Here is a 72,089-nt window from a genome sequence, read left to right as displayed (position 1 = left end):
CAAGGTAGAGCTGGCAAAAGTCAGCCTCCCAAGGAGAAGAAGGAGAAGAAGAAGAAAGAAAAGAAGCAGAAGGAGCCTATGGCGAAGGCGACTGGGGGCAAGCAGAAGACAGCTGACAAAAACTCACACACTGCACCGACCGGGCCTAAATCGCCATGCGTCATTTGCAAAGGGACCCACTTCCATCGTGATTGTCCTTGTATTCCCCGGATACTAAGGGACTGGTCCCCAAGGTTGCACAATCCGGTAGCATCAACCTCTGATAGTCATGTTGATTGCAGTCCGTCAACTAGCGAGAGTGAAGGACGAAGAGGGAGACCAAGATCACCCTGTGTATTGTGTGAAGGCAAGCATGCCATCCATAAATGTCCATTCTTAGATGAGGCAAAGAGAGTTTTGGAAGATCGTCCGGTTTCACCGTTACGACTTCCTCCTGGATACCAAAAACTCGCGCCTAATCCCTTGATAGTTGAAAATCCAGTTGGCCCGCTCAAGTGGTCGGCTGAAGCGTCAGTCACTGAAAATGAACCTACTGAATCCAGACCGGACGAAAATCCAAAGGTCGATACGGCAGTTGACCCTGTCCTACCTTCAGAAGTTTCATCTTCAAATGACACCGTTGTCGAAGAGTCATCTTCATGCGACACCCTCACTGAAGAGAATAAGGATGACACCATCCAGGTTCTTTTCATTAGCACCGACTCTGATGAGCGTCAGGGCAATGCGCCCATTCCTTTATCGCAGGAAGGAACAACATCAGGGTCATACTCGGCCGTATATTCGGTCCCACCACCAAGCAACCTGGTTGTATCCTTTGATTGGAATCAACTAGGCAGACCCCGGTTACCAGCCAGTATACCATTCAGAATCATTGTCCAGATCTATAGAATGATTATGGCTGGTACTATCATTGATGAGGGGGCGTCTGTGAGTATCCTTTCCTCTGTTGCTTGGAAAGCACTGGGTTCCCCGGCGCTTTTACCTGAGTTAAGAAATCTCTCAGGTTTTGATAAAGGAACCAGTCGACCATTAGGAATCCTCCCCAATGTGCCTGTTACATTGAAAGGGAAGACCGTTAATTTGAACGTGATGGTCGTCCAAGGACCCTTGGATTATAACCTACTCCTTGGACGTGACTATATTTATTGCATGGGAGCGATAGTCTCCTCACTCTTTAGAGTAATGTGTTTTCCACACGAAGGAAGGATGGTCAAGCTCGTAGACCAACTTTCATTTCCGGGATCTCGCATCGCAAATAGTCAAATACCAATCCTAAATGGTCTGTTCACTCAAGATATGCCTCCACCCCCAGTCCTCCTTCGCGATGAGTGCGAGTGATTCGGAAAGAAAGACTGGAACCCAGGGGGCATGCACCCTGGTCTGCTTCGGGCAGAAGAAACCCTGGGTATAAGGTAGAGTTTCCGCAGAAGAATATGACTAGTCCGTACCCCGTCCATGGATGGAAGAGGGGTTGTTCTGGAATAGTATTCTTTTGTTAAAATTATGTGTTTGGCAAAAGAGTCATTCACCTTTGTCTAAAGAGGTGGGCAATGCCCAAGTAGGAATTCCCTTATTGCGACAAGCAGTAACCATCTTTGGGGAAAAGCAAGCCTCACCCATTAAAACAAATGTTTTGAAGGATAAGTAGGGGCAGCCTCCAAAGAAAGAGATTCTATTGTTGTGATAGAGGGTAACCATCTTTGAGTAACCTAATGATGGACATCGCCGAAGAAAGAGATTGATTTGCGGCAGCAAATAGAACCGTCTTCGGATAATAAGAAAGAGGCAGGCCTCGTTGAGAAGGGGCAGCCCCGAAATTCTATCCTATACCTGGGGGCATGCAAACTTTTGGAATGTGAGCGAGGGACGACTATTTATTTTTTTAAATTTTTAGGTCCTCCCTTTAAACCTGTAGGTCTAACCCTTTAAACTCGTAGGATTAGCCGATTCTGACCTTGCATGAAGAAAGTCTGTGGGGCAAAGGTAAAAACCTGCCAAATTTGGAGCATAGCTTCGTGAGATAAAGCTCCTTAAAAAATAGCTATCTCACAGGAGGCATTCTTATTCTATGACTGGTATATCGAGCAGTTTTAGCACATAGTTCATGCTCGTTAAAAAATAAATGCAAGATCCGAGCAGTTTTAGCGCATAGTTCATGCTCGTTAAAAAATAAACATAAGTTGTGAGCAATCTTCCCCTAGAGTTCAAGCTCATTCAGAAAAAATGAACCGGTAAATAACCTTTTGAGATCGTAAATTCATCAGCCATAAAAGCCTTGGTCGTGTTTGTGCATCGTCACCTCCACTTTTCATTTGGCCGATCATTCACCTCCATTTGTGTGTTTACCTCTTTTGAGAAATAGCTGCGAAGAGTGATTTCACCTAGCCATCCTTGTGACACTGCCGTGATTGGAAAATTCCAACCTGTACCTGGAATCTGCTGCTATCCCTGTTTATCACTCGTTCCTCAAAAGACGAGTCTTCTTTGAGCTCTTTTCACTGACTCGTAAAATATGAAAAGTTTGCCGAGTTTTGGCCTTCCAGCTCATTAAACGACCGGAAGAGCTATCCCTCCTCTAGATTTTAATCTTTTTGGACCTGAGGGATTATTGCACAAAAAGATCGAGCGCTTGTTTTGTTCGGCTCGTTAAAGCAATCGAAAATTCATCCCTTCTGTATTGTTTTATACTTTTTCGGACTTAAGGGATTAGATGACGAAAAAGGAATTCTGGAGTTGACTTTATGTACCTTTTCAGACTCTCTAAAAATGAAAAGGACCGAGTTATCCTTGTCGTTAGACTCGTTAAATTCATTAAATAGCGACAAACTTGTCTTTAGACGAGAACGAGTTTCCCTATCGCTAAGCTCGTTAAATCATAGCGATGGGCTTGCCCGAAGGGCAGGTTATAGAACAAGCATATGTTATCCTCCTCAAGCTTGACAAAAATAAAGAGGTACTGGCCAGAAATGACTGGGGAAAAATTGGGAGAACATCAAAGCTTAATGGTAGCAAGTCGCTCTTGAACATGACACTTTTCCTCCGTACCGCATCGGGTTGGGTTGTTTCATTCACTGGTCTCTTCACCATGGTCTTCGCCAAACCATCCACATTTTGGGGTAATGCTACCGATCCATCGCATCAGTGTCATTATATGTTCAAGAGAGGTCATTCTGAAAGTGTCAACCGTGTCCCATCCACTGCCATACATTATCCTTCATCCATTCATGATCGCCACCCTGAATCATATGTCACAGTTTGTTTTCACCTCCACTAAAATCATTAGCTCCGTTCCGGGTCATTGATGTGGGATTCATTAAGGCCCTCCTTTGACGGATCACTTCTTGTCGACTTCAGCTCATTATCCAAGAAGTTGATCTAGGAACAACCCCATCAGTGCTTTGAAGCTTGCATGCCTCAATGGCAAGTTTCTCACTTCCGGCGACAGGTATACATCAATGACCTTCGACCAGAAGATTTTGCGTGGCGTTCGACGCCAAGTCCTTTATTCACACCACGTGAATTGTACTGCAGTACCTTGAGGGTCATTATCATTATCGGTGATTCCTCTCGCGCTTGTTAACGGTTTTCATCATTGACCGGTAATCAAGCGATGTCTTTCCATGTTCGACTTCAACGAAATTCTCACATGGATTGACTTGTACTTAGAGTGAAGATCGAACGAGTTTGAAGACCCCGGATCTAGTTTCATCCATCCGGGCTGCGATACATATTCAGGAAATATAAAAGCATTTGTCATGTACATCATTACAACAGATGATCATCCTACTCAAAGGATGATAATTTCAGCAGAGAATTATCAGTCTACCATCAGACGATCGTCTGTTCTATGTACCAAAATGAATTTATAAAGCTGAACATGGGAATGCCCGCCTCAGCTAGATCATGAAAACAGAATGAAAAATAATGTATTGTATTGTATTGTATTACAGGGCACCTCTCAGCACTTGAATGAACTTCGGACCCTCTGGATAAAGCGTTTCACCCGATAAACGGCCTCATACTTTAGGGGGCAACTGTTATAGAAATTTTTGTGCCTCGCAGCATGGAGCACGAAATGTCAATAATTACAGGGATCCTCAGTCCCTAAACATGTTGTTCTTACCCCTAGAGGAACAAGGTCAGCAAACCACAGCACTTCCTATCAGTTCTCCACCTGAAAACACTTAAAAACAGGCTATTTTTGGATCATGTCAGCTGCTCCACTGAGCATCTGCGCTGAATGTCAACTGCTCCTCCTTGTACCTGCGCTGAAAGTCAACTCTAATGAAGGCTACCTGCGCTGGGCGAGATTGGCCAAGTGGCACAGTCATTCTGCAAGGTGTCAATTGCCCAGGAAGCTTCCAAACTGACACTTGGTTCAAGGAATTCGCCCTGTGATGAGTAAGAGGTACTTGATCTCCATGTGTAAGCAAGGATCTCCAAGTGGACTTAAGAACTGAAGATTAACTAAAGAGGGAGAGGACACAAGGCAGCTTTATGTCAGTCTCAAGCTGACTCATCCTTTCTCCTTCTACCCTATATATAGAGCTCTTCTATGAGGTCTAGGGAGGCTGGAATTTTGTGCAAAGCAAGGAAGTGCTGTTGGTTTACAGTTAGAGCTATTGGGTGATTGCTTTTATAGAGGAGAAGAGGAGATTTCTTGCTGCTGGGGAGGTGCTGCTGGATTGGAGCCATTTATGGTTGTAACCTTCTCAGAACCTTTTTCTTCTATCAATAAAGCTTTGATGTTCTCCTATATACTTGTATTGCAATGATGTATTGTTTTTATCTGTATATCTGATTCATTCTAATCCATGCATCAGTTATGAGTACATGTTTCTTGTAGTTTCCCTCTCTTGTTTTTGCAGGATCTTTGTGTAGCTGGGCCGGCAAAAGGAGCAAGGAGCTGGGAACAAGAGGCAAAGAGAGAAGACAGGATCGACCAAAGCGAAAGACATCGGTTGGTCAATCTTTTCTTCCTTCTTTGTACTTTCATAAAGGAAAAATATCAAACCTTTACTTTCAGTTGTTGCTAAGGAACTATCACCCTTAGAGTAGGGATAGGGTCATTCCGAGTCGGATACTTTTCCCCACAACAGAGTCTCCTTGAGAAGAGTTCTTTCGAACTCGTTTTCAGACCCTTGGACCTTGCCTTCACCTACGACCACATTAGTTGAAGGACAAGTAAATGGAATGGCATTCCCTATATCTGCAGCTGAGCTTAGATATCAGTCTATTGTAGACTCTGCAGACAACCATTCTACTCCTTTTTCCGAAGAGGAGTTAGATGGTCATGTGGCCCCAGCTTGGAGCCTTGATTCTACCTCTGCCTTGGACTGCTTAGATTCGGTTTTACCTTCTGAAGAAGCAATCCTCAAAGTAATGATGGGTATAGATCGACCTTGGGAAGACTTACACCATCGTTCATACTTTCTTCCTCCATTGCAAGAAGTAGAATCTAGATTCTCCGAGCTCCTCACTAGTGATGTTTGTACGGTGTCAAACCCTTTGGCTCCAGTACACATTCGTGCCGAAGGTAATATGTCGGTAATTTCAAAAACGATACCTATAAACATCTCTAGGGACCCTAGCATCATCGAGAATATCTTCATCAGAATTGAGTGTTCCCCTGAAGAAATTCAAATCTACACCGACCTTTTCAAGGAATATCGTGATGTATTTGCTTGGTCTTATGAAGAAATGCCTGGCATTGATCCTTCTATAGTACAACATGAGATCAAGACGTATGAAAACGCGAAACCAGTTCGTCAAAGGCTTTGACCGGTTAACCCTAGGAAAGCAGCAACTATCAAAGCTGAGGTTGAGAAGCTGCTAAGGGCAGGTTTTATATACCCTACTCCTCTTACTGATTGGGTTTCTAATCCAGTCCCTGTGGACAAAAAGCAAGGAACAATCTGCGTATGCATCGATTTTAGGGACCTAAACAAGGCTTGTCCGAAAGATAATTACCCCACGCCATTCATTGATCAGATTATCGACGAGTGTGTGGGTAATGAAATTTTTTCCTTCATGGATGGTTTTTCGGGTTATAATCAAATTTCTATCCGTCCTGAAGATCAACATAAGACAACTTTTATATGTCCCTGGGGTACCTTTGCATATAGAAAGATGCCTTTTGGTCTTAAAAATGCTGGAGCCACTTTTCAGTGGGCCATGTCATATGCTTTCCACGACATCAAACATGTCATCGAGGCATACTTGGATGATCTCGCTGCTCGTTCTCGAAAGAGAACTGATCATCCTAGTCATCTTCGATTGGTTTTTGAACGATGTCGTTTTTATAAAATCCGGTTGAATCCCAACAAGTGCGTTTTCGCGGTTACGTCCGATCAGTTGTTAGGGTTCATCGTGTCCAATGAAGGGATTCGGGTTGATCCCTTCAAGGTTGAGGCAATAGTTCAGTTGCCTCCCCCGTCCTCAATTCGACAACTTCAAAGTCTTCAAGGGAAGGCTAATTTCTTAAGACGGTTTATAGCAAACTATGTCGAGATCACTAAAGGGTTTATGCGTTTGCTATGGAAAGGAGTTCCATTTGTGTGGGATGAATTTGTGTAGCGGTCGTTTGATGCTTTGAAAAAGGCATTAGTCTCTGCCCCACTTTTGAGTCCACCGGATTATGGTAGAGACTTCCTTTTATATCTCGCTACAGCAGAATCAACCATTGGTATGGTTCTCATTCAGGAAGACGATGCTCTCGCTGAGCACGTGATTTATTATTTGAGCCGAGGCTTAATAGGTTCTGAACTTCGCTATTCTCTGGTTGAGAAGTTGGCCTTGGCAACTGTTCACGCTGTCCAGGGCTCCGTCATTATATCTTGCTACGCAAAACTTTTGTCTTAGCGGTAGTCAATCCATTTCAATTTGTCCTCAGTAGGTGAGTGATTGGGGGCAAATATAATAGATGGACAGTCATTTTTCAAGAATTCGATCTCGAGTTCTTGTCTGCCAAGTCTAAGAAATCCATGGTTTTCGTGGAGCTAATTTCTGAGCTTCCTTGTGGAGAGGATACAGTTTATGAGGAAAGTTTTCCCGACGAACATTTATTCCTCATCTCTTCACTCGACCCTTGGTATGGAGATATCATTGTCTATCTCCAGACTTCGAAGTTTCCCTCTACTTTCTCCAAGGATGAACGTCGAAAATTACGTCACTTGGCTAAAAGCTATGTTATCATTGGTGACACATTATACCGTCGAGGGGTTGATTCCATCCTTCAGCGCTGTTTAACCTTAGAGGAAGCAGAGTCTGTGCTCAATGACTGCCACAGTGGAGCTTGTGGTGGCCATCTATTAGGGCTTGCTACAGCCCAGCGCAACTTACGTGCCGGCTATTTTTGGCCTTCACTTTTTAAGGACTGTGTGGAAGCGGTCAAACGTTGTCACCCGTGTCAAATTTTTACTCGAAAGATGCGCACACATCCAGCTCCTCTTTTTACTGTTGTCACCGTTGGTCCCTTTACTAAGTGGGGTATTGATTTTACAACTTGTAATCCGCCTTCTGCGGCGAATCACAAGTACATTATCGTGGTTGTAGACTACTTTACGAAGTGGGCTGAGGCCATGCCTACTTATAAGAACGATAGTGACATGCCAGCTTTGTTTCTTTTCAATCAGGTTATCCCAAGAGAGATTGTCACTGACCATGGCAGTCATTTCCAGAATCCGTGCCCGATTGCTGATATGCAACATAACCTTTTCCTGTAGCATTATTCTCTTGCTACTCAATACCCTATCAAGCTTCCTCTCTGAGCTTGATCTCTTCCTAGGTATTCTCTCTCTTGGTCCACTCTCCCAAACCTTTTAGAGTCTCATTGCTCCTCTAGCACCTTTCTCCTTTCTTCCAACCTCTAGTTGGATAGGTTCGTTGCCATCACCGTCAAAAACTCTACTTGTTCTTTGCTACAAGTATCAAACATCTTCATATCATTTTTCAATCAAATAATTCATCATTAATTAACTGAAATCATAAAGACCATACCTCACTGTCCAAATTTTTTGAATACATGTTGCTATTGCAGTTTTTTCACTATCCCTTCATAAACAATTTTTCAATTGTGCTTCCAATAATTTGATCTACTTTCTCCCAAAGTAGATTTTCTTCTATCTCTTTCAAAAATCAATTTATCAATCACCAATTTAAAAATCAAATAAGAAAATCAATTTCTTTTTACCTCAATCAGATTTAGATCTGATTCTTCTCTTCGCTTCTTCTGTGCCACTCTAGTTTCCTAAAAATTATTCCTGTTTTGTCCTTTTCAAAGAAAACTCTTCAAAATTTGTTCTCTGTCCACAAAGTTAATTATGAAATAAAATAATTCCATAAGTTCTGAATTATCTTCAAAAGACAAACCCACTCTGATTTTCTCCCAAAAAAACTTTTTCCTACTCTAATACCAAAATGATGCCAGCCTAAGCTGACAATACCCACAGTATGCATATAAAATGCATAATCTCGTTTATTCCTAGGAATTTCATTTATCTTTCCTAGTCAAACCTTCACTAGTTAAGGTTTAAGACCTCTTAATAAATTCTCATGCAGAAATGTTTCAAAAACTAATCAATGGTCTAAACCTTAATTAATCACTCCAGTGGAAACTTTACTCAATCCTCATAAACTCTGATTAATTCTTAAACCCGCACATATTAACCATACCCTCTTACTCTGGTCTCAACACTAATCATACCATGGTTAATTGCCCTTAATCCGCTTTATTATAGAAATATACATAAATCACTTTTAACTTTACCTTTCCACTTTTTCCACGACTTTGGCACATTTCTCGAGGCTCACCTAAAAATGACGCAAGATGACGTAGGATTGAACAACACTGATTGAACAACAATTGAACAACACCGATTGAAAAACAATTGAACAACACTTGTAATTGAACAACAATTGAACAATGCTCGATTGAATAGCAATTGAATAGCATCCGATTGAACAACAATTAAACAGTAATTGCAATTGAACAACAATTGAATGACGCCCCATTGAACAACAATTGAACATCAATTTCTCCCACGTTGACTTCCCACATTGACTTTTCACACAAATCTTGTCATATTAATTCTCCACCGTTTGATCAAGACACACTTGATCCGACACCCAACAGTGATATCACATGGACTACACGCACAACATTTAATTTCCCGATCATCTTACATTGCATGTCGCAATTTCTTCTGCCCAGGGCTCATTCACTCATGAATGATGCAATGTGATACAAATCCAATGGTCACCACAGAAATGATCGGTCTCCAGCCCTTCAACTAACACACTGGTTAAATAATGGTTAACCCCCGCAGTTGACTATGACGTCAACAGTTGAAAACATGATCGACGACCAGGGTTTAATACGGTGCTTTAACCATGGTCAAAACATTCGTCCTCTCCTATCCCCGCACTTACTGATAACTCGATTTCATCGCCAACTCACCATTCTAGAACATCTTGTTATCAAGTTCAATTCTGCCATCTCATTTCTCCACTTAGGAATAGTGTGCCGAGACTTCTTTGATTACTCCGCCTGCAACTTATACCTCTGTTTCTTTAACACCACTTTGAATTGGAATACATAACACTCTCTGTCTTATTTCTCTTCTTCCAGATTCATAATTCATTCTTTACTTGACCTGCACACACATCTATTAAATCCAACTGGAACCACATGGATTCTACCCAAACATTAAGTCTTTTATCACTCAAAAATACTTTTAGAAAATTCAACTTGAATTCATTCATCATGGTTTATCACATAGAATCATAAATTCCCAATTACGGATCACTCAACACATAAAAGGAATGACATACATAGTAACAATGAATTCAATTTCCTCATTCATTGACAAATGTACAAATACAAATAAAACTTTGTTTTTACAATCTAGCTTTGGCATGATCTACCTTTACATGATTTGTATCAGCGGCCCTTTTTCATTTCAATGCCCGTAGGCTCACAATCCAAACCTCCTATCTATTTTCTATCTCTCTCATTAACTCTCCAACTCTACTTGACTAACTAACTTGACTAACTCGACTTACTTGACTTGACTCTTTTTCTGCCTTTTTGGCTTACATTTATACAAAAGGACTCTGTTTCCAATTCTGGTTCAGATCCTCATTCTTCTCAACTAAATCCTAAGAATCCTCTAAGTCCTCAATTAGTTCCTAAAATATCTTCTTTATCCCTTAAGGATCTCAACTTTCAACTAATCCTAAGGATCCTCCATAAATCGTGAACTACTTTCTAAGATTACAATATCTCATTCCATACTAATTACTCATCATCACTCATGTTCTCCTACATTTGGGAACATTTACAAATATCGTCACAACAATTTATTAATTCCTATTTTCATTATAATCACTCAAAACCTAAGTAATTACATTAATTCAACACTTAGGAAACCAACTTCCTTAAAACACAAGACCCCCCTATGTATACTAAAATACAATGATTATTCTGAGCCAAATGATCCTTCATCATCCTCTCTGTTTCTTTAGAAATTTATTTTGGAAAATACTACTCTTCAAAATCAAAATTGATTTTAATAAACTCTTCTCTGTCCTAGAGAAATCAAAATTGGAAAATATGACTTCGAGAAATTGAAATTGGAATGCACTTCTTTGCTTCCTCGGGAATTGAAATTGTTTTTACTTTGTCTCCAACAGTTAAATGCTCAGAATCTGAAATCGAATCCTTCTCTGCCTTCTTAGAAATTGAGTTCTTTTATGTAATCTACAGTATTCTTATCACATTCTTCTCTGGAAATTACGATTTTTTCTTTCACAATTTTAGCTCCAGCGCTCATGCACTCACAACCTTAACACTGACTTCAAACTCACCATGCACTGCTCACTGTGTTCATTAAAAAATGTTCATGGTGATGGAGAAATCATTTCTGAGTTATCGATGTTCTGTAAAGATTATACATTGGGGTTTGATTGCAATAACTAATGATTGGAAATTGGTTTCTGTTGACATCACTGAAGTTCAAACCCGATTTCTGGAAAAAACTAACCTCTACAATTGCAATTTAATTCGCAAAGATTTGGTTATCACTGCAAATCGATTTTGAAAGATATGAATGTAACGTTTCAAACCGGCAATTTACTGCAAATTGACAATTGGAACTATGACTTCACTTTACATCAACAATTGGTGATACGACTAAAGATTTCTACCTCTTGCAAACTGACTTTGGGGTCTAAGAAGTAACTACCTGGAGTTAACTCGCACGATTTGTGAACTTTGGAGGTTTGCCGAGAACAATTTTAACACTCCGACTTCAACCTTCAGAGTTCAAATAACCTCAGAATCGTTTTTATGCCTAAAAATATGGATTACATGCAAAATACTTGGATTCTGGTGAGGATTTGTTTATATGTGTTCCTTTCCTACCTGGACCATGTAATTCTCCTTTTTTTGTGTTATTTAGCCAGAGATACTACGCCTTTCTCTTGTGCTATCTCTACAAGATTCTTTCCTTTTTTACAATCCTATGCACATCAAACAGGTTATCGCAAGTGTAGTCTGAGCTAATGGCTATGTTGCGTTTTGAGTGAGCTAATGGTTGTAATGTGTAGACAATGTTGTATCGATCCTATATATTCCCACTTATTTCTTCTCATTTCAATTCATTGCTTACATTTCCTGTGGCATAGCCTTTATAAATTTGCAATGATTTTATTGTTTGGATGGGACTCTAGTTTGGATACCAAGAACTCTGCCTGTCTTGTCACCATTATTTTTTCATTACCCACTTCTTTTATGTTCATGGCTTCGCTCATTTCAGGGCCCCACATTCTTTATCATTTCATTTTTCATTCATAGCCACCCTCATTATGCTGCATGCCCATACTTTAGTTTGTATGCATCATAATTTCATGTCCTTCGTTGCATTGCATTTGCATTTTCCACTTAGGTTTTGTCATATTTGCATATTGCGCTCATTCCATACCTTGGGTTTTTGTCTTATTTGCATATTTCTCTCATTCTATACCTTAGGTTATGCTCTTTTCTTAATTTAATTTTAAAATGACCATAGGATAGGTCATTTTTAAAATTAAATTATTTTCCTTATGATACTAACCTTTAACCTTTGTGTGGTTTTTGCAAGTCAAACAACTTCCTTAGGGGAAGAATATTGAGTCCTTTATTTATGATAAAAAAATGTTTATAAAATTTTTACGATTAATGTAATGGTATATGGAATGATGAATAGGAATGTGGTTAATGTAGGAAAGGATAATGGATAGGAATTTTGTAGGGATTATAATGAATGAAATATGATTATGATGGATAGGATAATGCGCATAGTTATGGTAGGGTAATGAATAAAATGAGTGTAGGTATGGATATAAATGGGTATAAATGAAGGTGGGATATAGGATGTAACAGAATGCATACTCAAGTTAAATTATTTTTATCAACTCTATAATTTTTGTCAAAATCTAAGGTTCTAAGAAATTTTTTACTTACTGTACTTTCCCTTTTGCAACATAGCTTGATATTCATACTGATTTGATGATGACTTTTACTGGTTCATCCAAATTTGGCTCATGATGATGGTTCTTCAAAGATACATTCAGATGGAATATAGACAATTGTAACTGTTGTCTTGAACCTTTTGATATTATGTTATTTCATGTTCTTTCTTGGCATCTGCTATTGATTCAGGTTCCTTGAATGTTGATGTTGTTCAGGTCCCTTCTGCAATTTGTAAATGATGTTTCAGGTCCCTTCTGACATGTAATTTAGGTCCCTTCTGCAATACAACTGCTCAAACTATTTGCATAGTTTTATTACGAACTTCCCCCTTGCTTATGTTAAGACTTGTCTTCAAGTCTTGCATTTCTTGGAGGATTATTTCTACAAAATCAAACTGAAGTAAAAGTAAAACAAAATAGAGAATTCATATTGGCCAAACAAGTTTGTTTTTCGATATGAATTCGAGTTTGTATTGTGCTAGTTTCCTAGATTTTCACAACCAAACTCCTTTATTATTATTATTATTATTATTATTATTGGATGGAGGTGGTATAATGATGTAGGGAGGTATTGAAATCTTATGAAAGTATCATAGGTTGAAATCATGATTTGGACTTCAACATGATAGATCTAAATGATTGTGAATCTTAGCATACAATATGGTAGATGAATGAAATCATGAACAATATGGCTTATGCAAGTCTTCTTTGGCAATGGATGTGACTTGACATGGTACAAAACTTGACTTCTTCTTTTGATTATTAGCTTCATGGCTTTTTCCTCGATCTTGATTCATGTTGTAGGGTTGTTGGTGTTGTTGGTAAACTACTAAAAGCAAGCTTCAAGAGTTTCAACATCAGGTGAATTCCACTTTATTTTCATTTCATATTTGTAGATATCAATTTTTAAAGATTGATATTGAAAATCCTTCCTCCATGAAGTTGACCTCTCAAATCTTCCTGGGATCTACAAAAACATAGCACTTGTCTACAATAAAATATTATATGATGGAGGAAGAGAGGTATACGGTCTCTCTTCTTCCAAGAAATATGTATAATAATTATAAGAAATTCTTAAAAACAAGTCCAAAGATGATATACAAAGAAATTGCAATTATTTACCCCTTTGAGGAATAGTGGCCATCTAGACCTCCTAGTGGTATTTTGTTCACAAAATATTTGTTTTATGTCCAATTAGAGTGATTCCAAAGCCAATTTAAAATGAATACATATAGCCACTTCCAATATAAATAGGTTTTCAAAATAGTTTAAAATGATATGCTAAAATTGATAAAGAGTACCATGTTTGATAGAGCTGTTTGTAAATTGTTTTACTAGACCAACAATCACTATTTGAAGTGTAACATTTTCATTAAAGATTGGATCGATGTGATTCCACTTGGAGATTAACGTATATTCATTTTTTAATTTCCAGTAGAAACAGGTTTTAAAAATTATTAGGCTTGATATCACAAAATTTCTGATGAACAGACCTAGGAGGCAAAGTTTTACTGTGCTGATTTGAAGACATGCAGTCACTAAATGTGGCCTAACTTTTTCATTTGACCTCCAAATGGGATGATTCAAATTGTGTCTTAAACTAGACTTGTATATCTATGTTCCATACAAATAGATTTTGAAAATAAAATGATTTTATATGTCAAATATGTCAATGAACAGTCAAGACCTATAATTGTCACCATGTAAATTGTTCAAGAAGCAGTTAGTATTTCAAGAATAACTTTTTCATATGATACCCGATTGAGGTAATTCAAATTGATTTGGAAACTAGATTACAAGGCTATCTTCCCTATGAATATTAGTAAAAATGTTTCCATTAAACACCTCAAATATAGGTTGTAATAACTTTGTCCTCAAAATTTCTTTTGAGATCTAGTGTTTATTTTTACCTTGTCTTTTTCATTTGTGATCCAAATTGAAAAATAGGTTTAAAAACTAGTTTTCAAGATATTATTTATTGCATTTTGCCATAAAATCCTTCCAAATTAGTATTGAACAATGACTTGAAGGATTATTCATGAGAGTTTGAAACAAAATTATTATGGAAGTCTTATTGTGAATTCATTCTACTTATTTATTTATTCTATTCTATCATATTCTATTGATAAAAATAAGTCATTCTCTCAAGTATAACAGAATTTCCAATGCATCCATTTGCATAACAAGATCATAAGTAGACTCACAGCCAAGTTTGACAAATATACCTTAATGAATAATTGGACTTGAAAAATTAGTTGATCATAAAGATTTGATGCTAAAGGATGTTGAATAATGGAGTGGTATTGTGGCCTAATGACTAGTTGAAACCAAGTTTGAATGTGATCTTTAATTTTTTGATTTTCCTCAACTATCATAGCACAAAGTTCTTGTGGAACTTGTTCAAAATCATGAATGCACAAAGGATCTTCTATAAATTCTTCAATTTCTAGCTCTATTGTCTTAACTTCATTGCATGTGATCCATAACTCATTTATCTCCTTACAAAGATAACTAGAAGAAGTTTCTAGGTTCTCTTCTTGTAGATCCTCTTGATGGATACTTTGTTTCTCTTTTATCCTTTGAAATGAAAATTCATCCTTAGTGACTATTCTAAATTGTGAACAAGGATTTGAGAGTAGCCTTGTGGTGGCATACCCTCCTTCTCTAAATGACTTCCTTAACATCATGTTTTGTAGATCTTTGTTTTGCAAATGGATTTTGTAGTTAGTGAGTTTTTATTAGTTGTTAGGGGTTTTGTTTTAGGGATCTACCTTTCTAATTTATATGTCTAAGCATGAATAACCGTAATGAAAAGTGTTTTTTTTTATGTTTTTTTTTAAACAATCTTCCTAATTGACTATATTGAAGTATGCTTCCCCGACAATGACACCAAAAATGTTGGGTCAATTTACTATGTAAACTAACACAAGTATTTAATTATCAATCCAGGTTTGTAAGCTTGGAAGCATGTCCAAAATATATGGATTTCAGATGTAGTCAAGGTTAGAAGATGAAATAGAAAAATTACAAATATAAAAATCTAACTAAGTAGTTTCTGATTCAATATGTAACATCTATGGGAAGAGGCTCCTAACTTAGGAGATCCTGTTTGTCCTTCCCTATAGTACTACTTCATGAAGAGAAACTAAACACCTGATTAACAATAGTTTATGATGCATAAAGAGTAATAGAAGAGGCTCCTAACTGAGGAGGTCCATGTTGTCCTTCTTCACAATTTCATTCATCATTGTTACCATTGTATTTAAGACTAGGAATTTAGAAAAGAAAAAGGAAATGAATTTTAGTTTTTGTTCTTATATCAGATAGAAGGAGAGTTTAACTTAAACACTAGTTTGTCCCTTCATATGCAGATTAGAAGTAAACCAAGATTCATCAACAAACATAATAAATCCTCATTCATCTAATTAACTGAACAAATTTGAAGCAAAACTAGTTTATGAAAATTAAGCTAAGTTAACCATGAAGTGTACTTAGCTTGGTGTGGGGGCTCTCCACCCTTTCCTTGCACAATTGAAGAAATATAAGCTACAAAAACTTCATTCAATCACCAAGCATGAGTAGAAAATGAAAATGAAACAAGTTCTTCAATTAACTTTCAGTTTTCAAAGAGTCTCAATATCAGATTATACAAATTCTGCATGTTTCAATGGTTCATAAACTTGGTATAAATAGAGAAATAATAAACAAACTATGCTATAATGTCTCTAAAAACCTTATCTTATCCTAATCCCATCCATCTAGGTCGACCTCATCCAATTAGTTACACCAAATCTGGAAAATCCCAAAATCTATTATTTCTGCCCTATTTTCTAGGGATTTTTGAAAAATAGGTCATGTTTGACTAGCGTTGACCGGGCCTGTTTTAGCTCATTTTGACCGAACCAATAGGTGTTCATTCATCCTTGGTTCCCAAGATTTCCAAATCCATGCTTAGCTTGCACCCAAATGTCCTACAAGTATGACTTTAATTGAGAAATTATGAGAATTTTCAGTTTTGTCCAAAAATACTCTTAAAACCCATTTTTTGCAAAAATATCTAAAAATTGAAAAACATAATTTATTTGCCTGAATATGCATAATAAGGTAAAAATAGGTCATATGTGGATGATATAAAGTGGGAAATGATGGAAATTAGGTGGATTTTAATAAGCAAAATTGGATTAAAAAACGAGGGCCAACAATTGTATGATTGACTCAAGAGCTTCTCACAATTTAATACCCCTATTTGTGATGGAGAAGCTAGGTCTGCAGATAAAAAATCCATATAAGAATTTATATTCCTTTGATTCAAAAAGAGTAAAATTTTAAGTATGATCAAAGATCTAGTGGTTAGTTTGGCTCAAATCCTAGTGAAGAGTGTGGTGATGGACATTGTTGGGTCTCCATAATGTAATCCACTTTCACATTCATTTTCATAATTTTACCCTCATTCCGTAACTCTATAACTCCATAACCCTACATTCAGTAACTATTTTCATAATCATATGGGTTTATTATTATTATTTTCCAAGTCATTGATTTTAAGTATTTTAAGTGAATTTGTGATTAAATATTAGGAAATTAACATGTTTTCATATATATATCTAAAAGTGTTATGAGTTTTGTGATACTGTAGGCCTACTTGGAGATTCTATAAGGGTCATATTTGGCCACCCAACCACAAATTCGAATTTCAAATTTCAACTCATGAAGATTTATGGAATAATTGTAGAAGATGTGGATCATTAACTATGCACATTCAAAGGAGAAGAATCATGGATGAGAGGACTTGTATCTTACATTTTTAGGTGATTGGTTGTAATCTCAAGAGATAAATGTGGATTTAGGAGAGATCTAAGGATCTATATTTATTGTATAATTATCCTCAATTTTTGTATAAATAGGAGTGCACCCTTCATAAAAAGGGTTGTTAGTTGTCAATTGTAAGTTGTTAGATGCAAGTTAGAGGTTGTGAGTGTTAGTGTTAATTGCTAGTTGCCAGTTGGAGGTTCCAAGTTGTAGATGTAATTTGTAAAGTGAGGATAAAGAATTCTTGTAACATCTTGTAACTTCATTTTTAAGAAATACACATTGCCACTTTGATCTTCAAGATGTGATAGTTGTTCAATGTGCTTACTAAGGAATGGAGGGCCCCCATCAACCATAGTTTTCACACCTTTGTACATATTGGTAACATAGTGCAATTATGTTATTTCATTCGTTTTAGTAAATGTGTTTTCATTTCATGCAAGTTTGCTTTTCCTTTCAGCAAGTGTGATTTCAATTATGCAAGTGTGGTGTGACTTTATTTATGCAAGTGTGAGTGTGATTTCAATTCTACAAGTGTGGTTTCAATTTCAAGCAATTGTGATTTCAATTATGCAAGTGTGATTTCAATTTCTTTATGTTTGGTTTGGTTTGGATTGGATTAATTTAATTAACTTTGTAGTTAGCTTCAATTGCATTAGATTAATCTATTCTGGTAAATAACTACCTTGTACATATAATACATGTATACCGCATCAGTTCTAAGAACCTTGGGTTGACAATTAATGAAAAGGATTTAACTCGCAATTAAATCACCCAACAAACATTATAGTTGCTGACATTCTTGCAAGATTTTCCGTGCTCCTATCTAGGTCGTGGGAAATGAAACTTGGAGGATCTATCAAGCTTAATTTGACATATGATACCATTCCAGTGTTTGGTGGAGAAGAGCACATATTATACAAAGAGTCCAGATTTGTAAAGATAATAACTAAAGATGATTGTTCAAAAAATTCTCCCGTGTATGGCCAAGAAAGATATTTTTCCTGTCTTATGTTGGAAGAAGATGATCAAATCATAGAAAACACCCAAGTATAATCTCCTACTCAGACCGGTAAACAACAACCAAATTTTGGTTATATTTGGAAATTGTATTTTGATGGTGCTTATTCCAAGGAAGAAAATGAGGCTCTCATATTGTTTGTATTCCCGGAAGGTAACCTGGTCCCTTTCTCATTCAAATTAGAGTTTGATGCTACAAACAATGTTTTTGAATATGAGGCATTGCTATTAGGGCTGCAAGCTATTAAAAATCTCAATATTGAGTGCTTGATAGTATTCAAGGATTCTGAGCTTGTGGTGAAACGAGTCAGAAATTAGTGTCAAACCAAGCACCCTAGATTGAATTCCTAAGGAAATGAGATATGGGATCTAGTTTAATTTTTTTCCTAGTCTTTAATATTCAGTTTTTTCCCAAAAGAGCAGAACAGGATAAAGGATTCCTTGGTAATTGTTTCCAACAACTTTAAACCTCCTCAAAAAACACTCTCTTAAGTATGAAGTTGACCTCAGATACATACCCTCCATACCAGACAATGTGAAATACTAGAATGTTTTTTTAAGACGAGGAGCAGATTAAGCATTTTATGTAGGTCATGGGAGAATTCTCTGTTGGATGTGGAGCATGATTATCTTCCTGATTTGGAAGTCTTGTTTTCGCTGCATTTGGATCCCAATCCCCAATGGGGGTGTGCAGGGGGACTCCCCCCCTGGCCCCCTATTTCTTCCTAGGGGATCTAGGGGGAAGGGGTCACTGCATGTTTGGAGCCTCCCCCCACAGGAGTTTAGAGGAAGCGCCCCCAAAGCTAAAAATAGATTAAAAATTACCTTGTAAAATATTGTAATTTTGTATTCAATCTAGGTCATTCATTAGGTGGACGATCTAACTATAGAAGCTATGTTTAATTTAGGTTTTTTTGCCCTAGAAGGTAATCCCCTTGGTTTATATGAGGGAATTGTATTGGAGATGTGTATTATTATTTTGAGTGAGAAATAGAGAGAAGACTGTGTGAGAGAGAAGAGGAAATTACATCATATCTACTGTAGGTTGTATCACTTCATTTTACTGGATATAAAAGGAAGGATTGGATGTTTCGCCATGGACGTAGCCCAAATTGGGTGAACCACGTATAACTATGTCTCTCTTGTTCTATGCATTTCTATATTTTTGTTTCCGCAATATTTTGTGTATTTCATTGCTTCGTTAATTAGTTTCTAACAACTGGTATTGCGGATGAAGGTCTATTTGGATGATAAACTCGTAGGAGAGAAGGGTTCCTAGCTCGAGTGGGAGCAATTGCAGAAGATGGTAGGTTTAGGATTTTAACATACAAAACTACCAGCTGTGGAAGATGCAGATGGAATATTATATGTTTCAGAAATATCTGTGCTTACTGTTATCACTCAGGTTGTTCCCAAAAGTTGTAAGAAAGGGAATACGGCCGAGGTAACCACAGACCAATCTTTTAGACACAGATCCTAGCCAATCTGCATCCAGAGAGGGCTCTCTCTTTATAATTTAGCTTTGTTTTGATGTATATTAGGCTAGTTATGAAGTGCAAGGGTTTTGTTTAAAGTTTGGTTGGAAGGATGGGGACTCAATAGAATAGTGAGGCAAAACTGAAGCATTTCAGTCCATTGGGCATGATGGAGTCAAAGAAAGATGGCTTCCTGGGTTAAGTTTCTTATCAGAGGATTTATCACAGAGCAAGGTACTCAAATATGGGACAATTTATAAGCTGGAATCAGATGGAATGGAGTCAATGGGTGAAGGGCAATTAAGAATCCTTCATCATGTTGACAGAGGGATAATGGATGATTACTGCCAAGGAGAAATTAAGAATTCCTTAGCTAATATTCAAGATGAAAGAACCAGGGGAAACAGGAGCAATTAAGAATTCACTGTTTATGCTAATTCTGAAGAAAACATTAATAATAACAGATATTGAACACAGAGTGTAGCTAAGCAAATTCTAAGTTATTCTTTTTCTCTATTATTTAGATCATGGGACATAGATGATATAATAAACAAAAAAGTTGTAAAATTGTTGGGTCCCTATAATACTAGTGATTACCCCATTACTATTACAGTTATACCCCTTATTTATATTGTTGTGCCCCTATTACCCTCATATTGTTATTTCTGTGCCCCATAGAATCCCTCTATTGTTATTTTTGTGGCTTTATATTATTATTGTTAGATCTGCTGGATTATATTGTGACTCCTTAGACTCCTATTTATAGAAAGGAGGTTTTGTCATTTGAATCATAAAAGAATTGTTCATTTATGTAATGTAAAGGAGGTTGCCCCCTCGAAGAGGCTGAATTCTAAGGTGTTGATCTATCTTTTCTATCTTTTCTTGAGCTGGTTTCATAACATTTGGTATCAGAGCTTTGGATTCTATGGTTTCGCTGCTCGAAACAGGTCATCATGGAATTTTCGCTATAACTTTTTTTCTGTGATGTTTCAGAAGTCGCAAAAAAAACCCATTTGAGACGAAATCGTGCTGAACCTTGGGTCTAAATTTCAGAGCTTTTCGCGTGATATTTTCGGAGATATGATCTGAGGAAATTGGTCTTTTTGCAGACTCCTAAATTACATTCAAAACAGGTGACTTGGGGAAAATTGTCATAACTTTCTCTCTAGGAATCAGATTGAAATTTCGTAAGAAGGTAAGAAAAAGAGGACGGACCTTAGTTTCTTGTATATGTTTTTTAGAACCAAATATCAAAAATTGTACACGTGGCACTTTATACAACTTCGCTCTTCTGGAAAGGTATATAATTAGGTCATATTGGGAGATTGTGCATAACTCTTTCTTGGAGAATCCAATTTGAATCCGACTGGTGGCATTGGAAAGAGGACACGGAGGGCTACTACAGGTCACAAATTTAGAACTATATGATTGGAAAGTACAGAGATACATCAGAGGCAATATCGAGCTCCTACAAAGTGAAAAAAGGTGTGTAGATTTTTTTAAATTTTTGCTTAAGCTTGGTTTGAAAATTTATTTTGAAGGAATTCAAAGGGAATAGTAGAGCATTATTATCGGTAACTGATGCCCCGAGGAAAGAAAATGCAAACACCTAGTAATGAACCTGAAAGCTCTAGCATGACTCATGAAGAAGAGGAAGAAATGCTACATGATATATCAAAATTACAAGAACAAGTGCAACAAATGTCACGCTCACAAAAGTTAACAGATGCTAAGATAAATGGCGTGGAAGCTAAGATAAATGGCGTGGAAGCTAAGATGAATGGCATGGAAGCTAAGATGGACAATTTGAAGATAGATTTGAACACAAATTTGAAGACAGGCATGGCAGATTTGAAGACAGATTTGACAAATTTTCTACAAGAAATACTTACTAATGGTGAAAAGGTAGTAAAGGAAACTCATGATGAGAACAAAAGAAATGTTAATCATGATTCCATAGACACTAATGTTGGATCGAAGAATCACCATATTCCAAAAATCGATATGAGGAAGTTTGATGGCAAGGATCCCGCCACATGGATATTACAGATGGAGCAATTCTTTCTCAATAATGTGCAAAACACACAAAAGGTACGTATGGCAACTGTATATTTGGAACCAAATCAGTTTGTATGGTATCAATGGCTTTGTTCTCGTAAAAAATTTATCACTTGGGCAATTTTTACGGAAGAATTGATAGCACATTATGAGGATACAAAAAACAACACTTTTTTTAGCCAATTGATAAGTCTCAAACAAAAGGGTTCAATAATGGAGCACATTGAGGAGTTCCAAAAATTGAACATAAGGGTAAAAGATATTCTAGAGGAGCATAGGATTGATGTGTTCATAGGGTCTTTAAAGGATAATATCCAACATGATGTTCACCTTTCGGAACCTGATTCATTAGAGAAGGCATTCAGGTTAGCAAGAAAAATGGAAAGCAAAATTATGGCAACTAGGAAGCATACCACTCACAACTATAAAGACGGAAGTGTTGTTGCCACTAGTCTTCCACAACCTACAAGGTTGAAACCACAAAAATTGGAAGAAAAAAGAGCAAAAGGGCTTTTTTACAAATGTGATAGAAAATACACAAAAGGTCATAAGTGTGCTGAGAAGAAATTATTCTACATAGATTGTGAAGAGGAAGAAGAAAAGGAGCAAGAAAGGTCAAAAGAAGAGGATATATTCTAGGAACAAAGCCTAGATGAAGAAAAAATAAATCCAACATATCTTGTAATGCATTGGTGGGAATTACCACTCCCCAAACCATCAAGATAGAAGGACAAATCAAGAAGAAAAAGGTAATAGTGTTGTTTGATTCAGGAAGCACCCACAATTTTATTCATTGTAGGGTAGCAAAAGAATTGAATTGCTTCCTATATCCAGCACCAGAGTGTCAAGTGATGATTACAAAAGGAGGAACAATAAATTGTTCTGGAAAGTGCCATAATATCAAGCTATCCATGGGAGAATATGTATTGACTAGCCCAATGCTTTCCATTCCAATGGGAGGTGCCGATGTTGTACTAGGAGTCCAATGGCTACAATCCTTGGGTACAATAGCTTTTAATTTTCAAGAACTTTTCATCAAATTTTCTACGGAAGGAAAGGAAGTTGAATTAAGGGGTATTGCAGGGAAACCAGGAAAGATAATTAGCTCTAATGGCATGACTAAGCTTCTAAAAAAGGAGCAAAGAGGTGTAATTGCACAATTATGTTCGCTAGATGTTTCCACATTGGAATCATCTATTTCTCCAGATCTCCAAAAAGTCCTGGACAATCATTCCAAGGTATTTGAGACTCCCAAAGGTCTCCCACCTATGCGTGATCATGATCATGCTATTCATCTGATTCCAGGAAGTGTTCCTCCAAACATCAGGGCGTACAAATATCCCTATGTCCAAAAAAGTGAAATTGAACGTATGGTTGCAGAAATGCTAGAGGCTGGTATAATTCAACCGAGTCAAAGTTCTTTCTCAGCTCCAGTAGTATTGGTACACAAGAAGGATGGATCATGGCGCATGTGTCCAGATTATAGGGAGCTCAACAAGCTCACTATTAAAGATAAGTTCCCCATTCCTGTCATTGATGAATTACTGGATGAATTGCATGGATCAATTTACTTCACCAAGTTGGATCTTCGTTCAGGATATCATCAAATCAGAATGAAGATTGAAGACATTCCGAAAACGGCATTTAGAACTCATGAGGGTCATTATGAATTTTTGGTCATGCCTTTTGGCCTTACCAATGCACCTTCAACATTTCAAGGTTTTATGAATTCAATTTTCAAACCATTCCTTAGAAAATTTGTGTTAGTATTTTTTGATGATATATTAATCTACAGCAAGTCTTGGAAGGATCATGTTGAACATGTTGACAGGGTGCTACTGATGCAGCCCAGGCCACTCCCAAGCCGCTACTACCAGGATCTTTCTCCCGTCATGCATATAAAAGCTTTATAAACTATGCTTTATAACCCATGCTTGGTTGATACGCAGGCTCTTCATACAATTTCTAAAAGAACATATCAATAATGGCAGATTCAATATGTGTATATTGATTTACTTACGCATGTCCACATCAGCATGTCCGCATCATAATTCTACACAGATGCGCAAATGGCATCATAATGGCGCATTCTTCCCCTTTCCTTTTATCACGCTGTTATCGGCTGGCTATTGTTATTCTAAATAGAATCTCTTGGAAATTTATATCGCCTTTTATTTAAACAAAAGATGGAGCACTGGACTACCGGTATCGGCTTACCTTAGAACAGGCGTATATATACTTTTGTCCTTCTCGTTGGGGTTGCCAATGTATATACCATCCAGACAGCACAGTTGTAAATCGAACACGTGCACAACACTGCCTCGGCAATTAACATATAAATTTATATATATCCAATACAACTCGCGATACCACGTGGAAGTGGCGGAATCCTCAAAGGTAACTGCGCCTGAGGTTCAAACTTTTAATGCATTGACATCCGATTGTATTAACACGCAGATCTTCCACCATTCACTGGCAATTTATCAACGCATGCAACATGGACATATGCTTTCCCCTTACGCTCCTCCGTAATATCTTTGGTAAGGCGCAACGCTTTAAACCTGTCATCAATTAAAATTTAAACATACGGTCGTGTATGCACACACCGGACAGCGTTCAATCACACCGGACAGCAAATGCGTATGGAATCATAACCAAAACCATCATCACCGTGCCATTTCAACATTATATACTGTATATATGTGCGAGTTCAACATTATATAACTGCATATATGTGCGCCATATAAAATCAAGCCTGTCCATACATTAAACGAAAAGAAAACCGATTCATCATTATTACACAACCAATGCGCATGGGAAAATAAAGCCACTACCACTTCGTGCAAATGCAATGTTACCAAACATCAATTTCTGTCACCATACGTAGAACCATATCTCGGAATTCATTAAACACAATCATGTCCATGCAAATCATACTTATATTTACATAAAACAAATATTCACACAACAGTTATATTCATGGCCAGATATGCAAATCTATGGCCCTTTTACAAACTGCCCGAAGGCTCTCAAGGAGAATCCTTGATCACTTCTCACACACCTCCTCACACACCTTCTTCAATGCCTATGAGGCTCCATAATTTATTAAACTTAGCATGCTCTAAAAATCCTAAAATCACTCAACTAAAGCTCATGCAATGCATACATATGGCAAAAGCATCTTTTTAGCTTTATTCTGTCTTTTTCCTATTCTAAAATAGAAAAGCTTTCCTTATCACTTAAAGATCCACATCCACTCCTTTATGCCTAAAAGCTCTCCTAGTTTTATTTGAGAATATCTAATTAACTAATGCATGACCCCTATTTCTATTATTTACAATAATTTCCTTTTTGGCTGGATGCTCCCACATCAGCTACAACTATTGGAGGAGAAACAATTATATGCAAAAAGATCCAAATGTTTCTTTGGAGTCCAGGAGGTGGAATATTTGGGTCATATTGTATCTCAGGAAGGAGTTAAGGTAGACCCTAGCAAAATTAAAGCCATTAAGGAATGGAAAATCCCCACACCCATAAAGCATCTGCGAGGATTTCTTGGGTTGACAGGGTATTATCGCAAGTTTGTTAAGAATTATTGGAGAATAGCAGCACCTCTAACAACATTATTGAAGAAAGATTCATTTTCATGGACTCCGGAAGCAACAAAGGCCTTTGAACATCTTAAAGAGGCAATGTGCCAAGCACCGGTCTTAGCTACACCGGACTTCACAAAAACCTTTATTGTGGAATGTGATGCTTCAGGAAATGGAATTGGTGCTGTTCTAATGCAAGATGAAAGACCCATTGCTTTTGAAAGTCGTCCAATCAAGGGAAAGTTTTTAAGCAAAGCTATTTATGAGAAGGAAATGTTGGCAATACTCCATGCAATTAAGAAATGGTGACCCTACCTAATGGGAAGACACTTCAAGGTAAAAACGGATCATGATAGCCTTAAATACTTTTTAGAAAAAAGATTATCCTCTGAAGAGCAACAAAAGTGGGTCACAAAGATGTTGGATTATGACTTTGAAATCATCTACAAAAAAGGGAAGCAAAATGTGGTGGCAGATGCACTCTCAAGAAAGGATGAGGATGTGGAAGCATTGTTGTGTGCCATTTCTATTATCCAACCAGATTGGATAAACGAAGCAAGGGAGGAATGGAAGAATGACGAAGAAGTGTGGGCACTTATTCGAAAGCTACAACAAGATTCCAGTACTTCTAATACATTTAGCTAGCAAAATGATTCGTTATGGTACAAAGATCGCTTATAACTCTGTAAGAATTCCCAGCTAAAACAAAATATTCTTATGGAATTGCACACTTCTCCCTTAGGAGGGCACTCAAGATTTTTAAAAACTTACCACAGGGTTAAGAAGGAATTTTTTTGGGATGGCCTTAAATCAGATATTCAAAAGTTTGTGGCGGAATGTTTGGTTTGCCAACAAAATAAAGTTGAAACAATTAAGACACCGGGTCTATTACAACCTTTATCCATTCCAAGCCAATGTTGGGAGGAGGTTTCAATGGATTTTATCACAGGTTTACCCAAGTATGAGGGAAAGAGTGTCATCATGGTGGTAGTTGACAGACTTACCAAGTATGCACACTTTTGTGCATTATCACACCCATTTAAAGCCAGTACAGTTTCTACTGCATTTATGGAAACAATTTAAAAGCTACATGGAAACCCAAAGATTATTGTAAGTGACAGAGATCCCATTTTCACTGGAAATGTTTGGACATAATTATTTTCTTGTCTTGGTACTCACTTAGCTCATAGCTCATCTTATCATCCTCAATCTGATGGGCAAACTGAGATAGTAAATAAATGTTTGGAAGGATATCTTCGTTGCTTTTTATCTGATAAACAGACACAATTGGTCAAATGGTTGCCTCTGGCTGAATGGTGGTATAACACTTCCTTCCATACAGCAACAAAAATGACCCCATTTATGGCACTTTATGGGTATCAACCACCATCCATCACATCATATTTAAGAGAAAATTCTAAGGTTCAGGCAGTGGAACATCACATTGAACATCAACAACAAGTCCTCCAACTCTTAAAGGATAACCTCGTGTTGGCACAAAATAGAATGAAACAACAGGCAGATCAACATCGTAGTGAAAGAAGTTTTGATGTAGGTGATTGGGTATTCCTACGGCTACAACCATATAAGAAAATGTCCCTAAAGCAAGCTAAGAAGGATAATAAACTATCACCAAAGTATTATGGTCCATACAAGGTGTTGCAAAAGATTGGTACTATGGCATACAAATTGGAGCTTCCTGCAGCTTCTCGATTGCACCCAGTTTTCCATGTTTCATGTTTAAAGAAGGTTATAGGCGACAAGCTCCCAATTCAAACAATATTGCCAGAACTTGACGAGGAAGGAAAAATTATATTGGAACCGGAAGCAGTCACAGAAACAAGAACTCGACAGCTACGAAATCGATCAATTTCAGAGTATCTTATCAAGTGGAAGAACTTATCCGCTGAAGATTCCACATGGGAGGATGAGAATTTTATGCAGAAGTATCTAGAATTACTCAAGCGTTGAGGACAACACTTTTTTGAAGGAGAGGGGCATGTTGGGTCCCTATAATACTAGTGATTACCCCATTACTATTATAGTTATACCCCTTATTTATATTGTTGTGCCCCTATTACCCTCATATTGTTATTTCTGTGCCCCATAGAATCCCTCTATTGTTATTTTTGTGGCTTTATATTATTATTGTTAGGTCGGCTGGGTTATATTGTGACTCCTTAGACTCCTATTTACAGAAAGGAGGTTTTTTCATTTGAATCATAAAAGAATTGTTCATTTATGTAATGTAAAGGAGGTTGCCCCCTCGAAGAGGCTGAATTCTAAGGCGTTGATCTATCTTTTCTTCAGCTGGTTTCATAACAAAAACACAAGTTAGAAGAGACTTATTGATCCATGAAATGTTATAAGAATTCTGCAACATCGTCCTTAGCATCAATTCTTCATCCAGTGAGCAAGACAAAATGGTTCCAACAGCTTTTTTATTCCAAAATTGCTCAGTATTACAGTCACAACTATGAACATCCACCACCAACCAATCCCAAATACTTTGTCTGGGGGGGTATTTATACAAAAATGTCAAGATATTATGCAAAATATCTGATAGAAATAAATATCTATTGACAATTAATGTTTCTTTTACATAGATAGATACAGATAGTCTCGAAAACAGGGAGACAATAAATAGATGCAATAAATTTGTGCTGCGCTGGTTGATCCGCCTTTATGAGAGGTACTGGAGGTAGGTGCTGCAAGTTGGTTCCCAGCCGTCTTCCACTAATCTTCTGTGATGATTTTCTGCTTTGGCTGGACCCTATTTTTAATGCTGATGTTATAGGCTTTGATTTGTAGGACCGTGACTTATTTATGTTCTGCGCATTTATAACAGATGGTGCACAATTTTGATTTAATCAAAGATAAATTTACAGGATATCTAGCATGCTCTGCCACCACTCCGGTCCTCGTATTTTATGTCTCTGCAGCTTCCTTAAAGTCTCATCAATGTCTTTGTACCTGAAGAAATTAGGTGGGATGGTGAACAAATGCTTCACCTCATGCTCTATGTAAAAAAGATTTTCCAGGCTGTCATACGGGGACTGATCAGATGGAAGTGCTTTTTCTATTGAAGTACTTGAAAATGCACTAGCTTGATTGACAGAAAATGTATTTAATTTATGTATATAGTCCTTGTGCTTCATCAAACGATCATTATCTCCCACAGGACTTGTCAAACCCTTTTGATTCAGGACTGTAAATTTGTCTGTGAAAGAATCTATTTCTACCTGCATGTCCTGGCATCTTCTGTCCAAATTTTGCATTAGAGTTCTCATGGTTAGAACTCTCTTGATGTCCAAAATGGTACCTATTCTGTCTCTAATATCCAGTTCTTCCAATTCTTCACTAGTTTTGGTATTCAAAAAATGTATTAGCCTGTTAGCTTGCTTAGGCATTTTCCCCAATACGTCTCTTGTTTTCTGAATTTCTACTTGGGCTACTTTTATCAAATCAATCTGTTCATAAATGGTCTGAATGGACCTCCATACACCACTAAGTGATTGAATGATGTTGGTCCACAAAATTCCTCTGATTTCTCCCAGAGGCTTATGCAAAGAGAGATATTTTTCTAAGGCTCTTACCTTATTTTCCAATGCTTTAACTTCTCTTGTTTTCTTTGCCACATTCATTTTAGATTTATCATAGCTTTGCTCAATCTTTGCCAGTTTTTCTTTGACTTGCTTTAATTCAGATACTTGGAGTTTCAACTCCTCCATGGCTTTAATTAATTGCTCTGTGGTCATAGTAGTGCTGCTGCCTGGTGCTATTGATGTTGATGTTGCTCCGGTGATGATTTGTGCTGTTGATGCCGGGACAGAAGGAGGGATTGCTATTATAATTGTGGGAGGGGCAGTTGTGGCTATTGGAGTTACTTGAGGTGGCTGGGAGGTCGACTCTCCTTGTTGTAGTGCTTTCTCCAATGCCTGCTCTGTCTCACTCAATCTTTCATTCAATCTCATGAGCAGGTCCATCATGTCTTCTTCGGACTTCTGCTGTACAACATCTGTTGTTTGTGGATGCATAGAAGGAGGCATTTTGAGCTATTTTCTAAGGGTAGCAATGTCCTCTTCCTTCTTCCTCATTAATGCTTTTATGCCTTTGGCATCTTTGGGATCATATCCCAACTCAATGGTAATATCATCCAAGGATTTAATCCTGTTGTCCTTTGCTAGGGAAGAAGCTTTCTCTAAATCTAGCTGAGCAGAGGTGTTCTCCAATGAGTTTTGCAATTTATGAGCCAACATTGCTTTATCATCTAGCGTGGAATACACCATTTCTCCTATCTGTTTGTGCAGCTCAATCTGGTCTATTGGATGAATGTCTTTGGCCAAGACTTCCAAATTCGTCCTGATATAATCAACTGCTGATTGTGGTTGCTATACCTTGGGCTTGAAATAGCTCATGATCATTTTTCCTTTTTTAATTTTATATGCTGACATTAATCTTTGTTGTTTTGTGGGGGCCATCTTCAGATATTGGTCATAAATTTGCAGCCTCAATGGATCATTTCTAGCCTTTATCTCTGTGAATGTTCTTTTGACATCAAAGGTCTTCTTGCTTGGTGGCCTTGTGGATGAAACTTCCACACTATGCTGCCTTTCCAGCTCCTGCCTGTGTGAGCTGGTTGATGTATCTATCACTGGGGAGGTCTGTGGGCTAGTTGCCCTCTCACCTCTTAGGCTTTCTATTGTTTCTTCAATGGTTTCCTCTTCAGATAGAGGATTCAGTCTTTGCCTTTTAGCACTTGGCTGTTCTGCAGGTCCACTGATGGGTGTGGCCTCTTCTCTGTCCCTTTTCTTTCCTTTTTCCTCATTTAGAGGAGTCTGTAGTGCAGGAATCTCTACTGCTTTGGTCTACACTGGAGGAATTTGCTCCTGTTGATCAGTCATTTCTTGCTGCTCTGTGCCTGCCACTTCCTTGCCCTTTGAAGAACCTGAAACTGGTGTGCTGGCCTCTTGTATAGGTTGCTGTGAAGTCCCAACAGAAGATGTACCCACTCCCATTTGCTAAGGTAGCTTGAAAGATACTTGTCCAAAAGAGTCCAGGTCAAGGGTCTTTTCTAAATCTTTCATAGCTTGTTCCATTTTTTCTTGTCGAGTAAGTTCTTCTACTAATGTACCCTCTATCCACTCATCTTGATTAGCATATTGCTCCACTTCAGGGATCCTATGATGTGTGTAAGCTGACAACCGGTTTTTTACTTTTCTATCACTTATAAAGCCATTTGGGTCATATGATACCCACCAGAAGCTTTTCTTCAATTTAAGGTCTTCCCCTAGTATTTTATCAGCATCTTCCCATGCTTCTCTCTTGTTAATGATAAAAGAGCCTAATTGATTTCTTATTCTCAGCTGAGCCTTTTTCTTGACATTGCAAAAGTGAGTTAAATCTGCATTAATAAGTTGCCTGAAATACTCTAGTGCAAACAGTCTCATAGGCACATATTTGGGCAGCTTATAAGGGCACAACTCAGAGCCATATATCCTGATTTCAGTGTGATCCTGGTAGAAGTACCAATCACCTATCCTATAGGTCTTGGAGAGCTGTAAAATCTTCCTTATGTCACCAGAGAGCCTAGGAGGAGGAGCTCCTATCAATAGAGTGGAGGCTGGATGTATAAACAGGTCAATAAATTCACAGTAGGTGTAAGGGGATTCAACAATTCTATGGAAGACATAGGTCCAAAAGATTACAGACCTCCTCTCTCCTTTGGCATCCAATTTCCTGATGGGAAATATAAAAATGTCTGGGTGATAATACAACAACAGATGGTATATGAAACTTGTGTATTTAAACACTCCTTATCTTTCCAAATTCATGAATTGAGCATGGATTTTGTCCGCAATCAAAGAGGCATAGTCATACTTAATAGCAGGGGGCTGTCCTGCAGTAAAGGTGGATAACAGAACTAGGACCATCTCATCCACAAATTCACTGGACCTAAATCCCAAGATCACTGATATCATGTCAAGAAGAATTCTTCCAGTCTCATTGAAGGAGACATATAAATAAGGAGGTGGGCCTTGGGGCTGGCATTCTGGTTTCATGAATAACTTAGCAATCCGGGCTATTTCTGCACTGGACAGTTGAGAGCCTTGCTCAAGCAGGAATCCCATGGAAAGAGGAGCAAGAGGCTAAACTGGATGAAAGTGTAGCATCTCATTGATAGACTCAGCAGTTATGTAAAACAGAACAGTTTGTGATGGAGAGATAACTGCTTTACAGACAGGGTCATAATTGGCACAGCAGTGGCGAATAATATCTGGGAATATATTGACTAAAAGAAGGTAATACCTGGGGAGATTGGATTCCCATATTCCATAGATATCAGAGTTGTTCAAATGACTGTTTCTGATTAGGCAGAAAGTATGAAGATGATTTTGGCAGCCAATTGGGTCTTTTATTTGGAAATCTCTGTCGGCCAAGGGTAAATGATGCTGGTCTGTATGAGGTGCATTGAGAGGCACGACATTGAGGGCCACAAGGGCTTCCATTGTTCAATTTTCTATGTTTTTAAACCGAAGGTTGAATTTCTGTGGAAAAAGGGCAACAAAGCAGTTTTTGGATGGGTTGGTATAGCAATTATGGACTGCTTGAGTTTAAAATTGGCTCCTATAGGTACAATTTTGTAGAGGAAAACCAAAAACACAGGTTCAGGAGGTGAGACGGGGTAAATACCTGTGTTTTGGAGGCGAACAAGTGTAATTGGTAGGTTGACTGATGAGTTGAGCAGCAGGGGACTGGTCTTTGCTTGGCCGGGTGGCAGACTGGAGCTTCTGCAGCCGCTGGACATAATTTTGCATGCAACAGTTTTGGGAAACAAACAAATGAAAATGAATGAAAATGACGGTTTTTATGGGTTTTTTAACAAAAATTGGCTTCACGGGGCTTTTGGCGCTTTTTGGTCGGATGATGTCACTAGGGCATGACGTTTTGTCATGACGCGAGGTACGGGCGTTGACGTGGGGGTGATGTGGCGATGATGTCAGCGAGCGGGGTCAGTGGGAGGGAGGTAAGCGGTATTGGCCTGCACCGCTTATCGGCGAAGGCGGTTTCATGTGGAGGGGCCGCGAGCATGTCAGAAGGGTGTCGCGTGTCCCAGATATGGCGGTAATACTGCCGGCTCCCCGGGCGGTAAATATTGGCAGTGGAGGGGCTTGCGATATAATCATGGGTTGTCCGATCGGTGGGCTTGGATCCAACGGTAAGCACTCAACGAAGTTGGTGAAGGGCTATGGCGTGGGGACCCACATATATAAACAATGATTTTAAACATATCGGGGACACTTCAATTGGCCACGGGATGTTTTTAACAATTAATTAACCTGGTGTTAATTAACCTTTGAATATTTGCGCGGCGGAGGTTATTATATGGTTCCAGATGAACCTATAATTCCTTTGTAAACCAAAATATGGCCGTAATCGACCTGGGGCGGGATATTAAATTTTTTGGGGTTTTTTATATGTTTACATAATACAAGCAGGGGTAGGAACATAGGGATTTATACAGTAATGTTAATGGTCACAATGGATCTATGAAGGGTGAGCGCCAAGTTATAAAGTTCAACAACTTAGGCTTAGGAGGAAAGAGAGGTTTTACACAAGAAATGTGGATTCTTTGCTTTAAGCAGGAATGCTATTTTCCTCAGGTTTTTTCATGAAATGGAGTGATTTAAGAGTATTGAGTAGATCTCAATATCCTTGGGGGAGGTTAGTAAGTGTCTTTTGGGAGAAGTGTAAAGGGAAGTTAGACATGCATCACTTGACTTGTAACCAAACAATTGCCATTGTACTTATGATATCAACAAGATGAACATCTTTGAGAAAGAAAATTAATCACAAGCCTACTTCTACAACACCAAAACTGCCTACCCAGCCTGTTATACCTAACATTTTTCTTCTTCTTCCATGGGTGCACTTGAACTAGCAAAGCCTTACAAATTTACTTTTTCTTTTCATGGGAATCCTATTTAAGTCTGCCCTTATTTCTTCCAAGGGCTCAGATTTAACAGTTGAGCTCCTTTGCTTCTCTACCTAACTATTTATCTGCCAAGATTGAACTATTTGGATAGATTTTATTCTTTATCTCTAAAACAAGAAATTCAAACATGAACTTGCCAAGATTAAGCTGTTTGGCCATTCATCAACTGTGGCAAGAGTGAAACTAACTGCACACAATGAGATTCTGTTAGGCCCCTATACTACTAGTGTAACCCCTTATTGTTATTAGTATAACCCACTTATTATATTGATGTACCCATGTAGTGCCCATATTGTTACTATTGTGCCCCATAGAAGCGCACTATTGTTATTATTGTGCCCTTACATTATTATTGTTATGTTGGCTCTGATTATGTTATGACCCCTTAGACTCCTATATATAGAAAGGAGGTCTTTTAATTTGTATCATCCGAGAATTTTTCATTTATGTAATGTAAAGGAGGTTTCCCCCTCGAAGAGGCTGAATTCTAAGGCGTTGATCTATCTTTTCTATCTTTTCTTGAGCTGGTTTCATAACATTTGGTATCAGAGCTTTGGATTCTAGGGTTTCGCTGCTCCAAACAGGTCATCTTTGATTTTTCGCTATAACTTCTTTTCTGTGACATTTCAGAAGCTAAAAAACAAACCCATTTGAGAAGACATCGCGCTAAATCTCGAGTGAGCATTTCAGAACTTTTCGCACTATATTTGCGGAGATATGATTTGAGGAAGTTGGTCTTCTTGCAAACTCCTGAATTACATTCCAAACAGGTGACCTAGGGAAAATCGTCATAACTTTCTTTCTGAGCATCAGATTGAAATTTTGTAAGAAGGTACAGAAAGAGGGCGGAGTGTAGTTTCTTGTATGCATTTTTCAGATCCAAAGGTCGAAACAGTGACTTGTGGCACGTCGTACAAGTTCGCTCTACTGAACTAGTCTATAATCAAGTCACTGTGGGAGATTTCGCATAACTCTTCTTTGGAGAATCAAATTTGGGTCAGACTGGTGGCATTGGAAAGAGGACACAAAGAGCTACTACAAGTTGCAATTTCAGAACTTAAAGATCCAAAATTACAAAGTTACAGTCATTTCAAGATCGAGCTCCTAAAATCAAGAAAAAGCAAGATGAGGAAGTTTGATGGCAAGGATCCGGTAAATTGGATACATCAGATGGAGCAATATTTTGATCTACATGGTGTACAACTATTACAAAAGGTATGTATTGCATCTTAATATTTAGAACCAGATCAATTTTTATGGTACGAAGGACTTTGTTCTCGTAAACAACTTGTTACATGGTCAATTTTCACGGAGGAAATGATAGCACATTATGAGGATACAAAGAGCAACACCTTCTTTAGAGCAACACCACAACAATTGGAAAGAGTAAAAGGGCTTTGTGACATAGTGGAAAGCAAAATTATGGAAACCAAGAAGCGTACCCCTCACAACTATAAATATGGAAGTGTTGTTTCTCCTAGCCTTCCACAACCTACAAGGGTTACACCACAACAATTGGAAGAAAAAAGAGAAAAAGGGCTTTGTTACAATTGTGATAGCAAATGCACTAAAGGTCATAAGTGTGCTGAGAAGAAATTATTTTACATAGAATATGAAGAGGAGGAAGAAAAGGATCAAGAAACATCAAAAGAAGAAGATATACACCAGGACCCCACCCCAGAGAAAGAAGAAATGAATCAAACCATATCTTGTAAAGCATTGGCAAGAATTACCACTCCTCAAACTCTCAAGATAAAAGGACATATCAAGAAGAAAAAGGTGCAAGAAGTGAAAGATCACATCAAGACAGAAGAAATGAATCTGTTATGCTCTTAACCTGCAAAGTAATACCCAAACACAGAATATGCGAAGAAAATATACCCAGAACACAGAATAGCAATGATTTTATTATTCAGAGAGAAATGTTCACAGGCCTCTTCGAGGGGGCAACCTCCAATAGAGCAGAGCTCGATTGCAAAAACAAGACATGATGCTCCTCGCAGGGAGTCTCTATCCTTTATATATGACTCATACATGCAATACCACGGGCCAATACCGTGGGTTTTATTAATACCATCTATCTAATACTACCGCCCATTTGCAACTAATTGTGGTCCCGTCATTAATTGCGGGTTAACCAATTACAAATATTAATATGGGCTTTATTGACTCTTGACTATGACGTGATCCCATGACATAAATAAGGGGGTTAGGGTGGGACCCTAACATGCCCTCCTCCTTAAGACTAGCCTTGTCCTCAAGGCTGAAGCTGCGGAAACTGCTGAAGAATAGTGGCTGGTTCCCAAGTGGCATCTTCCGGAGAGGTGTCTTTCCATTTGACGAGGACTTCCTTAATCAGGCGGCCGCGCAGGTGCTTGTCTCGTGTGTCTAGAACCTATTCGGGTTGAAGCCAGATTGACCCTTCTTCGTCTAATTCAGGTAGACTGGTTTGAACTCGGCAATTGTTCCCAATCACTTTCTTGAGGCACGATACATGGAAAACTGGATGGATTTTTGCCGTAGGTGGCAAAGCCAACTTGTAAGCCACTTCTCCAATGCGCTGAAGTACTTGGTATGGTCCGTAGAATTTTGGAGAGAGCTTTTGACAACCCTTGTCTTTGAGTGATGTTTGCTTATATGGTTGCAACCTCAAAAAGACCTGATCCCCTTCTTGAAATTGGCGCTCTGAGCGATGTTGGTCGGCCTGTTGCTTCATGCGGTTCTGAGCTTGATGAAGATTCTTGTGAAGATGGGCGAGCATGGTTGCGCGGTGTTGTAGGAGTTGATCCACTGCTTGTACTTTGGAGCATCCCTTGAGATAAGAAGTAGGGGAAGGCGGAAGTTGACCATAGACTGCTTCATAGGGAGTCATTTTGGTGGTGGCATGATAGTTGGTGTTATACCACCATTCAGCCAGAGGTAACCACTGTGCCCAAAGGTGTTGCTTTTCTGAAGTGAAACACCTAAGGTAGGTTTCTAGACATTTGTTGATGGCTTCGGTTTGACCATCTGTTTGCGGATGATATGAAGTACTGAGTTTGAGTTGAGTGCCTTGTATTCTGAAGAGTTCCTACCAAAAATTGCTGGTGAATATCGGGTCGCGGTCGGACACTATAGAAGTGGGCATGCCATGTAATTTGAATATCTGATCCATGAAAGATTGAGCAACCAAGGTTGGTGTAAATGGGTGGGGTAGGGCACAGAAATGAGCATACTTCGACAGTCGGTCCACAACCACCATGATGACTGACTTGTTCCCTGACTTTGGAAGACCTGTAATGAAATCCATAGAAACCTCCATCCAAATTGATGCCGGAATGGGCAATGGTTGTAATGTGCCTGGTGTGTTGACGGTTTCCCCTTTGTGGCGTTGACAGACATCACATTCGGCTACGAAAGTAAGGACGTCCTTTTTCATGCCTGTCCAAAAGAATGATCTTCTAATGCGAGCATATGTCTTCTGAAAGCCCGAATGTCCTGCAATGGGAGATGAGTGCAATTCTTCCAAAATGCTACTTTTGAGGGTAGATGTTGGTGATATTACGACTCTGTCCTTGTAGCGAAGAATATCATTCTGCCACGAGTAGCCCTTGCTAGAATTAGGATCTACCTGCAATTGAGAAATGAGTTGGGAGAGCCCTGGGTGTGAAAACCATTCCCTGCGAGCTTCTTCAATCCAGTCTGGAATGGGAAGGGAAATTGCGAGCAGAGTACTTTCCTCCTCAAATTGGCGCGATAATGCATCTGCTACACTGTTGTCTTTCCCTTTCTTGTAAATGATCTCATAATCATATCCCAGCATTTTGGCTAACTATTTATTTTGTTGTGGGGAGGAGAGGCGTTGCTCCAAAAAATATTTAAGACTATGATGATCTGTGCGGATTTGGAAACGTCGCCCCAATAAGTAAGGTCGCCAGGTCTCGACTGCATGTAATATGACCATCATTTCCTTCTCGTAGGTAGATTGGCCCAGATTCCTCCCACTGAGTTGTTGGCTTGTGAAGGCCAATGGTCGCCCTTCCTGCATTAAGACCGCCCCTATACCTGTACCCGAAGCATCACATTCAATGACAAAGGATTTGGTGAAGTCAGGTAGTGATAAGACAGGAGTGGAACACATGGCGTTTTTTAGAGCGGTAAATGCCTGTTGTGCTTCCTCGTTCCAGAAGAAGGAATTTTTCTTTAGGAGTTGAGTGAGGGGCTTCGCTATGTGGCCATAGTTGCGGACAAATTTACGATAATAGCCTGTGAGACCCAAAAATCCTCTCAAGCTCTTCAAAGTCTTAGGTTGAGGCCATTCTTGCATTGCCTGGATCTTTTGGGGTCCACCTTGACACCTTCACGCCCCACAATGTGGCCCAAATACTCAACTTCTTCCATGCCAAACGAACACTTAGACATCTTGACAAATAATTTATGCTTGCGGAGCAGTTGCAATAGTAGATCTACATGCTGAAGATGTGCCGCCCAAGTGCCACTATAGATGAGAATGTCATCGAAGAAGACAAGGACAAATTTTCTGAGATATGGTTTGAGGATGTGATTCATAAGACTCTGAAAAGTAGAAGGGGCATTACAGAGACCAAATGGCATGACCAGGAACTCATAATGGCCTTCATGAGTTCTGAAAGCCGTCTTGGGAATGTTGACTTCCTTCATGCGAATTTGGTGGTAGCCGGAGTGAAGATCCAACTTAGTGAAGAATTGAGCCCCATTGAGTTCGTCCAGCAAATCGTCAACCACCGGAATGGGAAATTTATCTTTGACTGTCAACTTGTTGAGGGCCCTGAAGTCGGGACACATCTGCCACTCCCCATCTTTCTTGAGGACCATGACCACTGGGGATGAATAAGGACTAATGCTGGGACGAATGACACCTGCTTCCAACAATTCCTTGATGATTTTTTCTATTTCATTCTTTTGAGTAAACGGATATCTGTATGGCCGCACATTTGGGGGTTGGGCCCCTGGAACCAAGGTGATGCTATGATCATGTTCCCCTCGTGAGGGTGGAAGCTCATGAGGCTTGTCAAAGACCATCCGATGGTTATTTAAAATCTGCTGCATCTCAGGATGAATTGGCAGAGACCTGGTTTCGACTACCTGGATGACATTAAATTGAGCTACCACTCCATGATGGCCCTTTTTTAACAATTTTTCCATCCGATGCGAGCTGATGACAGAGGGGGCTCCCGCCTGGAGGCCACGGAGGGTATCTGTGGAGTTGTTCTGCTTAAAACTCATATATAACTCCTGGAAATCCATTGTGATTGGCCCAAGAGTGCGGAGCCATTCAGCGCCTAGGACAATGTCGCATCCCCCCATGTGTATGGCAAACATGTGGGTTTTCAACTGATAATCCCCCATTTGAAGTTTGACATTTTCACAGCGGCCTTCACATTTCATTGTGCCCCCATCTGCAATTTGGACTTGGAAGTTAGAAACTGCCCGTACAAAAAAATGCGCTGCTTCGGCGATTTTTTGATGGATGAAATTATGGGTACTTCCACTATCAATCAAGACTACTACTAGCCGATGTTTAAGAAAACCCCTGATTTTGAGAGTTTGAGGGGAAGAAATTCCTGCCAACGCATTGAGTGAAATAACTGGTTCGTCAGATACAATCTCCTTTTGGTTGTCTTCTTCGATCGCCTCCGGTTCCTCAAGTGGTGGATCTTCCTCGGTGGAGCTGTAGTCAGTGGCATCTATTTGAAAAAACTTGGGCTCCTTGCATTTATGACTAGGGGAATATTTTTCATCACAGTAGTAACATAGTCCTTGCTTCTTTCTTTCGGCCATTTCCTGAGGTGACACCTTTTGGACCTTAAGTGTTTGAGTCGTGTTGTGAGCTTGTGGGGGATGACCTTTAGTGGGGAAATTGGGGCGGCTGTATTGGGCTGTTATGGCACGTTCCACCTTACGAGCTACCTAGCAAGCCTCCGTCCACGTGGGAGGGTGGTGGAGTAGAACTTGAGCTTTGATGGCTTCTTTAAGACCACTGATAAAACATTCCGTGTAGAACTCATCTGAGAGACTCTAAGTGCGGAAGGCTAAGGCTTCAAAAGTGGTGATATATTCATCCACTGTACCCGTCTGTCGAAGCTTAGTGAGACGTCCCAAAAAGGAGTCTCCCTGTTCAAAGCGATCTCGAAGAGCTTTGGAAAATTGGGCCCAACTCGGAAAAGGTCCATTGCGACATTGATGCCATTCCGCCCATTGCCATCGTTCATTGTCCAAGTACATGGTCCCCACCATAAGCTTAGTCCAATCATCTTGGAGACGATTCAATTTGAAATACTGGTCCTGTGGTTTAAAGACGCCGAAACACGTCTCTAGCCAAAATTTTTTTTTGCTAAAAATTGGAGATCCCACCGAGCCCTGGAAAGTGCTCTGATACCACTTATTATGCTCTTAACCTGCAAAGTAATACCCAAACACAGAATATGCGAAGAAAAGATACCCAGAACACAGAATAGCAATGATTTTATTATTCAGAGAGAAATGTTCACAGGCCTCTTCGAGGGGGCAACCTCCAATAGAGCAGAGCTCGATTACAAAAACAAGACACGATGCTCCTCGCAGGGAGTCTCTATCCTTTATATATGACTCATACATGCAATACCACAGGCCAATACCGTGGGTTTTATTAATACCATCTATCTAATACTACCGCCCATTTGCAACTAATTGTGGTCCCGTCATTAATTGCGGGTTAACCACTTACAAATATTAATATGGGCTTTATTGACTCTTGACTATGACGTGATCCCATGACATAAATAAGGGGGTTAGGGTGGGACCCTAACAGAATCCAACCATATCTTGTAATTCATTGTTCGAAATTACCACTCCTCAAACTATCAAGATAGAAGGACGTATGAAGAAGAAAAATGTTCAAGAAGTGAAAGATCACATCGCGCATCAAGAAATGAATCCGACCATATCTTGTAAAGGATTGGAAGAAATTACCACTCCTCAAACTCTAGAGATAGAAGGACATATCAAGAAGAAAAAGGTTCAAGCAGTGAAAGATCACATCGAGCATCAACAACAAGTTCTCCAACTTTTAAAGGATAACGCCACTTCGGTGCAAAATCAAACGAAACAACAGGTAGATGAACATCGTAGTGAAAAATGTTTTTATGTAGGTGATTGGGTATTTTTACTGCTACATCTCAAGCAAGCTATTTATGAGAAGGAAATGTTGGCAATACTACATGCACTTAAAAAATGGTGACCTTACCGAATGGGAAGACTCTTCAAGGATGAGGATGTGGAAGCATTATTTTGTGCTATTTATATTATTCAACCAGATTGGATAAACGAAGCAAGGGATGAATGGAAGAAGGACGAAGAAGTATGGCCACTTATTCAAAAGTTGCAAAAGATCCCAATTCAAACAATATTGCCAAAAATTGAAGAGGAAGGAAAAATCATATTGGAACCAGGAGCAGTCACAGAAATAAGAACCCAACAGCTATGAAATCGATCAATTTCAGAGTATCTCATCAAGTGGAAGAACTTACCCGCTGAATATTCCACATGGGAGGACAAGAATTTTATACAGAAGCATCAACAACTACTCAAGCATTGAGGACAACGCTTTTTGAAGGAGAGGGGCATGTTAGGCCCCTATACTACTAGTGTAACCCCTTATTGTTATTAGTATAACCCACTTATTATATTGATGTACCCATGTAGTGCCCATATTGTTACTACTGTGCCCCATAGAAGCCCACTATTGTTATTATTGTGCCCTTACATTATTATTGTTATGTCGGCTCTGATTATGTTATGACCCCTTAAACTCCTATATATAGAAAGGAGGTCTTTTAATTTGTATCATCCAAGAATTTTTCATTTATGTAATGTAAAGGAGGTTGCCCCCTCGAAGAGGCTGAATTCTAAGGCTTTGATCTATCTTTTCTATCTTTTCTTGAGCTGGTTTCATAATAGATTCTTTTGCAAAAATGGAATAGTAGTGGCATTTTGGACTAGCACACTTTCCTGGTCTTCTTTATTTGGGGTTCATTTCTTTTTTTTTTTTCTCTTAACCATTTCATTCTTTTTTCCCTTTGATATTTCTTTTAGGGCATACCCTCTTTTCATTTTTTAATTTTTTGATCTTTTCAAAATATGGAAACCTTTGCAGCAGGGAAAGGATGAACATATTTGGGATTTTACCAGTCAATCATGAAATATGACACCTATTGGTATAGGAGTATAACACTGGCTCCACTTGGGGATGGCTTTTCTTGGTGAAAAGTCAAGAACAGTAGGTCAGATGGCCTTATGTTCAATTCTTGCTGCATTCTGAAATCTTCCTTTGCTGTAAACAAACTGTACATAGGACCTTGTAAAATATACACATCTCTTTATGGGCTGATCCAAACATTTGCACTTTTGCTTTGGATACTTTGTTTGAATGTTTGTTCTCATATTTTCATCTCCCAAGTCTTATTTTTCAACTTCTGTTTGAACTTAAAAAGGTAACACAAAAAGGTGGTAAAGTTCCTTGATTGCTCCTCAAAATTTCCTACACATTTCTTCCCATTTTTTATTGCTGTAATAAACTGCAGAAACTAAGCATCGTTATGTACAAGTTAGAGTCCTGATATATCAACAAACTAGATCAAAATAATGCTTCAGCATCCAACCATTAACTGGTCCATCTTCTGCTTCTGTACCATCCAGGATTTTCAAAAAGTAGGTATTGTTTCCCTGTGAGGCCTGAATAACAAAAGGTCCCTTCCACAGGAAGTCAAACTTCCCATGTTTTGCTTTATCTTCTCTTCTTGAATCCCATTTCAGAACTTTGTCTCCTATGGAAAAATCCTCTGCCTTAGTCCTCTTATCAAATATCTTCTTAAGTTTTTCTTGTAACACTTGAGATCTTTGATATACCTTTTCTCTAGTCTGCTGCAGATGTATAGTCTGATTTATTCTTCTCTGGATGTCATTGGGCTGTACTTGAACTTCTTGCAACAATTTCATTACAGGTATTCCCAAGGATGAAGGAAATACAACCTCCATACCATATACAAGCTCATAGGGACTAGTTCCAATGGATCTCTTGGTAGTTAACTTGTCAGCCCATAATGCATTTATAAGCTTCTTATGCCAATTTTTCTTGTTTTCTTCCAATACTTTCTTAATGATATTCATTAGGATTTTATTGGATGACTCAGCTAGACCATTACCTTGGGGCTAATAGGCTGTGGAGTGGCCTAAGGTAATTTGGTATTTGTGATAGAAATTGATCATTCTCTTGGATTTAAAAGCAGCAACATTATCTGTTATAATTTTTTCAGGACAGCCAAATCTAGACAGGATGTTGGTTTCTAAGAATTGCATAATCACTGAATCATTGGCTTGTCTACAAGGGATGGCCTCTATCCACTTGGTGAAATAATCTGTGGCAGTCAAAATCCACTTATGTTGGCCAGAGGAGGGAGGGTGAATTTCCCCAATGAAGTCTAAACCCCATTGCTGAAATGGTCTTTCAGTGGAAATTGGTCTAAGGGGTAGAGGCAGAAGTTTCCTCTTGCCTTCAAAGATTTGACATTTATGGCAAGCAGTAACAAACTTTTTGATATCAGCAAACAAAGTGGGCCGGTAAAATCCAGCCCTTAGGATTTTATCAGCAATAGATTTCCAATACAAATGTCCACCACAGTCCCCTTCATGAAATTCTTTGATTACTTTGTCAGTTTCATATTTTATTAGACAATTTAATAGAACACCTTCATGATTTTTCCAAAAGAGAGCACCATCTAAAATACAAAACTTTAAAGCTTTCATTTTTATAAACCTTTTCTTTGTTCTGGATAACCTTGGAGAAGCTTGCAGGTTTAATAATACATAACATATATCAGCATACCAAGGTGATTCAAGGAAGGCCTGGTTGATCTGTGGAGTCGCCATCTCCTGTTCGTTATCCAGTTCATTAATATCTAGGGCTTGGAAATTGGTTTCAGTCAAGATTTTAGCCAATCCCTGTCCCTTTATAAGCTTTGTAGGTTTTATTTCAATATCATACTCTAATATAGTAGCAATCCATTTGCCTCTCTTGCCTTCAATCCCCTCTTGGGTCAGGATGTGTTTGAAAACAGTGCTTGGCACATAAGCTATTATATGAGAATATAGTATGTAGACTCTGAAATCTTTGATGGCTTTCACAAGTGCATAAGCTTGTTTTTCCATGATTGGGTATTTTAGAGGTGCATCCCTTAGTGCTTTGCTAAATAATTCTATGGGTTTTTCACATCCTTGATCATCTTTCTGTAGCAAAACAACAGCAGTAGTGTGTTTTGATGCAAATGGAAATATTATGAAGTCTCTATCAAATTTTGGGCTTGTAAGGGCTGGTGTTTTGGTTAAAGCTACCTTGATTTCTTCAAATGCCTGTTTGGCTTCTAATGTCCATTTGACCTTGGAATCCCTTTTCAGCATATTATTCAACAATCTAATTAATTCAGCCAAGTTGGGTATGAATCTTCTTAAAAAATTAATTTTCCCTAGGAAAGCTTGGAGTTCTTTGACATTTCTGGGATGAGGTATTTGTAAGATGGCTTGTATTCGGTTAGGGTCAATTTTGATGCCATCTCTTGAGATTATGTGACCTAATAGTTTGCCTTCTTCTAGGCCAAATAATGACTTCTTTGGATTCAGTGATATACCATATTTTCTGCAGGTTAAAAACACTCGTGTCAGATGATCTAGGTGTTGCTAATCTGATTTAGAAAACACAGTGAGATCATCTAGGTATGTGACCAGGAAATCATGAATTTCTTTAACAAAAGCTATGTACATTGCACGTTGGAAGGTTGCCCCTGCATTCTTGAGTCCAAATGGCATTTTTACATATTTGAAAGTTCCCCATGGAGTTGTAAAAGCAGTTTTTTCTTGATCATCAAGGTGAACTAAAATTTGGTTGAAACCTGAAAACCCATCTAGTAGTGAAATCCTAGAGGCACCTACTACCATTTGTAAAATGTGGTCCATCTTAGGTAAGGGGTAGTGGTCTTTTAAAGAGACTTTATTTAGATTCCTCACATCAACACACAATCTGATTTCTCCTATTTTCTTCCTAGTGGGCACTAAATTGGAAACCATTCTGAAAATCTAATGGGTGCAATTATTCCAGCTTCATACATTCTCTTGACTTCTTTTTCAATTAGAGGGAGGAGTACAAGGTTGACCCTTATGAGTTTTTGCTTCAAAGGTTTTTTATTTTCTTTGAGGGGTATGGCATGTTGAATCATGGAAGTGTCATAGGATTTGAGATCTTCATAGCTTCATGCAAAAACGTCCTGGAATTCTTTGAACAGTTCAATATATTTCATCTTTTGGTCAGGAGGCAAAGTTTTGGACAATTTTATCATTTTAGGATTTTGTTCAGTCCCTATGTTACAGTCCTAAATGTCTGCGTTTAATGGCTGCATTTTGGGTTTCCTTGGGATATCATTAGAATAAAAAATGTCTTCCAAAGGAGTTAATCCCGTGGGTAAAAAATTGTCCTTTAAATCAATAACTTCAGATTCTCCTCCAATGGTTTCATCAATGTCTATTTCCTTGAGCTCTTGCAACTCTTTGCTGGTAAATTTCATTGGATGTAGTATTTGAGTTGCTGTTTCAGCTGAAATGTGTGTTTCAATTTTTTCTATTGGATCAACTTCTCCCACAGTGCTTGTGTCTATATTAGTGCTGGAAAATTCTTCTTTTAATGTCAGGAAATTATTAATCTGAGTGTCATTTTCAAACACTTGCCAGTTTTTTACATTGTCAGGTACAGTTGGCCAGTGTTTAATTTTGGCTATTAAATGATGATTAGACTCAAATGGCAGTTTACAAGTGTTGGCAAATGTTGCCAAACTGTGATCATGCAAATTGTGTTTCCTTGGAATTTTGGCCAGCTGAGTTTCTAGAAAGATATTGAGTATTTCAATTGCTACCCCTCTATAAGACCTTAATATGAGATCATTTGTGAGGAAGTTTCCTTTCATTTGTTGAATAACTAAATCAGAGTCTCCCAAAATTGATGCCCTAACTGCCCCTAAGCTTTTGAGCAATTTAAGTCCTAGTAAGAGGGCTTCATATTCAGCCATGTTGCTAGTGCATCTAAAATTGAACCTATATGTGTGTCCTTTAACATAATCATTTTCCATATTATGTATCCAAATTCCTACTCCTGCTCCTAGTTTATTGACAGATCCATCAAATTAAAATACCAGAGAATTTCATGATTATAGCCAGGATCAGGAGTCTTAGAAATTTGCTTATTAGGCAGATTTGGATTTTTAGTTTCATGAGGTTTCCCTTGTATGTCTGATATACCATTATTCACATAAATTTCTTGAATCTGACCACTAGATTTTACATTTATGATTTCTTCTTGTACTAATGCTAAAACCTTGTCATCATTTGGAGGGTAAAATTCAGCATTGTATAGGATGAAGGAGTCCATATCAGAATGCATAGAATAGATGTGAAAATTCTGGGGTTTCTATTAGCTGCTCACTACGTATTTCATCAAAGTTTCACGGTACAATCTCTTTGGCTGGCCAAAGATTGAAATGGTAGCATAGGACATGTCCAACTGTAAAGATCCCTGGAGCTTAGCACCCCAAGATCTAGACAACAACATGCCATATTTTGGTGGAATATCAACTACCAATACATCCATTAAAATTGTTTTGGCCGGGTATTGAACTAATAATACACACAAATATTTGATCAATCCTAGAAATTTGACCTGGCTTGAATCAAAAGAGAACAAGTCTTTGTATGGCCTGGTGATATCTAGGTCCAACTTTTCCATTACAGATTTGGGCATTAAATTATGGGAAGCTCCAGAATCAAACATTGCATTGTGCAATATTTTGTCATGAATATTCAGACTTACATAGAAAGGAGGAGCCCCTCCATCTATTGATTTACCATTTACTTCGGGACCAAAAATTAATTCTGGTTGGTCATCAAGGACATTTACTACGTCTCTGTTTTCTGAAATTTGAAGTCATCTACTGATTTATTCTCTATAGACATCATGCTTAGCCAATTCTGACAATGGAATTGCTATCTTGAATTTGCCTATTTCAGTCTCAAGGTTAAAAGGTTTTTCTGTTTGAAGTTTTTTGTTTCGGGCAGTGAGATTCTCTTTTTGAGCTGTTTTTTCAGTGTTTTTTTCCTTTATCAGGAGCGGTGTTATGGGCTGAAGCTGCTTGTAAGTCGATTTCTGTAGGTTCTCTCGCAATTTATTTGGAAGGAATGGATGCTAAAGACTGTTTATTAGGTTGTTGATTATCATAAATATCTTCAACTGTTGGACTGTTTGGGTCGGGAATTGTTTTAGGAGGAGTTTGTATAGGAGGGTTCTTGATTTTAGCTCTACTAGGCTGCTTGGTTTCTTTTTGTTTATTGTCATCAGGGACATCTATTCTCCTACTTCTTATATTGTATTGTTTGTGAACTTCATAGATGGCAGTGTCATATCCTTCCCTAAAATCAAATGATTCACCTGATTGGATTTGGAACTGATTAAGAGTGTGAGCCTCTTGGTATTCTTGGGTCAAGAAAATTTGTTGTTCACTACTGAGCCCCATTAAATTAATTTGAGTGTCTTCTATTGGTTCACTAGAAGTTGAAGCTTCAGCATAATTTTCTTGGAATGGAGGTCTAATTTTTTTATCAGGGCCAACCTTTCCAGTATTGGGATTCTGATTTTTTCTGAAATTTGGGTTTCTTCCAATGTTTTTCGGTTGTCCATCCCAAGGGGACTTCCTCTCAATTTTTTATACTCTATCACCAAGTCTATCCATTCCTTTAATGATAGCATCTAATTTCTGCTCAAATGTTGAAGGTTCTTCTTTGATGGGTATCCTTCTTTCAGCTCTAGCCCAAGCTCGTTTAGAAATCAGGTTGGCCTCAACATTGACAGCTATACTTTGCATGTATTCTAGGCTTCAAGGAGCTCTTTCCCTAAGCTGGTATGCCATGTTAGAGTCAAATCCATCAGGAAATTTGATTAAGGCCAAGTCTGGTGGAGGCCTGAGATTCTGAGGAATAACATTGTATACATTGTTAAATCTGGTGCAGTAATCTTGAACAGTTTCTTGTGGACCCCTTTTCAAGTTTTCATATTCTGATAAAATGTGTAGAGGATATTTCTTCTTTTCCCATCTATTTAGGAAGGTCTGATAAAGAGCTTCAGGATCATTGATAGTGTTTGCAGGGAGTGCTCTAAACCAGGTTCTAACATCTCCAATTAAGCTTTGGGCAAAAATTTTCATTCTTACATTATCATCATCAATCTCATAGTTTTCAAAATAATCCATCATTTTCTTGGTGTGTTGTTGAGCTGTGTAAGTGCCAGTACCATCAAAATAGGCGATTTTGCTATGATAATATTGAGGCATAGCCCCTGGATTTGTAGGTAATTGCAGGGGAGCATATCAGTTTGCCATATCTGCAGAGATAAATGTAACGGTTGGAAGAGCATGGACACCGGTTGAAATATGTGTTGTAGATGGTGGAGTGGAAAAGATGGTTTGAAGTGCTGATGGTGAACTTGGAGAAGCAACAGGACTGATGCTTTTGCAGGAGTAAGCTCAGATTGGATAATGTTCTGCTAGCTTTTAAGGTGCTTAGGAATTAGATTAGGATTTTGAAACACAGGTGGCGGATTTGGATCTGGATTTGATCTAGTGTAATGGATATTCTTCTCTGGAGCTAGCTTCTGAATATATTTTTGGGGTTTTTTTTTTTTTGAAATAATTGAAGGATACAACTTTAGACAATATCTTGTAGGAAGTGTTTTTTTTTAAATATGGGAGTCTTGAATTTTCCTAAAGATCTATTGAAACAGAGAATTGATCGAGTATTTGAGACAATTGTTCAAAGCCTAAAACTAGACTGGAGATAGACTGAAGCAGCTTTTATTTACTCCTGTAATTGCATAGCAAAAACAATTTCAAAGGCTACCGGCTAACTTCAGGCTCCATCTATAGCTTTTAAAAAATAAACAACAATAACAAACAATTTATTCAGTTCCCTAGTGGAGTCGCCAATGATGTTATTACTCAGGTTGTTCCCAAAAGTTGTAAGAAAGGGAATACGGCCGAGGTAACCACAGACCAATATTTTAGACATAGATCCTAGCCAATCTGCATCCAGAGAGGGCTCTCTCTTTATAATTTAGCTTTGTTTTGATGTATATTAGGCTAGTTATGAAGTGCAAGGGTTTTGTTTAAAGTTTGGTTGGAAGGATGGGGACTCAATAGAACAGTGAGGCAAAACTGAAGCATTTCAGTCCATTAGGCATGATGGAGTCAAATAAAGATGGCTTCCTAGGCTAAGTTTCTTATCAGAGGATTTATCACAGAGCAAGGTAGTCAAATATGGGACAATTTATAAGCTGGAATCAGATGGAATGGAGTCAATGGGTGAAGGGAAATTAAGAATCCTTCATCATGTTGACAGAGGGATAATGGATGATTACTACCAAGGAGCAATTAAGAATTCCTTAGCTAATATTCAAGATGAAAGAACCACGGGAAACAGGAGCAATTAAGAATTCACTGTTTATGCTAATTCTGAAGAAAACATTAATAATAACAGAGATTGAACATAGAGTGTAGCCAAGCAAATTCTGAGTTATTCTTTTTCTCTATTATTTAGATCATGAGACATAGATGATATAATAAACACAGAAACTGTAAAACACAAGTTAGAAGAGACTTATTGATCCATGAAATGTTTCAATAATTTTGCAACATGGTCCTTAGCATCAATTCTTCATCCAATGAGCAAGACAAAATGGTTCCAATAGCCTTTTTATTCCAAAATTGCTCAGTATTACAGTCACAGCTATGAACATCCACCACCAACCAACCCCAAATACTTCGTCTGGGGGGGTATTTATACAAAAATGTCAAGATATTATGCAAAATATCTGATAGAAATAAATATCTGTTGACAATTAATGTTTCTTTTACATAGATAGAGACAGACAGTCTCGAAAACAGGGAGACAATAAATAGATGCAATAAATTTGTGCTATGCTGGTTGATCCGCCTTTATGAGAGGTACTGGAGGTAGGTTCTGCAAGTCGGTTCCCAGCCGTCTTCCACTAATCTTCTGTGATGATTTTCTGCTTTGGCTGGACCCTTTTTTTAATGCTGATGTGATAGGCTTTGATTTGCAGGACCGTGACTTATTTATGTTCTGCACATTTATAACAGATGGTGCACAATTTTGATTTAATCAAAGATAAATTTACAGGATCTCTAGCATGCTCTGCCACCACTCTAGTCCTAGTATTTTATGTCTCTATAGCTTCCTTAAAGTCTCATCAGTGTCTGCGTACTTGAAGAAATTAGGTGGGATGGTGAACAGATGCTTCACCTCATGCTCTATGTAAAAAAGATTTTCCAGGCTGTCATACAGGGACTGGCCAGATGGAAGTGCTTTTTCTGTTGAAGTACTTGAAGAGGCACTAGCTTGATTGACAAATAATGTATTTAATTTGTGTATATAGTCCTTGTGCTTCATCAAACAATCATTATCTCCCACAGGACTTGGCAAACCCTTTTGACTCAGGACTGTAAATTTGTCTGTGAAAGAATCTATTTCTACCTACATGTCCTGGCATCTTCTGTCCAAATTTTGCATTAGATTTCTCAAGGTTAGAACTCTCTTGATGTCCAAAATGGTACCTTATTTTTCTCTAATATCCAGTGCTTCCAATTCTTCACTAGTTTTGGTATTCAAAAAATGTATTAGCCTGTTAGCTTGCTCAGGAATTTGCCCCAATACGGCTCTTGTTTTCTGAATTTCTACTTGGGCTACTTTTATCAAATCAATCTGTTCATAAATGGCCTGAATAGACCTCCATACACCACTAAGTGATTGAATGATGTTGGTCCACAAAATTCCTCTGATTTCTGCCAAATGCTTATGCAGAGAAAGATCTTTTTCTAAGGCTCTTACCTTATTTTCCAATGCTTTAACTTCTCTTTTTTTCTCTGCCACATTCATTTTAGATTTATCATAGCTTTGCTCAATATTTGCCAGTTTTTCTTTGACTTGCTTTAATTCAGATACTTGGAGTTTCAACTCCTCCATGGCTTTAATTAATTTCTCTGTGGTCATAGTAGTGTTGCTGCCTGGTGCTGTTGATGTCGATGTTGCTCCAGTGATGATTTGTGTTGTTGATGCCAGGACAGAAGGAGGGATTGTTGTTATAACTATGGGAGGGCAGTTGTGGCTGTTGGAGTTACTTGAGGTGGCTGGGAGGTTGACTCTCCCTGCTTTTCTTGTAGTGCTTTCTCCAATGCCTGCTTTGTCTCACTCAATCTTTCATTCAACCTCATGAGCAGGTCCATCATGTCTTCTTCGGACTTCTGCTGTACAACATCTACTGTTTGTGGATGCATAGAAGGAGGCATTTTGAGCTGTTTTCTGAGGGCAACAATGTCCTCTTCCTTCTTCCTCATTAATGCTTTTATGCCTTTGGCATCTTTGGGATCATGTCCCAACATAATGATAATATATTGTCCTTTGCAGGGGAAGAAGCTTTCTCTAAATCTAGCTGAGCAGAGGTGTTCTCCAATGAGTTTTGCAATTTATGAGCTAACATTGCTTTATCAGCTAGCGTGGAATACACCATTTCTCCTGTTTGTTTGTGCAGCTCAATCTGGTCTATTGGATGAATGTCTTTGGCTAAGACTTCTAGATTCGTCCTGATATAATCAGCTACCGATTGTGGTTGTTGCACCTTGGGCTTGAAATAACTCATGATCATTTTCCCTTCTTTAATGTGATATGCTGACATTAATCTTCACTGTTTTGTGGGGGCCATCTTCAGATATTGGTCATAAATTTGTGGCCTCAATGGATCATTTCGAGCCTTTATCTCTGTGAATGTGTTATGAAACCAGCTCAAGAAAAGATAGAAAAGATAGATCAATGCCTTAGAATTCAGCCTCTTCGAGGGGGCAACCTCCTTTACATTACTGTCACACGGAATCAGTCAAAAGTGCAGACACAACCGACCTTCCTAGAAGTCTAAGACATTCTAATGACAAATAAGACAAACTAGAACTATCCTTCTCTAAACATGCATTGTGATATGAGAAATCAAGTGTTTCGTTCTTACCTTTGTCCAAACGTTGTTGTAGAAGTCCAAGCTTTGTTGATCTGGATGAGCTCCTCCTTTTCTCCAAAACCTGCAATCACCAACAGTCAAACAATTAAATAGCACCTGATTATAACATAAAACAAAGCATATTCAACATATAGACCAAGGAGTACATGAAATAACCCATAAACAACAAGTTATTGAGAAGAATGGACCAATTTGCATTAAAGGTAATCAAAAGGAACCATTACAACCTGAGCCTTGGTGTTGTGCAAGCTCCTTCCAGGGTCCACAAGAGTCTTCCTCTACTTTGACAAAGCTCACCCACTTCCAAATAGAACAAGCAAAGATGGCAATCTCTCCTCACAAGCTTCTAAATGGGAGTCCTAATTCCTGCAGCATTTACCCTTAGAAATGTATAGCTTTCAACCTCTCCTCCTTCTGGCCCAATGGCTGTATTTATAGTGCTCAAGAGGAAGTTAATCAGGTCCACCATCAATGGGATAATCCCCTCTTTGGATGGGATAGCTCCCTTATTGATGGGATAAGTTCCTCTTTGGTAGGAGTGCATGAACCATCTGGAGGCGCTCAATACACGTCGAACAACCTTCTAGAATGCTCTAGAAATGACCACAAGTAACTTTTTTAAAGATGAAACTTGCGCATTTTAACCTTTACAGGGGGACGCACCTGCCCCTTTACATACAGAGCGTCCAAAGACGCAGCTTTTGTGAACATTGGGTGTGTCCCCGCAGGTAAGGTTGAGAGAACCTACGTACCCAGAGATAAATACATTTATAAAGACTTTCTCTCTTTTTTGAAGTTTGACATGGAGAGCAGAGGCATAAGACTTGCCTAAGAGGATAGCATGACTGTTGATAGAGCCATACTAACTGTAAATAGTCATGGTGACATTTTTTAGTGTAACAGATTGCCCCCTAAAGTGCGAAGCCTGTAATAGATTAGGGTTTTGTATTATCTAGGAAGGGTGAAGCGCTTTATCATTTCAAGGATTATCTCGCGGAGAGCCTGGTCAGAACCTACAATTTTCAACACAAAATACATGTATAAGATTATATCATCACTGAGGTAGGCATTCCCATACTCAGATTAAAAACTTTAACTAACAGACTAACTACTCTGATACAGGAATGATTTTGCAGTACATCATAATCATAGACTTTTGTAGACACAGTATGAGCGCAGCCATCTGTTTATGATTAGTCTACTTAGATAATGAATACAAAACTCCTCGCAGCCTGGATGGTGGAAACTAGATCCAGGGTCTTCATTTCTACTTCCCGAATTGGTACGATTCTAGCCATGCGAATAAATGAGTTGATGTCGAACATGGTAGAAACCACTTGATTACCAGTCAATGATGTAAACTGTTAACAAGCGTGAGAGAGACCACCAGTAATGTCAATGGTTCTCAAAGTACCCAGTACAATCCATGAGATGTGAATGAATGAGTTGATGTCGAACATTTCACGGAATCCTTCGATCGAAATTTAATGATGTAAACTGACGTCAAAGGCGAGAAACCTGCCATTGATGCATGCAGACTTCAAGGTACTGACGATTTCTAAGTCATCTCTCTAGATAATGTGCTGATGTCGATAGAAAGTGACTCGTTGCAGGCAAGCCCGCAACACGAAATCCTTGCTCAAGTTGAAGGAATGTTGCTGTAAGGACTGACTCAGGGATGGTTAAATGGATGATAAGTATTTTGCAGATGAAAGTTTTGTTTGCAGACCTCTTGAACACATAACGACACAACAGATGGCTTGGTGATAAACGACTCAAAGTTAATCCCCGGAACCCGGCTGAAGACTTTCAAAGTGGTTTGATCAACTGTGAGGTAAAGGATTTCCCAACCCAGGTGAATGAAAAGTGTCGTGTTCAAGAGTGGTAATAAAGTTTCTTCTGTAACAAATGGGCTCATTCTTCTCTCTTTTCCCCCACCATTTCTGGCAAGTACCTCTTTATTTTTTACAAGCTTGAGGAGGATAACATATGCTTGATTATAAATGGTGGGGGAAAAGAGAGAAGAATGAGCCCATTTGTTACAGAAGAAACTTTATTACCACTCTTGAACACGACACTTTTCATTCACCTGGGTTGGGAAATCCTTTACCTCACAGTTGATCAAACCACTTTGAAAGTCTTCAGCCAGGTTCCGAGGATTAACTTTGAGTCGTTTATCACCAAGCCATCTGTTGTGTCGTTATGTGTTGAAGAGGTCTGCAAACAAAACTTTCATCTGCAAAATACTTATCATCCATTTAACCATCCCTGAGTCAGTCCTTACAGCAACATTTCTTCAACTTGAGCAAGGATTTCGTGTTGCGGGCTTGCCTGCAACGAGTCGCTTTCTATCAACATCAGCACATTATCTAGAGAGATGACTTAGAAATCGTCAGTACCTTGAAGTCTGCATGCATCAATGGCAGGTTTCTCGCCTTTGACGTCAGTTTACATCATTGAATTTCGATCGAAGGATTCCGTGAAATGTTCAACATCAACTCATTCATTCACATCTCATGGATTGTACTGGGTACTTTGAGAACCATTGACATTACTGGTGGTCTCTCTCACGCTTGTTAACAGTTTACATAGACACAGTATGGGCGCAGCCATCTGTTTGTGATTAGTCTACAAAAGTCTATGATTATGATGTATTGCAAGATCATTCCTGTATCAGAGTAGTTAGTCTGTTAGTTAAAGTTTTAAATCTGAGTATGGGAATGCCTACCTCAGTGATGATATAATCTTATACATGTATTTTGTGTTGAAAATTGCAGGTTCTGACCAGGCTCTCCACGGGATAATCCTTGAAATGATAAAGCACTTCACCCTTCCTAGATATTACAAACCCTAATCTATTCCAGGCTTCGCACTTTAGGGGGCAATCTGTTACACTAAAAAAATGTCACCATGACTATTTACAGTTAGTATGGCTCAATCAACAGTCATGCTACCCTCTTAGGCAAGTCTTATGCCTCTACTTTCCATGTCAAACTCCAAAAAAGAGAGAAAGTCTTTCTAAATGTATTTATCTCTGGGGACGCAGGTTCTCTCAACCTTACCTGCGGGGACGCACCCAATGTTCACAAAAACTGTGTCCAAAGACGCTCTGTATGTAAAGGGACAGGTGCGTCCCCCTGTAAAGGTTAGAATGCGAAAGTTTCATCTTTAAAAAGTTACTTGTGGTCATTTCTAGAGCTTTCTAAAAGGTTGTTCGACGTGTATTGGGCACCTCCAGATGGTTCATGCACTCCTATCAAAGAGGAGCTTATCCCATCAATAAGGGAGCTATCCCACCCAAAGAGGGGATTATCCCATGGATGGTGGACCTGATTAACCTCCTCTTGAGCACTATAAATACAGGCATTGGGCCAGAAGGAGGAGAGGTTGAAGCTATACATTTTCTAAGGGTAAATGTTGCAGGAATTAGGACTCCCATTTAGAAGCTTGTGAGGAGAGATTGCCATCTTTGCTTGTTCTATTTGGAAGTGGGTGTGCTTTGTCAAAGTAAAGGAGAACTCTTGACGGACCCTGGGAGGGACTTGCACAACACCAAGGCTCAGGTTGTATTTGTTCCTTTTGTTACCTATTAATGCAAATGAGTCCATTCTTCTCAATAACTTGTTATTTATGAGTTGTTTCATGTACACCTTGGTCTATGTGTTAAATATGTTTTATTCTATGAGATTATCAAGTGCTATTTAATCGTTTGATTGTTAGTGTATGCAGGTTTCAAAGTGAAGGAGGAGCTCATCCGGATCAGCGGAGCTGGACTGCTACAACAGCGTTGGATTACAGGTAGGATCTAAACACTTGATTTCCCATATAGTAAATGCATGTTTAGAGAAGGATTGTTCTTGTTTGTCACTAGAGAGTCTTAGGCTCCTAGGGAGGTTGGTTGTGTCCGCACAATCGACTCTTTCCGCCTGACAAATTGGCGACTCCGCTGGGGATCGAACCCAGAATCTCTAAGTCTAAGACATTCTAATGACAAACAAGACAAACTAGAACTATCCTTCTCTAAACATGCATTGTGATATGAGAAATCAAGTGTTTCGTTCTTACCTTTGTCCAAACGCTGTTGTAGAAGTCCAAGCTTTGTTGATCTGGATGAGCTCCTCCTTTTCTCCAAAACCTGCAATCACCAACAGTCAAACAATTAAATAGCACCTGATTATAACATAAAACAAAGCATATTCAACATATAGACCAAGGAGTACATGAAATAACCCTTAAACAACAAGTTATTGAGAAGAATGGACCAATTTGCATTAAAGGTAATCAAAATGAACCATTACAACCTGAGCCTTGGTGTTGTGCAAGCTCCTTCCAGGGTCCACAAGAGTCTTCCTCTACTTTGACAAAGCTCACCCACTTCCAAATAGAACAAGCAAAGATGGCAATCTCTCCTCACAAGCTTCTAAATGGGAGTCCTAATTCCTGCAGCATTTACCCTTAGAAATGTATAGCTTTCAACCTCTCCTCCTTCTGGCCCAATGGCTGTATTTATAGTGCTCAAGAGGAAGTTAATCAGGTCCACCATCAATGGGATAATCCCCTCTTTGGATGGGATAGCTCCCTTATTGATGGGATAAGTTCCTCTTTGGTAGGAGTGCATGAACCATCTGGAGGCGCTCAATACACGTCGAACAACCTTCTAGAATGCTCTAGAAATGACCACAAGTAACTTTTTTAAAGATGAAACTTGCGCATTTTAACCTTTATAGGGGGACGCACCTGCCCCTTTACATACAGAGTGTCCAAAGACGCAGCTTTTGTGAACATTGGGTGCATCCCCGCAGGTAAGGTTGAGAGAACCTGCGTACCCAGAGATAAATACATTTATAAAGACTTTCTCTCTTTTTTGAAGTTTGACATGGAGAGCAAAGGCATAAGACTTGCCTAAGAGGATAGCATGACTGTTGATAGAGCCATACTAACTGTAAATAGTCATGGTGACATTTTTTAGTGTAACAGATTGCCCCCTAAAGTGAGAAGCCTGTAATAGATTAGGGTTTTGTATTATCTAGGAAGGGTGAAGCACTTTATCATTTCAAGGATTATCTCGCAGAGAGCCTGGTCAGAACCTGCAATTTTCAACACAAAATACATGTATAAGATTATATCATCACTGAGGTAGGCATTCCCATACTCAGATTAAAAACTTTAACTAACAGACTAACTACTCTGATATAGGAATGATTTTGCAGTACATCATAATCATAGACTTTTGTAGACACAGCATGAGCGCAGCCATCTGTTTATGATTAGTCTACTTAGATAATGAATACAAAACTCCTCGCAGCCTGGATGGTGGAAACTAGATCCAGGGTCTTCATTTCTACTTCCCGAATTGGTACGATTCTAGCCATGCGAATAAATGAGTTGATGTCGAACATGGTAGAAACCACTTGATTACCAGTCGATGATGTAAACTGTTAACAAGCGTGAGAGAGACCACCAGTAATGTCAATGGTTCTCAAAGTACCCAGTACAATCCATGAGATGTGAATGAATGAGTTGATGTCGAATATTTCAAGGAATCCTTCGATCGAAATTCAATGATGTAAACTGACGTCAAAGGCGAGAAACCTGCCATTGATGCATGCAGACTTCAAGGTACTGACGATTTCTAAGTCATCTCTCTAGATAATGTGCTGATGTCGATAGAAAGCGACTCGTTGCAGGCAAGCCCGCAACACGAAATCCTTGCTCAAGTTGAAGAAATGTTGCTGTAAGGACTGACTCAGGGATGGTTAAATGGATGATAAGTATTTTGCAGATGAAAGTTTTGTTTGCAGACCTCTTGAACACATAACGACACAACAGATGGCTTGGTGATAAACGACTCAAAGTTAATCCCCGGAACCCGGCTGAAGACTTTCAAAGTGGTTTGATCAACTGTGAGGTAAAGGATTTCCCAACCCAGGTGAATGAAAAGTGTCGTGTTCAAGAGTGGTAATTAAGTTTCTTCTGTAACAAATGGGCTCATTCTTCTCTCTTTTCCCCCACCATTTCTGGCAAGTACCTCTTTATTTTTTACAAGCTTGAGGAGGATAACATATGCTTGATTATAAGCTCATCCTTCGGATGAGTCCAACCTAGTTTTGATTCGAACCCTAGGAAGGAGCGGTTCTTTCCTGTTTGTAATTGAACAGGTCCTTTACTGTGAAATTTTAACGAGCCCAGTATAGGAGAAACTCGGCGTTTTTCAATTTTAGAGAGTCTGAAAAACTTAAGAAGACTCCAAGTTGAACTTTTTCGTAGATTTGTGTCCCTCAAGCCCGAAAAAGTATAAAATAATACCTGGGGGAACCGCTTGATCTTGCGACCAAGGAGTACTTTCATAATTAGTGCCACTGACCTGAAAAGTAAAAAGCGATCAAGGACACGTCGTTTTATTTCCATATCGAGTTTGAAACGACAAAAACCCGGCAATCTTTTCCTTTTTTTTTACGGTCAGAAAAGAGTTATAAGGGGACCGTCTTTTAATTCCATTTTAACGAGTGTAAAAGAAACGCTTAGCAATCTTTTCATATTTTAGGAGTCAGAAAAGGGCTTAAAAGATGACTCTGAGGTTTCACTTTTTCGTAAGTTTTAACGAGTTCGAAAAAGGAATAAAAATGTACTCATGGTTTTCACTTTTTCATAAATTTTAATGAGTTCGAAAAAATGATAAAAATGTACTCATATGGCCGACTTTCAATTTAATTTACGAGCAGGAAAAGACGGAAAGAACTCGGCATTTTCATTTGTTTTACGAGAATGAAAGATAGCAAAATAATCTCGGTATTTTCATGAGTTTAACGAGTCTTGAAAATAACTGAAATTGACTCGAGATAGGTTTCATTTTTACAAAAGCTTGAAACAGACAAAAACTATGCTTCAAAGTAGTTTCATTTTTACACAAGCTTGAAACAGAGAGAAAACTGTGCTTGATGCCCCCTAAGCATAATTGCTAGAGCGCATGCCCCCCAGCTTCATTTCATTCAACCAGTTGGATGAAATGAAGGTTGAGTTACGAGATCATTTGAAATACTCGACCTAAAACTGTAAGAAGATTATACAAAACACTGAAATAACTAACCTAAACATACAACCTAACATCTATGAGGTCTAGTCAAACTCTCGACTTAATTAGAGGAGGATTTGTTTCATTTTTTAACGAGCTTGACACAGGAAAAAAACTATGCTCGGATCCGGTTTCATGTTTATGCAAGCTTGAAACGAAAAACTATGCTTGTTATAAGTTCACATGCCCCCAGCATAATGACGCAAAATGAGGTACATGCCCCCCAAGCTTCATTGCATTCAATAAGGTGGATGGAATGAAGCTTTACTTTCCAGATCTTGGAAAGACTTGTGGGAGTTGTTTCATTTTTTAGTGAGGTTGACACAGGAAAAGAACTATCCTCAAAACCCTTGTTTCATTTTTTAAACGAGCTTGACACAAGATAAGGAACTATGCTCATAACTACTTTCTACAATCTACCTAACAAAAAATGTTGCTTTAAAAACCTTGATTCATTTTTTAACGAGCTTGACACAAGACAAGGAACTGTGCTCTAAAATCCTTGATTCATTTTTTAATGAGCTTGACACAAGACAAGGAACTATGCTCATGACTACTCTCTACAATCTACCTACTTAACCTGCCCTTGTTTCATTTTTTAATGAGCTTGACACAAGACAAGGAACTATGCTCAAAAAGTTCGCATACCCCCAGTATAATGATGCAAAGCGAGGTGCATGCCCCCCAGGCTTCATTGCATTCAACCAGATGGATGGAATGAAGGTTTACTTTCAATATGTAACTTGAAAAGGGAGTTGTTTCATTTTTAAGGAGGTTGACACAAGAAAAGAACTATCCTCATACCTGATTCATTTTTTAACGAGGTTGACTCAGTAACAGGAACTATCCTCATACCTAATTCATTTTTTAACGAGGTTGACTCAGTAACAGGAACTATCCTCAAAACCTTACTTTCTACAATCTACCTACATATCCTAAAATCTAGTTGATTCATTTTTTAATGAGGTTGACTCAGTAAAAGGAACTTTCCTCACAACTCCTTGTTTCATTTTTTAATGAGCTTGACACAAGACAAGGAACTATGCTCATGACTTCCAGTTTCATTTTTTAATGAGGTTGAGACTAGAAGAAACTATCCTCACACACCCTATTTCATTTTTTAACGAGGTTGACATAGGAACAAAACTGTCCTCGTACACACTGATCATGGCTTCCAACTGGAAGAAAGACATGTCAATGGACACACCTTGATCATGGCTTCCAAGAGGTCTTCATCAGAAGGAAGAATACTTCTTTGGAAGGAACACATGTCAAGGGACTCAAAAGGGATAAGAACATCGTGTTCATATAATCCCATAGAGTTTTCCATGTCAATTACCGGATCTAAATCAAAGGAAGATGAGCAAACAGTGAGAGGCTCACTTACATCGGTAACTGAAAACATGGGACTAGTTGCCACATAATTAACCCGTGACAGGGTAGATACCACTTTAGAATCATGAACATTTAGGGGTGTCATATTATTGGTAGTTGAGACAAGACTAGGGAACGAAAGCTGGTCTACAGTCACAATACTGCCATTGTGAGGGAAAGACATCACGCGAAAGAGTGTCGATACGACAGCTTTCATTGCATAAACATAGTCTCACCCAAGGAGTAAATTGAAATCCAAGGGACCTCGAACTACCATAAGATCAATACAGACAGTTTTACCTCCCAAGGTAATAGAAAACTTAGGAAGGATCCCTAAAGGTTCACTAATGGTTCTGTTAAAAGCTTTTAGATTCTGCGTAATAGGCGCAAGCTGAGGGAACCCAAAGCTTTCCAAACAGTTGAGGATAAAATACTAACAGAAGCACCTTCATCTACCTGAGTTCGATGTATGTCCCTACCACCAGCCTTGACAATGATTTGGAAAGGGATGGAGGAAGGAAGACGAGGTTCTGTCAGTCTATTCCAATCAAAGGAAAAGACCTCAGTGCTTGGAGGGGGTTCTGTAGAAACAGGTGAAATGCCCCCCGGCATAGAAGAATCCGATGTAACAAGAAGAACATCAGCGGTATGAAATTTACTCTCGAAAGGGAGAGTGTGATCGACCGAATGTGAAATTGAATCGACCACTTGATCAACTAATGGATCATCAACCTGAGTGACATGAGTTTCACTCTCCAATGGAAGAGTGTGATCGACTGTACTTGAATTTAGATCAATCACTCCGTCAGTTGACGGTAGGTTGGGAGAAAGTTTACGGTAACCAGTTGGAAATTCTTGCTGTGGAACAGTAAGGTTTTCCAACAATTTTGAGGCTTCATCCATGTGAGGGCAAATGTGAGTTTGATGACTCCCTTTGCATAACTTACAAGGAAACCTAACTTTACCCTTTTTCCCAGGAACCTGACTATCACTGGTTGATGGATCAATGGAAAGTTGATGAGATTTTTCTGACCATACTTCCAAGACCTTTGGAATACCAGGGCAATTGACAAGGAAGTGGTCACCCTTACAAAGCCTGCAAGGGTATTTGGGTTTACGATGCATGTCGGAATTTTCCTCAACACAACTAACACTTACAGCCATGGTTGGTTGGTTGACTTCTTTCTTATCTTTCTTCTTCTTCTTCTTCTTCTTCTTCCCTTTCTTCTTCTTCTTAGCCTCCTGGTTACTAGCATCAAGGCTTTTACCAGGCGAAGAGGAAGAAATGGAGGAAGAAAAATTAGGCGAAGAAGGTAAAGGGTCAACAGAAGGTTGGTGATGTTGAGATGGTGAACTCTGTTGAAGTGAAGCATCCGATTGAGATGGAACAATTGGAGTACTTTGGGCCAACGAAGTTGAAAATAACCATATCGGTAATCCTATTGTAAATCCAGGTAATGACAAAGTAGCCATATAAGGAGGACCAACATTTACAAAGTAAGGAAAAGTACTAGGATTCTCATTGGGAGGGGTTCCTAGGTTGATAAATTCCGGAACATTTGCCATTATATTCAACTTCAGTGAATTTTATTAACAATTTAAAACTAAAATTAACAATTCACAATGCACACCTAACAATTAAAATTCACAATTCACACCTATGGTCTCTAAAAGTAAAAACAAACAAATTAACACACGCTATCAAATCTAGGAGTCAAACCACACACAAACAGTAAGCTCTCCGGACCGAAAACACTAGTTGGTGATGAAGCCCAACCTCGCAGAATCCAGTACAGAAATAGTGGGTGGAACAGTTACCCCGGCAACCTGCTTAATGAATAGACTGGACCAAGTTCCTCCACTTTAACCGTCTCGAGTGAAGTGAACCCCCCAGAAAATCCAAGTGAGTATAACCGACGTCTGCTCCAGGTATAGTGGGATCTTCCCTCTACCGTCACCTTGGGTAGAATCCTAAGATAATGGTCACTAAGGTTACCAACAGCAACAAATGCACCTGGGGGAACAGTCTACACTCCGACAGCACGCAAGGGCAGAGTATCAAGCTCAATCCCCTTACCGGCTCCTTGACAATAATCCAAGGTTTACCGACAAGTGACCCCTGGCTCCTCGAAAATGGTTAATCCGAGGTTTACCATTTGTAATACGTGCGTGTCTGGCGTCGTTCCCAATGAGGGAGGATTGATCCCCTCACTGGTTCGGACACGAGCTCGTGCTTCTCCTTTAAGAGGAGCTTTCCCAGAGTACAAATGAAACAGTTGGATTTATCCTACCACAAGATAAGCTACTTGTTTGGTTTTGCTGTCTTGGAGAGTTAATTACTCTCCTACTCCAAGACACTAGCCTGATCTATATTGGTGCTTTAGAGCCCTAGAAATGTAAAAATTACTAGATGATTTTTAATTAAGCGCTGTGTTATTAAGGCTGTTATTACTCAAATGGGTAAATGGATACGAAACCAATGGTGTTATGACCCGACTCAACTGAATGCAATCGAATATGATAATGTAATCTTTTCAATTCGATGAATCCTAACTAGAGTAAGGAGAGAGTTTCCATTCACTTCCGACAATGCAAAAAATTGATCACTAAGAGAAAATATAACAAATTCTCTAATGCACTAATTTTACCAAGAAAAACTAATGCAAATCAATTCCAAACCATTTTTTTTTATTTTTATTTTTGTGTAAATTCAAATCAAAGAAAGCTGATCTAAATCTACGATTGATTTTTCAGAATGTAAACTATGCAATTGTAATCTATGCACAATTCACTTGAAAAGTATGCAAATGTAATCTATGCACATTTTTCATTCATATTCCGAAAATGAGAATTCTAATTATGCAAATGTGATCTATGCAAGAGAATTCTCAAACACAAGATGATTCTAATGTAATCTAAGAACCAATCAAGTGCAAGTCGAGAAAATTGGGTGAGAGTTCCAAAGATCAAAACATAAAAACACTCAAAGGCGATTAACACTCATACACAATTTAGCCCCCCCCCCCCCCCCCCCGGCGAATGAGGGGGAAATTTTTTTGCAAAAACAAAAGCAAAAAGATGCAAAATTGTGAAAAGGCTGAGAGAAACCTCCAAGTAATGACCAAAGGAAATCAAATTAAGAATTTCTCAAAAAAGAGACTCAAAACACCCAATTGATGAAAGCTTAAAGCAGGAATACCAATGAAACAAGCTTAGGTGAAGATCTTTGACAGGAGACTAATGGATCTGGGCAGTAAAAACTAAGAAAAAGCAAAATCTAAGAGCAAAAATGAAAAAAATGGAATTTTCTTAAATTTTAGCAAGGGACGCAGGCAACCAGTTAAGCGAGGTGCGGGCCTGCTCTGTGCACACAGCGACAGTGCGTCCAGGGACGCACTGTGCAATACTCAGAGGGTGCGTCCTACTGGAAAATTCAAGAAAAACCAAAATGAATCTAACCCTAAGCTAACCCACCCAAAGACAAAGTCACAGAGCCAAAAACCAGAAAAATAAACCAATTTTCTCAGAGCAAAGTTCATACAAAGGAAAAGACTTTTCACATTAATGGAATCCCCAGCGGAGTCGCCAATTTGTCACACGGAATTAGTCAAAAGTGCAGACAAAATCGACCTTCCTAGAAGTCTAAGACATTCTAATGACAAACTAGAACTATCCTTCTCTAAACATGCATTGTGATATGAGAAATCAAGTGTTTCGTTCTTACCTTTGTCCAAACGCTGTTGTAGAAGTCCAAGCTTTGTTGATCTGGATGAGCTCCTCCTTTTCTCCAAAACCTGCAATCACCAACAGTCAAACAATTAAATAGCACCTGATTATAACATAAAACAAAGCATATTCAACATATAGACCAAGGAGTACATGAAATAACCCATAAACAACAAGTTATTGAGAAGAATGGACCAATTTGCATTAAAGGTAATCAAAAGGAACCATTACAACCTGAGCCTTGGTGTTGTGCAAGCTCCTTCCAGGGTCCACAAGAGTCTTCCTCTACTTTGACAAAGCTCACCCACTTCCAAATAGAACAAGCAAAGATGGCAATCTCTCCTCACAAGCTTCTAAATGGGAGTCCTAATTCCTGCAGCATTTACCCTTAGAAATGTATAGCTTTCAACCTCTCCTCCTTCTGGCCCAATGGCTGTATTTATAGTGCTCAAGAGGAAGTTAATCAGGTCCACCATCAATGGGATAATCCCCTCTTTGGATGGGATAGCTCCCTTATTGATGGGATAAGTTCCTCTTTGGTAGGAGTGCATGAACCATCTGGAGGCGCTCAATACACGTCGAACAACCTTCTAGAATGCTCTAGAAATGACCACAAGTAACTTTTTTAAAGATGAAACTTGCGCATTTTAACCTTTACAGGGGGACGCACCTGCCCCTTTACATACAGAGCGTCCAAAGACGCAGCTTTTGTGAACATTGGGTGCATCCCCGCAGGTAAGGTTGAGAGAACCTGCGTACCCAGAGATAAATACATTTATAAAGACTTTCTCTCTTTTTTGAAGTTTGACATGGAGAGCAGAGGCATAAGACTTGCCTAAGAGGATAGCATGACTGTTGATAGAGCCATACTAACTGTAAATAGTCATGGTGACATTTTTTAGTGTAACAATTACATAAATGAACAATTCTTGGATGATACAAATGATAAAACCTTCTTTCTTTATATAGGAGTCTAAGGAGTCACAATATAATCCAGCCGACCTAACAATACTAATATAAAGCCACAAAAATAACAATAGAGGGATTCTATGGGGCACAGAAATAACAATATAGGGGTAATAGGGGCACAACAATATAAATAAGGGGTATAACTACAATAGTAATGGGGTAATCACTAGTATTATAGGGACCCAACATGCCCCTCTCCTTCAAAAACGTGTTGTCCTCAACGCTTGAGTAGTTCTAGATACTTCTGCATAAAATTCTCATCCTCCCATGTGGAGTGTTCAGCGGATAATTTCTTCCACTTGATAAGATACTCTGAAATTGATCGATTTCGTAGCTGTCGAGTTCTTGTTTCTGTGACTGCTTCCGGTTCCAATATAATTTTTCCTTCCTCATCAAGTTCTGGCAATATTGTTTTAATTGGGAGCTTGTCACCTATAACCTTCTTTAAACATGAAACATGGAAAACTGGGTGCAATCGAGAAGCTGCAGGAAGCTCCAATTTGTATGCCATAGTACCAATCTTTTGCAACACCTTGTACGAACCATAATACTTTGGTGATAATTTATTATCCTTCTTAGCTTGCTTTAGGGACATTTGCTTATATGGTTGTAGCCGTAGGAATACCCAATCACCTACATCAAAACTTCTTTCACTGCGATGTTGATCTGCCTGTTGTTTCATTCTATTTTGTGCCAACACAAGGTTATCCTTTAAGAGTTGGAGGACTTGTTGTTGATGTTCGATGTGATGTTCCACTGCCTGAACCTTAGAATTTTCTCTTAAATATGATGTGATGAATGGTGGTTGATACCCATAAAGTGCCATAAATGGGGTCATTTTTGTTGCTGTATGGAAGGAAGTGTTATACCACCATTCAGCCAGAGGCAACCATTTGACCCATTGTGTCTGTTTATCAGATACAAAGCAACGAAGATATCCTTCCAAACATTTGTTTACTATCTCAGTTTGCCCATCAGATTGAGGATGATAAGATGAGCTATGAGCTAACTGAGTACCAAGACAAGAAAATAATTCTGTCCAAAAATTTCCAGTGAAAATGGGATCTCTGTCACTTACAATAATCTTTGGGTTTCCATGTAGCTTTTGAACTGTTTCCATAAATGCAGTAGAAACTGTACTGGCTTTAAATGGATGTGATAATGCACAAAAGTGTGCATACTTGGTAAGTCTGTCAACTACCACCATGATGACACTCTTTCCCTCAGACTTGGGTAAACCTGTGATAAAATCCATTGAAACCTCCTCCCAACGTTGGCTTGGAATGGATAAAGGTTGTAATAGACCTGGTGTCTTAATTGTTTCAACTTTATTTTGCTGGCAAACCAAACATTCCGCCACAAACTTTTGAATATCTGATTTAAGGCCATCCCAAAAAAATTCCTTCTTAACCCTGTGGTAAGTTTTTAAAAATCCTGAGTGCCCTCCTAAGGGAGAAGTGTGCAATTCCATAAGAATCTTTTGTTTTAGCTGGGAATTCTTACAGAGGTATAAGCGATCTTTGTACCATAACGAATCATTTTGCCAGCTAAATGTATCAGAAGTACTGGAATCTTGTTGTAGCTTTCGAATAAGTGCCCACACTTCTTCGTCATTCTTCCATTCCTCCCTTGCTTCGTTTATCCAATCTGGTTGGATAATAGAAATGGCACACAACAATGCTTCCACATCCTCATCCTTTCTTGAGAGTGCATCTGCCACCACATTTTGCTTCCCTTTTTTGTAGATGATTTCAAAGTCATAACCCAACATCTTTGTGACCCACTTTTGTTGCTCTTCAGAGGATAATCTTTGTTCTAAAAAGTATTTAAGGCTATCATGATTTGTTTTTACCTTGAAGTGTCTTCCCATTAGGTAGGGTCGCCATTTCTTAAGTGCATGGAGTATTGCCAACATTTCCTTCTCATAAATAGCTTTGCTTAAAAATTTCCCTTGATTGGACGACTTTCAAAAGCAATGGGTCTTTCATCTTGCATTAGAACAGCACCAATTCCATTTCCTGAAGCATCACATTCCACAATAAAGGTTTTTGTGAAGTCCGGTGTAGCTAAGACCGGTGCTTGGCACATTGCCTCTTTAAGATGTTCAAAGGCCTTTGTTGCTTCCGGAGTCCATGAAAATGAATCTTTCTTCAATAATGTTGTTAGAGGTGCTGCTATTCTCCCATAATTCTTAACAAACTTGCGATAATACCCTGTCAACCCAAGAAATCCTCGCAGATGCTTAATGGATGTGGGGATTTTCCATTCCTTAATGGCTTTAATTTTGCTAGGGTCTACCTTAACTCCTTCATGAGATACAATATGACCCAAATATTCCACCTCCTGGACTCCAAAGAAACATTTGGATCTTTTTGCATATAATTGTTTCTCCTCCAATAGTTGTAGCACCCTGTCAACATGTTCAACATGATCCTTCCAAGACTTGCTGTAGATTAGTATATCATCAAAAAATACTAACACAAATTTTCTAAGGAATGGTTTGAAAATTGAATTCATCAAACCTTGAAATGTTGAAGGTGCATTGGTAAGGCCAAAAGGCATGACCAAAAATTCATAATGACCCTCATGAATTCTAAATTCCGTTTTCAGAATGTCTTCAATCTTCATTCTTATTTGATGATATCTCGAACGAAGATCCAACTTGGTGAAGTAAATTGATCCATGCAATTCATCCAGTAATTCATCAATAACAGGAATGGGGAACTTATCTTTAATAGTGAGCTTGTTGAGCTCCCTATAATCCGGACACATGTGCCATGATCCATCCTTCTTGTGCACCAATACTACTGGAGCTGAGAAAGAACTTTGACTCGGTTGAATTATACCAGCCTCTAGCATTTCTGCAACCATACGTTCAATTTCACTTTTTTGGACATAGGGATATCTGTACAGCCTGATGTTTGGAGGAACACTTCCTGGAATCAGATGAATAGCATGATCATGACTACGCATAGGTGGGAGACCTTTTGGAGTCTCAAATACCTTGGAATGATTGTCCAGGATTTTTTGGAGATCTGGAGAAATAGATGATTCCAATGTGGAAACATCTAGCGAACATAATTGTGCAATTACACCTCTTTGCTCCTTTTTTAGAAGCTTTGTCATGCTATTAGAGCTGATTATCTTTCCTGGTTTCCCTGCAATACCCCTTAATTCAACTTCCTTTCCTTCCGTAGAAAATTTGATGAAAAGTTCTTGAAAATTAAAAGCTATTGTACCCAAGGATTGTAGCCATTGGACTCCTAGTACAACATCAGCACCTCCCATTGGAATGGAAAGCATTGGGCTAGTCAATACATATTCTCCCATGGATAGCTTGATATTATGGCACTTTCCAGAGCAATTTATTGTTCCTCCATTTGCAATCATCACTTGACACTCTGGTGCTGGATATAGGAAGCAATTCAATTCTTTTGCTAGCCTACAATGAATAAAATTGTGGGTGCTTCCTGAATCAATCAACACTATTACCTTTTTCTTCTTGATTTGTCCTTCTATCTTGATGGTTTGAGGAGTGGTAATTCCCGCCAATGCATTACAAGATATGGTCAGATTTATTTGTTCTTCATCTAGGCTTTGTTCCTGGAGTATATCTTCTTCTTTTGACCTTTCTTGCTCCTTTTCTTCTTCCTCTTCACAATCTATGTAGAATAATTTCTTCTCAGCACACTTATGACCTTTAGTGTATTTGCTATCACAACTGTAACAAAGCCCTTTTGCTCTTTTTTCTTCCAATTGTTGTGGTGTCAACCTTATATGTTGTGGAAGACTAGGGGAAACAACACTTCCGTCTTTATAGTTGTGAGTGGTATGATTCCTGGTTGCCATAATTTTGCTTTCCATTTTTCTTGCTAACCTGAATGCCTTCTCTAATGAATCAGGTTCCCAAAGGCGAACATCATGTTGGATATTATCCTTTAAATACCCTATGAACACATCAATCCTATGCTCCTCTGGAATATCTTTTACCCTTATGTTCAATTTTTGGAACTCCTCAATGTGCTCCATTACTGAACCCTTTTGTTTGAGACTTATCAATTGGCTAAAAAAAGTGTTGCTTTTTGTATCTTCATAATGTGCTATCAATTCTTCCGTAAAAATTGCCCAAGTGATAAATTGTTTACTAGAGCAAAGCCATTGATACCATACAAACTGATTTGGTTCCAAATATACAGTTGCCATACGTACCTTTTGTGCGTTTTGCACATTATTGAGATCGAAGAATTGCTCCATCTGTAATATCCATGTGGTGGGATCCTTGCCATCAAACTTCCTCATATCGATTTTTGGAATATGGTGATTCTTCGATCCAACATTAGCGTCTATGGAATCATGATTAACATTTCTTTTGTTCTCATCATGAGTTTCCTTTACTACCTTTTCACCATTAGTGACCCTTTCTTGTAGCAACTTCTTCAATTCTTCCATGTCTGTCTTCAAATCTATCTTCAAATCATCCATCTTAGCTTCCATGCCCTTTATCTTAGATTCCACGCCATTTACCTTAGATTCCACGGCACTTATCTTAGATTCTGTTAGCTTTTGTGAGCGTGACATTTGTTGCACTTGTTCTTGTATTTTTGATATATCATGTAGCATTTCTTCCTCTTCTTCATGAGTCATGCTAGAGCTTTCAGGTTCCTTACTAGGTGTTTGCATTTTCTTTCCTCGGGGCATCAGTTACCGATAATAATGCTTTACTATGCCCTTTGAATTCCGTTAAACCAAGCTTACACAAAAATTTAAAAAAAAACTACACACCTTTTTTTCACTTTATAGAAGCCTGATATTGAATCTGATGTATCTCTGTAATTTCGGATCATCCAGTTCTAAAATTGATACCTGTAGTAGCCTTCTGTGTCCTTTTTCCAATGCCACAAGTCGGAGCCAAATTGGATTCTCCAAGGAAGAGTTATGTGAAATCTCCCACAGTGACTTGCTTTTAGACTCGTTTAGAAGAGCGAACTTGGATGACGTGCCACGAGTAACTGTTTCAACCTTTGAATCTGAAACACACACACAAGAAACTACAATCTGTCCTCTTTCTGTATCTTCTGACGAAATTTCAATCCGATCTCCAGAGAGAAAGTTATGACGATTTTCCCTAGGTCACCTGTTTTGAATGTAATTTAGGAGTCTGCAAAAAGACCAACTTCCTCAGATCATATCTCGGCAAATATCGCGCGAAAAGCTCTGAAATTTGGACCCAAGGTTCAGCACGATTTCTTCTCAAATGGGTTTTTTTTGCGACTTCTGAAATATCACAGAAAAGAAGTTATAGCGAAAATTCCACGATGGCCTGTTTGGCGCAGCGAAACCCTAGAATCCAAAGCTCTGATACCAAATGTTATGAAACCAGCTCAAGAAAAGATAGAAAAGATAGATCAACGCCTTAGAATTTAGCCTCTTCGAGGGGGCAACCTCCTTTACATTACATAAATGAACAATTCTTGGATGATACAAATGACAAAACCTCCTTTCTATATATAGGAGTCTAAGGAGTCACAATATAATCCAGTTGACCTAACAATAATAATATAAAGCCACAAAAATAACAATAGAGAGATTCTATGGGGCACAGAAATAACAATATGGGGGTAATAGGGGCACAACAATATAAATAAGGGGTATAACTACAATAGTAATGGGGTAATTACTAGTATTATAGGGACCCAACAGAATGTTCTTTTGACATCAAAGGTCTACTTGCTTGGTGGCCTTGTGGATGAAACTTCCACACTATGCTGCCTTTCCAGCTCCTACCTGTGTGAGTTGGTTGATGTATCTATCACTGGGGAGTTCTGCGGGCTAGTTGCCCTCTCACCTCTTAGGCTTTCTATTGTTTCTTTTCCTCTTCAGATAGAGGATTCAGTCTTTGCCTTTTAGCACCTAGCTGTTCTGCAGGTCCACTGATGGGTGTGGCCTCTTCTCTGTCCCTTTTCTTGCCTTTTTCCTCATTTAGAGGAGTCTGTAGTGCAGGAATCTCTGCTGCTTTGGTCTGCACTGGAGGAATTTGCTCCTGTTGATCAGTCATTTCTTACTGCTCTGTGCCTGCCACTTCCTTGCCCTTTGAAGAACCTGAAACTAGTGTGCTGGCCCCTTGTATAGGTTGCTGTGAAGTCCCAGCAGAAGATGTACCCACTCCCATTTGCTGAGGCAGCTTGAAAGATACCTATCCAAAAGAGTCCAGGTCAAGGGTCTTTTCTAAATCTTTCATAGCTTGTTCCATTTTTTCTTGCCGAGTAAGTTCTTCTACTAATGTACCCTCTATCCACTCATCTTGATTATATATATACTTATTATATATATATATATATAATATATATATATATACTTATTATATATATATAGATATTAGAGAGTAAATTGAGTAAAAAATTCTAAGGTGGAAAATAAGAAGAATTCTTCTTGATCATTTCCAATTTTGAATTATCTTGGAACATGTGTGGTTGTATCTTCCGGATCCATCGCATTTTATTGTTTTTATGCATTGACGTTTCGAACCATCCTCTGTGGTTCATCATGAACCACAGAGGATGGTTCGAAATGTCGATGCATAAAAACAATAAAATGCGATGGATCCGGAAGATACAACCACACATATTGCAAATCGTAGAAGTTTCAAATCCATTATCTTGGAACATTTTAACAAACTCCTCTTTTGTCAATGGCTTCTGGTACAGTTTGAGTCGATGTCCATTTACTAATAGAGGAATTTTATCTTCATCAATAGTCCTGATTCTAACTGCACCATTGTCAAAAAAACTTTCAACTTCATAAGGTCCAAGCCAGTGGGTTTGGAATTTCCCCTGAAAATTCTTGAACTTTGAATCAAAGAGTAATGCCCAATCTCTTGGATGAAATTTTATTTCCTTAATGTACTTATCGTGCCATATAGATCTCTATTGTTGAACTAGGCTAGTTCTCTGGAAGGATTCTTGTCTGACTTCATCAAGTTCATTTAGTTGTCTCATCCTTTACTTCTATGCTTCTGATAAGTCAAAATCTAACTGGATTTCTGTCTTATAGGTCTAGATCTAGAACTCTGTTAAAATTAAGATTTGCTTCCCATAAACAAGTTCATAGGGAGTATATCCTGTAGTATTTCTCCATATAGTTCTGTCGGCCCATAAAGCTTTTGGAAGCTTTTCCATCCTGTCCTTTCTATGTAGATGTATAGTCTTGGTAAGGATAGCTTCAATCACCTTATTTGTGGACTCAACGTGTCCATTGGCTTATGGATGGTATGGAGTGGACTTCCGATGTTTGATTTTGTATTGATCCACAAGCTTCTACACTT

The sequence above is a fragment of the Pinus tabuliformis genome, chromosome 1_2 (assembly GCF_031772625.1).
Source record: "Pinus tabuliformis cultivar Carrire ecotype Pingquan chromosome 1_2, CPIR1, whole genome shotgun sequence".
In the NCBI taxonomy this organism is placed as follows: domain Eukaryota; kingdom Viridiplantae; phylum Streptophyta; class Pinopsida; order Pinales; family Pinaceae; genus Pinus; species Pinus tabuliformis.
The sequence above is the reverse complement of the archived record's forward strand: the minus strand, read 5'-3'. Positions refer to the sequence as shown.